This window comes from Dendrobates tinctorius, unplaced genomic scaffold, assembly GCF_039654945.1.
Source record: "Dendrobates tinctorius isolate UK_male_01 unplaced genomic scaffold, ASM3965494v1 ptg000175l, whole genome shotgun sequence".
In the NCBI taxonomy this organism is placed as follows: domain Eukaryota; kingdom Metazoa; phylum Chordata; class Amphibia; order Anura; family Dendrobatidae; genus Dendrobates; species Dendrobates tinctorius.
The window spans coordinates 1421215-1493303 of NW_027361842.1; the positions used below are offsets into that span (position 1 = coordinate 1421215).

The 72089-nt window shown below is 42.8% G+C and overlaps 1 protein-coding gene across 1 annotated transcript; it reads left to right on the forward strand.

Annotated features, from left to right (window-relative positions):
* The first annotated feature begins 7038 nt into the window (after nt 1-7038).
* PLVAP (plasmalemma vesicle associated protein) lies at nt 7039-56069 on the forward strand. Its single transcript, XM_073551329.1, has 5 exons — nt 7039-7527; nt 24324-24390; nt 48182-48765; nt 52539-52583; nt 55702-56069. Exons 1-4 carry the CDS (start codon nt 7150-7152, stop codon nt 52575-52577), a joined length of 1068 nt encoding a protein of 355 aa, XP_073407430.1. The 5' UTR covers nt 7039-7149; the 3' UTR covers nt 52578-52583; nt 55702-56069.
* Nucleotides 56070-72089: the final 16020 nt, after the last annotated feature.

Here is a 72089-nt window from a genome sequence, read left to right on the forward strand (position 1 = left end):
CCACAGAATCTGCCTGGGGAAGCTCCGGTGCAGCAGCGGCGGTTACTGCCGGTGTAGGCCCCTCCCGGGCGTGCTGCCAGTTCAGCCTCCACAAGGCCTCCTGCCGCAGTTGCAAGCTACGCGTCAGCTGGGCAATTTCGTCCTCCAGCTGCTGGCGGTTCATCTCAGCTACTGGGTCGGAGCCTTCAGCCATGGTGCCAGGGAGATCCACTTCCCCCCGCTCCGCAGGCCTCCTCCCGTCTCTCTCCACGATGGCATTCAGGCATTCTTCTCCCTCCTCTCTCGGCCCCTTTCCCGCCACTGGCTTCTGCCCCTCCTTCTTGGGGAGGTGTCTTCTTCCAGCGTCTCCACACTAAGCCAGTATACAAACCCCTCGGGGGGTGGGCCATGTTGCTGTCACATAATAATTCAGGCAGGGGAGGCCCAAGACTGTTCGCGGTCTTTTCCTAGGACCTCCCATCTCGTCACGCTCTTCTTCTCCATGCCAACGGCCATTTTTGATGTTCATTTCACAGTCTATTAAATTGGGTCTTCTGCACATTCTCAAAAGTTTTAAGTCCAACAAATCTTAGGCACACAGAACCCGATGGCATCAGGTCTCGTCATCCTGTTCGTGACGCCAAGTTGGGACGCCCTCCCAGGGCTGTTGGGTACTCGGTACCGGGCCAGTATCAGTGGGATGTGTCACAGCAGCGGTGACCCGGACCGTGGCCCTGGGCGCCCAAGTAATAGGAAGATGTGAATGGTGGAATGTAGATGAATAGTTCGTGACGCCGCCTGTGGTGCTCGGCAAGGGAGGTGTTAAGCCGACGCTGCAGACAGATCCTCCGGGACAGATGGTCTGGTGCAGCAATGATGTTATAGCCCTCCACAGGCAGGGCTGTTGTCCCAGGGCAGTGTAGATGTGGAGACACTTAGATGGTGTAGTGTCCGGCGCAGGGGATGTAGCAGTGCCAGGCGGACGGACACAGGAAGGAATGGAGGACACCAGGGCATGTAGTTCCAAAGCTTTACTCACAGTCTGTAGTGCCTGCTTCTGTGCCGTGTCCTCCCGGTCAGGGACTCAGTCAACCCCCAGGCAAGATGGAATGCTCCCTTCCACCCTCCGCCAACTTATGTGCCTTTTTCTGAACATCTCCTCTATAGCACCTTTAAGTGTGAAGATCTCCTACTGAGTTACACTGGAGTTCCTCCTGACAGATGTTCCCAAGAACTCTACTTGTACGGCAGACAGCTGTAGCCTGCTTCGGGGACTCTCTACTCCTAAGTCCCGGCTCTCTATCCGTGTTGCTGTTGTGCCCTCAAGTCTTAGATGGGAGTAGTGCATTTACAGCATACTACTCCACCGGTGTCTGCTGCAGAACCATTAGTGTCCATACAACCTCGGGGAACGGGCCCCGGCCTTGCGCTTAGAACTTCTAGGAAAGGTTCTTCCTCTAACCCACGTCCTCTGTGTTCCCTTTTACTCCTACGTTCCGTACTTGTGCTTGTCTCCTATGGAAGCTCAGGCTTCAGTTCAATGTCTTTCTCCTTCTTTCCTTTCCCATGCCAGCTGGCTCAGGTCACTGAGGCAGCTGCAGCACTCCTTCCTCCATCCCTCTTCTAGGGATCCCTACTCCTCTCCGAGTGGCTTCCTCTCTCTTACTCTCCTTCCGACTGACTGAACTGTATTCTCAACTCCACCCACCTCCCAGCACATCTAGTGTTCCAAGCATGGAACCACCAAAGGTGCTCTGCTTCTCTCTAAGCAAGGAGCCACAATGTGGTTTTGCTGAACTACTCTGTTGTGTGGGGGGCGAGTGTTGGAGCATGGTCAGGAGCCCCCAACTTACCTGGATGGTGGGGCACCACACCTTAGGAGAAGGTGCAGTACCTCTGTGGTGACTGAGCCTCAGGGGCACCACACTTGACCGTGTGCATGGCATTATGAAGTCTGAAGACTACCAACAAATTTTGCAGCATAATGTAGGGCCCAGTGTGAGAAAGCTGGGTCTCCCTCAGAGGTCATGGGTCTTCCAGCAGGACAATGACCCAAAACACACTTCAAAAAGCACTAGAAAATGGTTTGAGAGAAAGCACTGGAGACTTCTAAGGTGGCCAGCAATGAGTCCAGACCTGAATCCCATAGAACACCTGTGGAGAGATCTAAAAATGGCAGTTTGGAGAAGGCACCCTTCTAATATCAGGGACCTGGAGCAGTTTGCCAAAGAAGAATGGTCTAAAATTCCAGCAGAGCATTGTAAGAAACTCATTGATGGTTACCGGAAGCAGTTGGTGCAAGTTATTTTGGCTAAAGGTTGTGCAACCATTAGGCTGAGGGTGCCAATACTTTTGTCTGGCCCATTTTTGGAGTTTTGTGTGACATGATCAATGTTTTGCTTTTTGCTTCATTCAAGACAAATTAAATGAAGATAATAATACCAAAGAATTTGTGTTTGCAATCATTTTCAGGAAGAAACTGAGTATTATCTGATAGAATTGCAGGGGTGTCAATACTTTCGGCCACAACTGTATAAGGCCGGGGTCAGACTTGTGAGAAACTCGCAGGAGTCTCACACATCAATACCCGGCACTGCCGCCGGCACTCTGACTGGAGTGTTCAACTGCATAGAAATACATAGAGCTGAACGGTCCGATCCAGTAGCATAGCTACCAGGGGGGCAGAGGGGGCGGTCTCCCCAGGCCCTGCGCTCTGAAGGGGCCCACCCAGAGCTGCCTCCGGTCAATGATCATCTTTTATTTCCCCTGCGTTTGTACTGCGCATGTATCTAAGTAACATGCACTGTACAAAACCTGATCACAGGGAGTTAACAGAAGGAATGACAGGCCTCCAATCAGAGTGCAGGGAGTGAGTCATGTGACTGCTCTTCTGCAGTCTGTGGAGGAGAGGGGGAGGGGAGGTCACTCACCCAATCCTGGCTGAGAGCGCTCTCCTTGAAAGCTCCCTGCTGCAGAGAAGTCATCAGCTCCAGCAGCAGCAGCCTGGATGCAGCAGGGCTCTGCATCTGCCTGTGAGCTCGGCTCACTGTCTGCATCTGCACTCGTCTGCTTCTGCCTGCCTGCCCGGGGAGAAGCCTGACAGCCGAGGAGCAGCAGCCAGGACCAGTGGACACACTGCATACAGCATGTGGACTGATGAGTATCTTAGCACATGTCATTTACTATTTTATATGTCTAATCTGTTGCTTTGGATATATACATACATACAACTTACTGCTATTGGGGTGTAATGTTCATTGCTTGATGCTCTCCTTACGTGTTACATAGTTTCCAGGCACTTTGCAGCGGTCACTGATGCGCTATATGGCGATGCATTGTCTTAGCCTGTGAATTTACTGCACTTTGGGACTGAGAGAAAACCAGGAAAAGTGCAAACTAGAGATCACACTGATGGCTGCAGTCAATGACCTGTGCAGAGAAAGCGGCGCATCCTCCCTGGCAGGCAGTGGGAGGGTTAAACCAGTGTAATGATCACCTCATCTCAGCGGCTGTTTGTGACGGCGTGTAATTATTAGTCTGTGTGCCCACGTTGCGTTTGTTTAGCATTTCCACCGCGTTTTTGCAGCTGCAGAAACACTAAAAAAATGCTTAAACGCATCCCCATGCAATCCTATGGGATTCCGCAGTTGCTGTGCCCATGCTGCGGATTTTACCGCTGCGGAATTGCATAGCGTTAAAATCCGCAGCATGTTCATTATTTCTGCGGAAACGCGGCGGAATGCATTGGAATGCTCACTTTCCGCATGTGGCTATGCCCACCATGCGTAAAGTGAGCGTTTCATGTGCGGATGGTACCCAGGGTCTGGAGGAGAGGAGACTCTCCTCCATGCCTTGGGTGCAATAATCCTGTGAAAAATAGAATTAAAATTAAAAATAGTGATATACTTACCCTCTGTCGGCCCTCGGAGTCCTCAGCGATGCTCCCGGTACGTTCCGTTCCCAGGGATGCATTGCGGAACGTACCGGGACCATCGCTGAGGACTCTGGAGGGCCGTCAGAGGGTAAGTATATCACTTTTTCATTTTTTTATTATTTTTAACGTTCTATCTTTCACTATTGATGCCGCATAGGCAGCATCAATAGTAAAAAGTTGGTCACACTTGTCAAGCACTATGCTTGACAAGTGTGACCAACCTGTCAATCAGTTTTCCAAGCGATGCTTCAAATCACATGGAAAAGCGCAAGCTAAAACAACTTGCTAAACGCTATTGTTTTGCCCAAACCGTCATTTTATTAGACTGTATAAGAGAGCATTATACTGTGTATAGGGGAGCTGTACTAGGGGGAGACTTGGGACATTATTAAATGTAAAGTGGGCACTTTTTGCTATAGGAGAACTCAGGTTACTGTGACTGTCAAAGGGGCCCAAATGGCAGTATTACTTCCTAGGGGACAAAATGTGGGCACTGTTTTCTAGGGCACTTTCAACCAGGCATTACTATATTCTTGAGGGTTGCTTTAGAATTTAGAGGTCACACAGAACCACACAGCAGGTGCAGTAATAGGGACACATACGGCGGCAGCAACTCATTATTGGGGTATCAGGTGCAGTAATACGGACACATACGGCAGCAGCGGCTCAGCATTGTGGTATCAGGTGCAGTAATAGGGGCAGATACGGCAGCAGCGGCTCAGTATTGGGGTATCAGGTGCAGTAATAGGGACACATACGGCAGCAGTGGCTCAGCATTGTGGTATCATGTGCAGTAATAGGGACACATACAGCAGCAGTGACTCAGCATTGTGGTATCAGGTGCAGTAATAGGGACACATACGGCAGCAGAGGCTCAATAGTGGGGTATCAGGTGCAGTAGTAGGGACACATGTAGCAGTGGCTCAGCATTGGGGTATCAGGTGAAGTAATAGAGACACATACAGCAGCAGCGGCTGAGTATTGGGGTATCAGGTGTAGTAATAGGGACACATGGCAGCAGAGGCTCAGCATTGGGGTATCAGGTGCAGTAATAGGGACACATACGGCAGCAGCGGCTCAGCATTGGGGTATCAACAGAATGAGGAGTTGGGAATAGTCCCATTGGTGACAGTACTGAAAATATGAGAAGTGAAATGTGTCTTTGTTGTAATCTCTGCAGACGAGTCCTGGCTGGAAGAAGTTGTCATGTCGGTCTGGGCCAGATGGAAAAGACGTGAAAAGTGAACAATTCCATCAGAAAGAACATCAGCGGTAAGTCATCATATGTAACTCTGCTGTAATCACTTATATGTTCTGTAGGACTGGTATCTACCAGTGACTATGGCGGTAATATCAATATTGGCCTTTATTTAGAAATTATATTCAGCAACAGCGTGGTCCTCTGCTGAGGTTCTCCTCCACTATTAGGGTGCGTCACCCAGTTGTAATCAAGGTTACCTAGTTAGGGGCCCACTCAGAAGCTTCGCCCCCCCTGAACCAAAACCTTAGCTACGCCTCTGGTCCGATCCGAGTGTTGGCGGCAGTGCCGGGTATTGACGTGGGAGACTCGTGCGAGTTTCTCACAAATCTGACACCGGCCTAAATAAAACTCTGTATGAACATACCCTTGGGGGGTGTTCGTACTGCATCTTTTTTCTGGTGCTCACAAATATCAGTTTTTCAAGCGAAAGATGCAGGAATTTTTTTCTGCCATTTTCTTGGCAATTTGTAATCTTGAGCGGTTTTTTGTTAGCATTTTTTGGTTGATTCCTGAAGCTCGTTATTGACTTTTTTCCTGCTGCATTTTTTGGTTAACATTTTTTCAATGTCTTTTATTGACAATTGTCTGATGTTTTTAGAAATCCTCCATTTAACAATAAATAAAAAAATCAGATTTTTTTAAGTGAATACACTTACAAAAAGACACCTAGAGTTTTTTTAGCCTTCCCACTGACTTTTATTATGTAGTATGGAGGGAAAAATGCCTGAAGAATGGGCATCAGAGTAAGTAATGAGCGGTCATAGGGGAGCGCTCAGGAAGCAGCCTAGGGGTAGATGGGGTGTTGTTGTCACCACCGCAGCTCCAGCCGAAAACCTCCGATGGAGGATAGGAGCAATGAGAAATTGGAAAACGGTCTTAGGAGCGCAGGAAAGAGACTCAGACACAGAGAAGGGTTTAAACCACAATGCGTTTCGACAGAAAATCCGTCTTCATCAGGTGGTCTTCATTCACCTGATAAAGACGGATCTTCCGTCGAAACGCGTTGTGGTTTAACCCCATCTCTGTGTCTGAGTCTCCTTCCTGCACTCCTAAGACCGTTTTCCAATTTCTCATTGAAGAATGGGCATGTCACTTCCTTTAAACACTTGGGAGTGTTTGAAATGCTGAAGCATTTAAAAGACACTCAAAAGTTGGAACAAATAAATGGCTAGTCGTTTTCCAATACAAATACGACCATTAAACATGGGATAAAAACGCATTGTGAAACTAGCCTTACAATAAGGTCTAGTGCAATTTCAGTTTTTACTGCAATTGTTTTACAATTTAGATAAGACAGTAGAAAATACCAGACACAACTACCATTAATTCCCCTAAAACAATGCTTTTTTTAGATATTGGATAAAATACCCACAAAGACAAAAACAAAAGTATTTCATTCCTCAGATTCACATGACAAACTATTAGTCATCCTAAAAAGTAGACAGAGGATAAAGGAGAAACTGCGATAATGATGGATAGTCCACGTCGATCTGAAAGTATAAGGGGACAGGCAGAAGAATAGTGGTAGCCCTGTGATACTATACAGTCCATAATTATCAAACGGTCTGGAATATCAGAAAGGAATGCTGCTGTATAATCTGTTAACATACAAGGCATACATTTTGGATTATTGGATTATTAAAAGCATAGGTTATGCTACAGTTTATACCACATTGCTTGCTTGAAAGCCGTTCAATAAATCCAGGTCTTTTCACAGGTCTGACTATTATGACAAATTTGAGGAAGCTGGATGCATCCTGAGAAGCAGGAAGGAGCCAGACTTGGGAACTTAAAAAAAAAACTAATATAAACAGTATGTCCAAAAACTTTATGTGACTGACCCCGCCCTGTCCTACAACCTCCTTCTTGATGAAGTGTAAAGATGCCAAATTTACAGAGCCTCCTGTGAGGAAGGATCACAGTTTACTGATTGCTATCAGTAGTCAAAGAGTGAGACATTAGCAGAGAACCAGCCATGGACCCAAGCTATGCAATGGCCAAGTTTGGATTGGAGTCCAAGGATACCCTCAAGTCTAAGCACAGAGGCTGCTGGTATTATACCAAATATTTCTTCTTTTTCTTATCCATAATCCAGTTCCTCATTATCCTTGGTTTGGTTCTTTTCATGTTGTATGGAAATGCCCATGGTACCACAGAAGTGCGCCTGAAGAGCGTAGAAAATCGCTATAAAAACTTGACCCTCGATTACAACTGGCTGAACAGCAATTTCTCTCAGTTGAAAGGCAAACTTACCAGCATGGAGAAGGAAAATCTAAACTGCTCAAACATCTTAACTACAGCACTAAAGCAACTACAAAACAGAACCTCAGTTGTGAGACCTGTATTGCCCGTGGTGAGTACTAACATTTTTGCTCTATTAAAGATGTGATATTTATCACTGATGTTCAATCAAATGTTGACGGTAAAACAAATTACTTACACTTTCACTTGTCTACGTGATTAATTTTCCACCAAAAAATTTAGTTAAAAACATAAATTTTGTAAAGTGTATCTATCATATATATTTTATATAATATTTATTGAATATATATATATTCAATAAATATTATATAAAATATATGTTATTTAAGTTATATATATATATATATATATATATACACAGTGTGTGTATATATATATATATATATATATATATATAATTTTATATATTTATTAAATCTCTTGTGTATCATTGATATTTAGCTATAGACAATAAATATCTTGGCCAAATTCCACATCAAATCTAGTAAAGATATTAATAAAATATATAGACAAGCTGACTTATTTTTGTAGGTTTTCTCATTTTTACTAGCATGGATACAGCAGCGATTGTGTGTTAATTCAGGTAAGGTTCTTAAGAATATCAAACTTTTGGCCAGTATCCGAGAAGCCCTAATTTCATCGATACTAGGGATTTTTCTGCAGGGCTACAAAAAACTGGGCTGCAGATGTCTACATTATGTCTATTTGTTTCCCTGTACTGTTCTGTTATGACAACAGGCTCTTCTATGTACAAGGGAAAAAACAAGTGCTATTCTGTTGCCACAATGTCCAGTACCCTGTTATGGGCATATGTTGACTTGACATTTTAGACGTATGCGAAAATATGTTTCTTCATTTATGTAATAATCAGTCTAGAAAAAAAAATTGACGGTAACCACACACGGCAGATTTATTGCCAAAATTTCCTCCACAATAAATTGCTTCAGTCGTATGAATAGGTCTGTGTTTGTGGGAAGAACATGAATACCTATTAAGGTGAATTGACAGTCTCAGAAATGTCTGCAATAAATCTGTTCTTAGCATAGCCGTAACAGCTAAGGCCGGTTTCACATTTGCGTTAAAGGCCGCAGTGTCGGCCTGTGCACGGCCGCCGCTAAGCCCCGCCCCTTGCCGCGCCTCCGCTGGTAGCTCTGCCTCCGGGCACATGATGCTGCATGCGTCATGCGTCCCGTCTTTATCACTGAGGACGCAGGCCGTGCGCAGTATGTGTTTGGCAGCACCTGCGTCCTTTTGACGGTGCGCCGAGCGCAACCAAATTGCAACAGGTTGCGTTTGGTGCTGGCCGGCGCACCGTCAAAAGGACGCAGGCGCCGCCAAAACGCACACTGCGCACGGCCTGCGTCCTCAGTGATAAAGATAGGGGACGCATGATGCATGCAGCGTCATGCGCCCAGAGGTGGAGCTACCGGTGGAGGCGTGTCAGGGGGCGGGGCTTAGTGGCGGCCATGCGCAGGCCGACGCTGCGGCCTTTAATGCAAATGTGAAACCGGCCTAAGACAGCTCCCATTCACAACAAATCCTGACAGATCCCATTGATTTACTAACAAAACTGCTTTATCAACAAAAATAGCACAAATTGCAGTCCTACAGAACCTAAAAGAACCTAAAGCTCAATGTATTATAGAAGGATAGTAGTATAAACAGAGCATAAAGGTAGACTTAATAGATCAAGGGAAATTTTTCTTTTTTTGCTTGGTTTGTTATTCCATTTTTCCATTCTTGTTCTGTTGAAATAGTTTAAGTTAAATGAGTCCTTATGCAAAACACATCAAAACTTTTATGACTTTACAACTAGTAAAATTAGGTTAGTTTGCTAAGATAAATTATACAATGAGAACTTAAAGGAAACCTGTCATATCCCAAAATGCTATTAACCTGCGGATATTGTGTTAATCTGCAGGCTAATAATAATGCTCTAAAGCTGCCGGTCGCCGCACTGAAAGACCTGCTACCAGGAGGAATTGAACTGTATTCCTCACGGCAGACTCAGGGATTCAGTCATAGAGGTGTGGCCAAAGCGACTCAAGTGACCTGTCGGTACCTAGTGGGCAGCGGATGTAACGACGCCCCTGGCACTGACCGACAACTGGCTCAGCAGTGCATCAGTGTAGAGCTGGCTGTCAGTCAGTATTGGGATGTGATTACTGGCGCCACTCACTAAGTACTGAGCGGTGCCTCAAACCGTGCCTATGACTGAAAGCCAGAGGCTGCCAGGATGAATAAAGTTAATTTCCTTCCTGTAGTGAGGCTTTCAGTGCAGCAGCTGGACAGCTTTAGAGCATTATTGACCTGCAGATTAGCACAACATCTGAAGGTTAACAGCATTTTGCAGATGTGAAATGTTACCTTTAAAAACCAAAGAATGGTTAAAAACAGCAAATCAGTAAAGGAATTGAGAATATATGGTCATTATCACTTTGTGCTAGAGTATATATACAACACACCTTGTAGCTTTGGTGAACTATTGCTGTATTTTCTGAAGTTTTCTGTTTAGCTGCCACTAGTGAATGAGCCTCAGCAAATGTTAAGTGACATAGCAAGTATATTCAAAGCATTACAATTGCTAAATCACGTGTATTTAAACAGATTTAAAAAATAACCATATATAGTTATTTACGTTGTCATTGACGATTATACAAAGGGATCTTTGCAAGGATCCTTGTTCTTCAGGTTCATTGCCATCTTCTTTTGTTTATTGCTGGTTTTATTTTCTCTAGTTATATCTGTCGAACCATCTTGAAAATTTTGATTTCGACCAATTTTGTTTTTTCCTTTTTTTTGTCGCATGTTTGTAACATAATACCAAATAATTCCGAACAGACTTTAGTAAGGAATTGTTCAGAAATTGGATACATTGAGGATAAATTATTTATTAGAAATTTGAAACTCACAGGCTTGTGTCCTCAGTGTAAAGTCTCAGTGTTTTCAACTACAATGATATTGATGACTAAATCTTATAATTGTTCACCAATATCAGATCAGTTGGGTAGCCAAATGCCGGACTGGAACCACATTGATCAGCTATCAAATAAGATCTGATCTGCACTACCCAGCAGCGGAAATAAACAGTATTAAGGAGTGGTGATATTCAGTATTTATATCCGGTCACTGCCAGTACTAATGACAGCTGATTGGTGGGGGTACCAGGTGTCACACAACCTCCAGTCTGAAATTGATGACCGTTCATAAGGATATGTCGACATTATCAATGTCATAGAAAACCCCTGTAATTCGATAAAATGTGCCTATTTATGAGAAAACAATATACCTCAAGGCAAATATTGCTAAAAATTATATATTTTAGACATTTTGGTTGGACATCCCAAGATGTGCCTTAACCCCTTCACCCCCAAGGGTGGTTTGCACGTTCATGACCGGGCCAACTTTTACAATTCTGACCACTGTCCCTTTATGAGGTAATAACTCTGAAACGCTTCCATGGATCCCGGTGATTCTGACATTGTTTTCTCGTGACATATTGTACTTCATGTTAGTGGTAAAATTTCATTCGTATAACTTACGTTTATTTGTAAAAAAAAATAGAAATTTGGCAAAAATTGTGAAAATTTTGCAATTTTCCAACTTTGAATTTTTATGCCCTTAAATCACAGAGATATGCCACTCAAAAAACTTAATAAGTAACATTTCCCACATGTTTACTTTACATCAGCACAATTTTTGAACCAAAATTTTTTTTTTGTTAGGAAGTTATAAGGGTTAAAAGTTGACCAGCGATTTCTCATTTTTACAGCACCATTTTATTTTTACGGACCACATCACATTTGAAGCCACTTTGAGGGGTCTATATGATAGAAAATACCCAAAAGTGACACCATTCTAAAAACTGCACCCCTCAAGGTGCACAAAACCACATTCAAGAAGTTTATCAACCCTTCAGGTGCTTCACAGGAATTTTTTGAATATTTTAAAAAAAAATGAACATTTAACTTTTTTTCACAAAAAAAATAATTCAGGTTCAATTTTTTTATTTTACCAAGGGTAAAAGGAGAAATTGGACTGGAAAAGTTATTGTGCAATTTGTCCTGAGTACGCTTATACCTGATATGTGGGGAGGAACCACTGTTTCAGTGCATGGCAGAGCTTAGAAGGGAAGGAGCGCCGTTTGACTTTTTCAATGCAAAATTGGCTAGAATTCTGATCGGACGCCATGTCACGTTTGGAGAGCCCCTGATGTACCTAAACAGTGGAAACCCCCACAAGTGACCCCATTTTGGAAACTAGACCCCCCAAGGAACTTATCTAGATATGTGGTGAGAACTTTGAACCCACAAGGGATTCACTGAAGTTTATAACGTACAGCGATACAATTAAAAAATCATATTTTTTCCACAAAAATTATCTTTTCACCCCCAATTTTTATTTTCCCAAGGGTAAAAGGACCCTAAAAGTTATTGTGCAATTTCTCCTGAGTACGCTGATACCCCATATGTGGGTGTAAACGACTATTTGGGCGCATGGCAGAGCTCGGAAGGGAAGCAGCACCATTTGACTTTTTTGGCTGGAATTGAGATCGGACACCATGTCGCATTTGGAAAACCCCTGATGTACCAAAACAGTGGAAACCCCCCCCACAAATGACACCATTTTGGAAACTAGACCCCCCAAGGAACTTATCTAGATGTGTGGTGAGCACTTTGAACTCCCCCAGTGCTTCACAGAAGTTTATACCTCCCGGGCGTGAAAATAAAAAAATCGTTTTTTTTCCACAAACATGATCATTTAGTCCCCATTTTTTTATTTTCCCAAGGGTACCAGGAGAAAATGGACCCCAAAAGTTGTTGTCCAATTTGTCCTGAGTACCCGGATACCCCATATGTGGGAGAAAACTACTGTATGGGCCCACGTCGGGGATCGGAAGGGAAGTAGTGATGTTTTGGAATGCAGACTTTGATGGAATGCTCTGCGGGTGTCATGTTGCCTTTGGAGAGCCCCTGATGTACCTAAACAGTGGAAACCCCCCACAAATGATACCATTTTGGAAACTAGACCCCCTATGGAAATTATCTAGAAGTGTGGTGAGCACTTTGAACCCTCAAGGGCTTCACAGAAGTTTATAACGCCCGGGTGTGAAAATAAAAAAATCATATTTTTTTCCCACAAAAATGATATTTTTGCCCCCAATTTTTTATTTCCCTAAGGGCAACAGGAGAAATAGGACCCCAAAAGTTGTTTTGCAATTTGTCCTGAGTAGGCTGATACCCCATTTGTGGGGTAAAACACTGTTTGGGAGCATGGCAGAGCTTGGAAGGGAAGGAGCACCATTTGACTTTTTCAACTCAGAATTGACTGGAATTGAGATCAGACGCCATGTTGCATTTGGAGAGCACCTTATGTGCCCAAACAGTGGAAACCCCCCAATTCCAACTCCAACCCTAACCCCAACACACCCCTAACCCTAATCTCAGCCCTAACCTTAGCCCTAACCCTAATGGGAAAATGGAAATAAATAATTTTTTTTAATTTTATTATTTTTCCCTAACTAAGGGGGTGATAACGGGGGGTTTGATTTACTATTTATGGCGGTTTTTATTTTTGGCAGCTGTCACACGCTAAAAGACACTTTTTATTGTAAAACTAGTTTTTGCATCACCACATATTGAGAGCTATAATTTTTCTGTATTTTGACCCACTGAGTCATGTGAGGTCTTATTTTTTGCGGGACGAGTTGATGTTTTTATTGGTATCATGTTCGGGCACGTGACATTTTTTGATCGCTTTTTATTCCGATTTTTGGGACGCAGAATGAACAAAAATCAGCGTTTCATGAATTTCTTTTGGGGGTGCGTTTACACCGTTCCATGAGCGGTAAAATTGATATTGCGGTTTTATTCTCTGGGTCAGTACGGTTACAGCGATGCCTCATTTATGTCATTTTTTTATGTTTTGGCGCTTTTATGCAATAAAAACAATTTTATATAAAAAATAATTATTTTTGCATCGCTTTATTCTGCGAGCTATGACTTTTATATTTCTTCTCTGATGATGCTGTGTGGTGGCTCGTTTTTTGCGGGACAAGATGACGTTTTCAGTGGAACCATGGATATTTATATGTGTCTTTTTGATCGCGTGTTATTGCACTTTTTGTTCGGCGGTATGATGATAAATCATTATTTTTTGCTTTGCTTTTTATTGTTATTTTTTAAGGGGTTCGCTAAAGGGGTTAACTAATGGGACAGTTTTATAGGGCAGGTCGTTACAGACGCGGCAATACCAAATATGTGTACTTTGTTTTGTTTTTTTTTATTTCCAAAAAATGAATTTATTAGGGAATATTTTTTTTTTTTTTTAATTTAGTGATTATTTAACCCCTTTCTGACATCAGACGTGCTATCCAGTCCATGGGACCCAGCCTCTATGTCCATGGATGGGATAGTACGTCTAGCGTGATCAGCGGCGCCCACGTGGTGATTGCCGCTGATCGCGGCCGGGTGTCAGCTGATTATCACAGCTGACACCCGGCACAATGTGTCAGGGGCGGTCACGGACCGCCCCCGACACGTTAACCCCTTGCACACCGCAATCAAACATGATCGCGGTGTACCGGGGGTTAAAGGGAAGCATCAGCAGGGAGGGGGCTCCCTCCGTGCTTCCCTGAGCCCCCCACGGCAGCGCATAAAACATAAAAAAGACCTAAATGAGGTATCGTTGTAACCGTACTGACCCAAAGAATAAAACCGCTTTATCAATTTTACCGCAGGCGGAACGGTGTAAACGCACCCCACCAAAAGAAATTCATGAAACGCTGGTTTTTGTTCATTCTGCGTCCCAAAAATCGGAATAAAAAGCGATCAAAAAATGTCACGTGCCTGAAAATGGTACCAATAAAAACGTCAACTCGTCCCGCAAAAAATAAGACCTCACATGACTCGGTGGATCAAAATACGGAAAAATTATAGCTCTCAATATGTGGTGATGCAAAAACTATTTTTACAATAAAAAGCGTCTTTTAGCGTATGACAGCTGCCAAACATAAAAACCCGCTATAAATAGTAAATCAAACCCCCCGTTATCACCCCCTTAGTTAGGGAAAAATAATAAAATTAAAAGAAAATGTATTTATTTCCATTTTCCCATTAGGGTTAGGGCTAGGGCTAGGCTTAGGGCTAGGGTTAGGGTTAGGGCTAGGGTTAGGGCTAAGATTAGGGTTAGGGGTGTGTTGGGGTTAGGGTTGGAGTTAGAATTGGGGGTTTCCACTGTTTGGGCACATCAGGTGCTCTCCAAATGCAACATGGTGTCTGATCTCAATTCCAGCCAATTCTGAGTTGAAAAAGTCAAATGGTGCTCCTTCCCTTCCAAGCTCTGCCATGCGCCCAAACAGTGTTTTACCCTCACATGTAGGGTATCAGCCTACTCAGGACAAATTGCAAAACAACTTTTGGGGTCCAATTTCTCCTGTTACCCTTAGGAAAATAAAAAATTGAGGGCAAAAATATCATTTTTGTTGAAAAAAATGATTTTTTTATTTTCACGCCCTGGCGTTATAAACTTCTGTGAAGCACTTGGGGGTTCAAAGTGCTCACCATACATCTAGATAAGTTCCGTGGGGGTTCTAGTGTCCAAAATGGGAACACTTGTGGGGAGTTTCAATAGTTTAGGTACATCAGGGGCTCTCCAAACGCACATGACACCCGCAGACCATTCCATCAAAGTCTGCATTCCAAAACGTCACTACTTCCCTTCCGAGCCCCAACGTGTGTCCATACAGTAGTTTTCTCCCACATATGGGGTGTCAGCGTACTCAGGACAAATTGACAACAACTTTTGGGGTTCAATTTCCCCTGTTACCCTTGGGAAAATAAAAAATTGGGGACTAATTGATCATGTTTGTGGAAGAAATACGATTTTTTTATTTTCATGCCCGGGCATTATAAACTTCTGTGAAGCCCTTGGGGGTTCAAAGTGCCCACCACACATCTAGATAAGTTCCTTAAGGGGTCTAGTTTCCAAAATGGGGTCACTTGTGGGGGGTTTCCACTCTTTAGGTACATTAGGGGCTCTCCAAAGGCAACATGACACAGGCAGACCGTTCCATCAAAGTCTGCATTCCAAAACGTCACTACTTCCCTTCCGAGCCCCGACGTGTGTTCATACAGTAGTTTTCTCCCACATATGGGGTGTCAGCGTACTCAGGACAAATTGGACAACAACTTTTGGGGTCCAATTTCTCCTGGTACCCTTGCGAAAAAGAAAAAAAATTGGTGACTAAAAGATCATGTTTGTGGAAAAAATACGAATTTTTTATTTTCACGCCCGGGCGTTATAAACTTCTGTGAAGCACTTGGGGGTTAAAAGTGCTCACCACACATCTAGATAAGTTCCTTGGGGGTCTAGTTTCCAAAATGGTGTCATGTATGGGGGGTTTCCACTGTTTTGTTACATCAAGGGTTTTCCAATCGCGACATGGTGTCCGATCTCAATTCCAGCCAAAAACATCAAATGGTGCTGCTTCCCTTCCGAGCTCTGCCATGCACCCAAATAGTGGTTTACCCCCACATGTGGAGTATCAGCGTACTCAGGACAAATTGCACAATAACTTTTAGAGTCCTGTTACCCTTGGAAAAATAAGAATTGAGGGTGAAAAGATCATTTTTGTGGAAAAAATATGATTTTTTAATTGTACGGCTGTATGTTATAAACTTCTGTGAAGCCCTTGGGGGTTCAAAGTTCTCACCACACATCTAGATAAGTTCCTTGGGGGGTCTAGTTTCCAAAATGGTGTCATTTGTGGGGGGTTTCCACTGTTTTGGTACATCAGGGGTTTTCCAATCGTGACATGGTGTCCGATCTCAATTCCAGCCAAAAACGTCAAATGGCGCTGCTTTCCTTCCGAGCTCTGCCATGCGCCCAAATAGTGGTTTACCCCCACATGTGGGGTATCAGCATACTCAGGACAAATGGCACAATAACTTTTAGAGTCCTGATACCCTTGGGAAAATAAAAATTGGGGGTGAAAAGATCATTTTTGTGGAAAAAATATGATTTTTTTAATTGTACCACTGTACGTTATAAACTTCTGTGAAACCCTTGTGGGTTCAAAGTTCTCACCACATATCTAGATGAGTTCCTTGGGGGGTCTAGTTTCCAAAATGGGGTCACTTGTGGGGGGTTTCCACTGTTTAGGTACATCAGGGGCTCTCCAAACGTGACATGGCGTCCGATCTGAATTTCAGCCAATTTTGCATTGAAAAAGTCAAACGGCGCTCCTTCCCTTCTGAGCTCTGCTCAGCGTACTCAGGACAAATTGCACAATAACTTTTGCAGTCCAATTTCTCCTGTTACCCTTGGTAAAATAAAAAAAATTGAACCTGAAGTATTTTTTGTGTGAAAAAAAGTTAGATATTCATTTTTTTTAAATATTCAAAAAATTCCTGTGATGCACCTGAAGGGTTAATAAACTTCTTGAATGTGGTTTTGAGCACCTTAAGGGGTGCAGTTTTTATAATGGTGTCACTTTTGGGTATTTTCTATCATATAGACCCCTCAAAGTGGCTTCAAATGTGATGTGGTCCGTAAAAATAAAATGGTGTTGCAAATATGAGAAATCGCTGGTCAATTTTTAACCCTTATAACTTCCTAACAAAAGAAAAATTTGGTTCCAAAATTGTGCTGATGTAAAGTAAACATGTGCGAAATGTTACTTATCAAGTTTTTTGTGTGCTGTATCTCTGTGATTTAAGGGCATAAAAATTCAAAGTTGGAAAATTGCAAAATTTTCAAAATTTTCGCCAAATTTCCATTTTTTTCACAAATAAACGCAAGTTATTTGAATGAAATTTTACCACTATCATGAAGTACAATATGTCACGAGAAAACCAGAATCACCGGGATCCATGGAAGCGTTCCAGAGTTATGACCTCATAAAGGGACAGTGGTCAGAATTGTAAAAATTGGCCCGGTCATGAACGTGCAAACCACCCTTGGGGGTGAAGGGGTTAAAATTATTTTTACACTTTTTTTTTTTTAACTTTAGTAGATTGCCCCAGGGGGGACATCATTGTCCTATGACAGATCGCTGATCTGTCACATCACAGATCACTGTGACAGATCAGCAATCTGTCACAGGCAGTGACTCACTGCAGGCCCCCGAAGGTCCACATCACCATCTTGGATCCGGGGACCTGCACATTGCACTGCTGTGGGGGGCTCAGGGAAGCAAGGAGGGAGCTCCCTCCCTGCCGATGCTTCCCTTTAACCCCCGGTACACCGCGATCGTGTTTGATCACGGTGTGCAAGGGGTTAACGTGTCGGGGGCGGTCCGTGACCTCCCCTGACACATAGTGCCGGGTGTCAACTGTGATAATCAGCTGACACCCGGCCGCGATCAGCGGCGCTCACCACGTGAGCGCTGCTGATCGCGCTAGACGTACTATCCCGTCCATGGGCATAGAGGCCCAGGTCCCATGGACGGGATAGTACGTCTGATGTCAGAAAGGGGTTAAGAACACTTTTATAGAAAAGAGTAAAACCTATTCCCTAATGGCTACAGCCTTAAAGGGGTTGTCCAGGCTTCTGATGAAAGGCCACAGTCACTCTAGGTGACTGCAGGATTCTGAATCCCTAGGGCATGTGTACCGCAAACTGTCAGGATTCTCTGGTGTTGTCGGTGAGAGAGGGTGTTCATGTGACTGCAAGTATTCATTTTGCATACATGTGGTGACATGCTAATTAGACACATTTTTCCTTGCTCCATGAACTAAGCTTGTCTGTGATCTAGTAGGAATGTGACTGGAAGTATGCTGCTCGCATACGTGCAGTCACGTGACTGCCTGCTCTTGCTGGCAACATTGATGAACCCTGACAGTGCGCAGTGCACATGCTGTAAGGATGCAGTAGCCTTTAGTCACATAGCGTGATGGCAGACTTTCATCACAAGACTGGTCAATTACTTTAAGAATAGACTATCACTATCATATGTGGATCCAAAAGTGCTTTATAGCAATAAGGCTTTAAAAAACTGAATTGAAAGTAACACAACATGCCGAATCAGACCAGGAACAGCATAAATGGTACAAAAAAATATGATTTATTTTTCAATTTCAGCTGAATTATAAATGCTGTATACCATTACATAACAATATTGGATGATTGCCTATTCTGTCATGACTCAGTGAGGCCCGGCAGCAATTACTCACAGGTCTCCACATGGCCAGGGCTCACCAGAAAAAAAATGTAGGGTTGGTGATAATGTCACGGTCACATGTGTCTGGACGCAGCGAGTACCGCAATGCGAACCCATGACACGCGTGACCCTGGATACACCGCCTCCAGTAGGGCGAATTTAAATAATAAAACGTGCAGCTGGATGCACCGCCTCCAACTGGCGAATTTAGGTAATACACATTATACTCGTATATATAGTAGTCTGTAAACCCCGCCTCCAGTAAGGCGAATTTAAATAATAAAGGGGAAACCTGGGTAACAATAACAATGGTGGGCCCTGCGATAGGGAATAGGGGCGTGGAGACCTTCTGTACTCCCCTGAGCCAGTGTCCCTGCACTCCTAACGTTTCCTATGCCGGTTCTGCACCGGGCGACGCACGCGTACCTCAAACCCAGACTCGCCCTGCAACTAAACCTTCACTAGGGAATTGGTCGGTGTGGAAACTAATCCCACCACTGCACTAAACACACATAAGGGAAAATGACAATACAGGGGGAACACCACTTAGCTTTGCTCTGTTGCTTATGCTCCCCGCAACAAAGCCCACCACCTGCGTGCATCTTCTCCAACCGGATCCATCACCATAACCGGATCCATCACCATAGTGCAGCCTTGGAGCATAGTCCACCACCAGCTGCAGCTGCCCAGTAAACAGAGTCCCAAAGATGAGTCCAGCTTCTGCCAAAAAGTCCAGCATGCTTGAGTCCAACTTTTCTGCCAATAAGTCCAGCATGCTTGAGTCCAGTTTTCAGCAACCAAGTCCAGCATGCTGAGTGCAACTCTCACCATAGTCGCCACTCCACCAAGCCATGCAAGCACTTCCTGCTGACACCATAAACTGCGACTCCATGCCAGCCCTTCTTGCAGACCACATCGTTGGACTCCACCAATCCATGCCAGAACTCCCTGCAGACTCCATAGCTGCACTCATCCCCTCTGGCTAGGCTGCCCAGGACTCTTATTCAGCTCCATCTTTCACCCAGGCTTACTTGTGAATGACTAACTATCAATATCACCAACGATCATCAAACACACCTGAAACTCTTTTAGAGAGCCTCACACCTGATTTGTAATACGTGCACATTAAAACTAAAGTGTAATACCACTCACCACCACCGGGGCAACTTAGAACAAACGACACCACGTGCAATAATTCTAATGGCCACCGGGGGGCAATCAACCCAGTTTGGCACCAAGCCAAAGGAAAAAAAGTTCACTTTGTCCATTTACTTGTCAGATCCACCTTGGATCATGACAGCTATCTTCAAAACCGAGTGCCAGGTAAAGCTACAAATAAAATTCCATATGAGCTATGGAAGTGCGAGAAGCCTAACCTGCAGCATCTCAGAATATTTGGAAGCAAAACGTTTGTGTATATTCCCAAAGAGAAACGTTCCAAGTGAGAATCACACGCAAAGCAAGGAGTCCTGGTGGGCTATAGCGAAACTCAAAAGGGATACAGAATCCTGCACCCAGAGACCAGCGCAGTAACAATCAGCAGAGATGTAGTGATTGATGAAAACTCTGTATCGCTCAGATTCCATGAAGTTACACCAGTTATTCAACCTAAGAAGCAAGAACAAGAATCTCAATCACCAAACCCAGACAACGAAAAGGAAAACACTGAAGTGGGGATAAGCTCTGAAGCCACCAAGGAAGACACAGAAGACCCAAGTCAACCTCCAGTCAGGAGATCAGAAAGGCCAAACAAAGGTATCTCAGCTAGACTCCTTTCTTATATGGTGAGAACACTTCCACACAGCTACAGTCGGAATTCTCTGCCGACGTGTAAGCCAGCCACCCTAAGGCTAAGTGCACACATACCGGAACTCTCGCGGAAATTACCGCGAGAATTCCGGAATTCCATTCCGCGGGAAAATCGCATTTTAAATTCCCGCGATTTTCCCGCGGAAAAACTAGCATTTTGCAAGCGTAATTAGCTTGCAAAATGCTAGCGCTCTCCAAGCGATCTGTAGCATCGCTTGGAGAACTGATTGACAGGTTGGTCACACTTGTCAACCATAGTGTTTGACAAGTGTGACCAACTTTTTACTACTGAGGCCGCCTATGCAGCATCAATAGTAAAAGATAGAATGTAAAAAAAAATAAAAAATGGTGTTATTCTTACCTTCCGACGTCCCGCGCAGGCGTTCCCAGTAATCCTTTGCGAAAATGCCCGCGATGACGTCCGTTCTCGCGGGATCGCGATGTCTCGCGGTAATTCGCGATGACGTCGCGCGAATGACCGCGAGACTTCGCGATCCCGCGAGAACTGACGTCATCGCGGGCATTTTCGCAAAGGCTTACTGGGACCGGGAGCGTGGAGAGAGGCGGGAATGCTGCGCGGGACGCCGGAAGGTGAGAATAACAGTATTTTTTATTTTAAATTCTATTTTTTACAGGGATATGGTACACAAAGCCCGGAGGACAGTCTCCTCTCCTCCGGACCATGGGTACCATCCGCAATTGTTACTTTCCACATGGTGGGCACAGCCACATGCGGGAAGTAAGCGGAACAATGCATTCCTATGGGTGCGGGATCGCCACGATTCCGCAAATTAATGAGCATGCTGCGGCTTTTACCGCGAAGCGATTCCGCAGCGGTAAAAACCGCAGCATTAGCACAGCATTGCGGAATCCCATAGGAATGCATGGGAAGCTTATTTTTTGCGTTTTCGCTGCAAAATCGCGCGGTTAAAACCGCCGCGGAAACGCGAAAAAAATGCCACGTGTGAACTCAGCCTAAAGAGACTGGAATGCAATTCAGAGAATTCTTCAATATCTAAAAGAAACTCAAAGGCTAAATCTTAAGGCTGAGTTCACACGTGGCGTTTTTTTCGCGTTTCCGCGGCGGTTTTAACTGCGCGATTTTGCCGCGAAAACGCGAAAAATAAGCATCCCATGCATTCCTATGGGATTCCGCAATGCTGTGCTAATGCTGCGGTTTTTACCGCGGCGGAATCGCTTTGCGGTAAAAACCGCAGAATGCTCATTAATTTGCGGAATCGCGGCGATCCCGCACCCATAGGAATGCATTGTTCCGCTTACTTCCCGCATGTGGCTGTGCACACCATGCGGAAAGTAAGCAGAACAATTGCGGATGGTACCCACGGTCCGGAGGAGAGGAGACTGTCCTCCGGGCTTTGGGTACCATATCCCTGTAAAAAATAGAATTTAAAATAAAAATATTGTTATTCTTACCTTCCGGCGTCCCGCGCAGTATTCCCGCCTATCTCCACGCTTCCGTTCCCAGTAATCCTTTGCGAAAATGCCCGCGATGACGTCCGTTCTCGCAGGATCGTGAAGTCTCGCGGTCATTCGCGCGACGTCATCGCGAATTACCGCGAGACATCGTGATCCCGCGAGAACGGACGTCATCACGGGCATTTTCGCAAAGGATTACTGGGAACGCCTGCGCGGGACGTCGGAAGGTAAGAATAACACCATTTTTTTTTTTTTTTTACATTCTATCTTTTACTATTGATGCTGCATAGGCGGCCTCAGTAGTAAAAAGTTGGTCACACTCGTCAAACACTATGTTTGACGAGTGTGACCAACCTGTCAATCAGTTCTCCAAGCAATGCTCCAGATCGCTTGGAAAACGCTAGCAATCTGCAAGCTAATTACGCTTGCAAAATGCTAGTTTTTCCGCGGGAAAATCGCGGGAATTTAAAATGCGATTTTCCAGCGGAAAGGAATTCCGGAATTCTCGCGGTAATTTCCGCGAGAGTTCCGGTACGTGTGCACTTAGCCTAAGATATCTGCATCAGGAGATCTCACTCTCAGAGATTTTGTGAATGCAGACTGGACTGGAGATTCAAGTGATCGGAAATCAGCAAGTGCTTACTTGTTCAAGTTAGGAGAAAATTCAATTTCTTTTCCAGCAGAAAATAAGTGTCAGTCGCATTATCTTCTACAGAAGCAGAAAATATGTCTGCTGCTTATGCAAGTCAAGAAGTAATTTGGTGGAATCAACTTTTGGAAGATTTCAGCAAGCCATTAACCAACAGTTATCTATGAGGACAATTAAGGATGCATTAAACTTGCCAGCAGTGAGAAGATTAGTGCAAGGACTAAGCACATTGATGTAAAACATCATCACTTACGTGACTTAGTGGACCCTGGTGTACTCAAGTTAGTTTATTGCGAGTCTGACAAGATGGTAGCTGATGGTATGACAAAGCCATTATCAAGAGCCAAGTTTGTGGACTTCAGAACGGCAATGGGACTAACAGGATAAGTAGTTGTTGAGTGGGGGTGTTGGAATATGTTTGGTGCAACAACTCCATTCCTGTCTATGAGTGTTCAGTTGCTAGATTTGTATGCTGTTCATAAAGTTAAAAAAAAACTCCCAGAGGCTCACACAGGGAGAGCATGTGACTGTATTTCCTGTTTTTCCTGTGTCTGTGTATGAGAGAAGCAGCCTGCTGTAGATGCTACACAGATGGAGACGCGCAAATAATTTATTCTTGATCTATTGAGCTTATCATATATTGTTCTTGTTTGTTCCTGAATAAAGAAACTCTGTTGTCACACGCTTGGAGAGTATCCTGAATAATCCGCTGCCAACACTAGAACTTTTTTATTTCTGTTACAATGGATTTCCATGGCGCATGCTAGACCTGCACTCCATTCACTCCCTATAGGCAAGCAAAGCAATGTGCTCAGCTTTCCCTGGCAGCCCATATGAATGAATTTAGTGGGCACATAGCCAGCCTTTTGTGCCATAAAGGGGATAAATATTCCTCATTGGGGTAAAAGTTCTCTGTTCTGCCAATAGGTGCGGGTCCCAAAGGTGAGATATCTACCAATCAGTAAGTTATCACCTATTCTATTGAAAGATGATAACTTGCTTTCACTGAACAATCTCTTTTAAAACTGTCCTCTTTTCCTCTGATAGGTTTGATACCTAAAGTGGTTGTCTGGTCTATAATGACAAGTCTGCAGTCACTCTGTGTAACTGAACTGTACGATGCGAGTATTCGTCAGTGCCTGCGCCAAGAACAAAGGTAAAGTATGCAAAATGCATACTCCTTGCTGAACCTGTCTAGTGGGCGTGGCCTCGCTCAATACACGGATGTGACTGCAGACTTGTGAATTCACACTAGACGGGTTATGGATGGAAATGGCATAGTGGCTCTGTGGTTAGCCTTGCAGCGCTGAGGTCCTCGGTTCAAATCCCACCAAGGACAACATCTGCAAGGAGTTTGTATGTTCCCCCTGTGTTTGCGTGGGTTTCCTCCGGGTACTCCAGTTTCCTCCCACACTCCAAAGACATACTGGTAGGGAATTTAGATTGTGAGCCCCATCGGGGACAGTGATGATAATGTGTGCAAAACTGTAAAGCGCTGCGGAATATGTTAGCGCTCTATAAAGATTATTAATATACATATCGCATACTTGACCATTGTTCCCAGCTCAGACACCAAATCCTCACAGCTCACAGAGTGCATGCTGGGAGGATTCACAAGTCTGCAGTCACACAGAGTGACTGACTGCAGACTTGTCATTGTAGAGCTGCCAAACCCTTTAATTTTATGCTTATGTTTGTAAAGTAGGTCATTCTGATAATAGAATAGAACTGAAAATCCCATTTGTAAAAATGTCACTAAATGTTACTAGTCATTTTTTTCATTATTTATAAAAAAGATGCTTATCCATTTACAAGATATTTTTCTTTTTAGACTCTATTTCCAGAAGTCTGTAAAGGTTACCAAAGTGCACTAGACCGGTGTAACACAACCTACATAAGTAAGTAATTGTTTCCGATTAAATAGATATTTTTGAATAAGTAGAAATTTTATATATGGTACATATCTTTGTATTTTCGGCAAATAAAGGGTTATTCTTATCAGAAAATCTGTAAGTTGAGTCATGCTGCCCAACCTTGGGCAGCATGAATCAGAGCCTGGCACCACAATTGCAACCAGGTATATGTTTTTCTGAAATGCATCAGCAAGACTTGTCAATCAAAGGGAGCGGTGCCGGAAGAACCCGGCTAGGGACAACACGGGACTAGCAGTAGCCTCGTCCCTGTATTCCCCGGCTGACTCTTTAAACAATGTTTTCTCTGAAACGTCACAGTCACCGTGTTTGAGAAAATGTAATTGTCAGCAATAGTTGCCGAAGTCACAGGCTGCCTCTGCTGTCTGTTTCCAAAAGAGCTAGTAAGTGCTGCACAGACTAGCCAGGATAGCTGGAGCCCACTGATGCTGGACTTGCTGCTATGCTCCTTCATTGCTGCAATGACATCTGCTTGCAGCATCAGAGAACGGACAGTTGGGGCCAGTAGCGTAAAAATGCAAGAGCAGTTGCACACCGCACCCAGCCATCAGGAACCTGAAAGGCTTGGAAGCAGTGCGCTCCTGAAAAGCAAACATGAGAACAATCCTTCGGGGTATGTGCACACGATCATTAATGGCTCAGTATTTGTTCACAGGTGAAATCTACACCAAATCTGCATCTGAGGTCACTGGCAGGCCACTTGCATTTTTGATGCATTTTTACATGCATTTTTGATGTTTTTTTCTGCATGCGTTTTTGATGCGTTTTTTCATTGCACGCTTTTTTTGTCACTTGAAATAAAGTTAATTGAAAATTGGCTTTTGGGAAGAAAAAAAGTGATTTCCTCTTTGCAATTATATTGGGAGTATGTGCACACAATCAGTAAACGCAGCGGGTTAGACGCTGTGTACATCTGCAGTGTCCAACCAACCTGCAGCGTCCAGCTGTTACAGCATAGTGGATGGGATTTCAAGAAATCCCATGCACACTATGCGTCCACCGGCACTCACACCTCACCTGCAGAGATGGACATGCGGTGCATCTTTCCAGAACACAGCATGTCTATTTATCTATTTATGTAGGGGAGACGCTCAGTCTCCTCTGTGTAAATTACTCATACACTTTAATTAGATGCTGTAAAACCACATTACCTTCCTAGTCACATGCGTAATGAGTGCAGGAACGCAGCTTGCTACACATGTGTACTAATTTAAATAATGGTAAATCTTGTGACACAGTCAGACGTACATGACACAGGAAGTGGAGGAAAGCACAGAGAGCGGTCCCTTCCTTTTTTAAAAAAAATAATTTTTTAAAAAATAGCATGTGGTCCCCCTATATTTGTTAACCAGCCAGAGTAAAGCAGACTACTGGGACTGGTATTTCAGGCTGGTAGGGATCCAATATCCATGAACTTTACATGCCTGATAATACCAGGCCACAGCAGTCTGCATACTTTGGATAGTTAGCAAAAATAGTGGGATTCGCTAAAAAAAAATAGCGTGGGGTCCTATTTTTGTTAACCAGCCAAGGAAAAAGCAGACAGCTGTGGCCGGGTATTCTCAGGCTGGCGAGGCCCATGGATTTTGGCCATTACCAGCCTAAAAGCAGCAGCCGCCCCACAATTGGCATCCAAACATGCGCCAATTATGGCACTTTACCCAGCTTTTCCCACTTGCTCTGTAGCGGTGGCAAATGGGGTTCATATTTGTGGGGTTGATGTCACCTTTGTATTGTCAGGTGACATCAAGCCCACGGCTTAGTAATAGAAAGGCGTATATGACACACCTATCCATTAATAATCCTATATTTACATGTTAAATAAACACACTGCCAGAATAAAGTCATTTAACCCTTTCACCCCCAAGGGTGGTTTGCACGTTCATGACCGGGCCAATTTTTACAATTCTGACCACTGTCCCTTTATGAGGTAATAACTCTGAAACGCTTCCATGGATCCCGGTGATTCTGACATTGTTTTCTCGTGACATATTGTACTTCATGTTAGTGGTAAAATTTCATTCGTATAACTTACGTTTATTTGTAAAAAAAAATAGAAATTTGGCGAAAATTTTGAAAATTTCGCAATTTTCCAACTTTGAATTTTTATGCCCTTAAATCACAGAGATATGCCACTCAAAAACTTAATAACTAACATTTCCCACATGTTTACTTTACATTAGCACAATTTTGGAACCAAAATTTTTTTTTGTTAGGAAGTTATAAGGGTTAAAAGTTGACCAGCGATTTCTCATTTTTACAACACCATTTTATTTTTAGGACCACATCACATTTGAAGCCACTTTGAGGGGTCTATATGATAGAAAATACCCAAAAGTGACACCATTCTAAAAACTGCACCCCTTAAGGTGCTCAAAACCACATTCAAGAAGTTTATTAACCCTTTAGGTGCGTCACAGGAATTTTTTTGAATATTTAAAAAAAAATGAACATCTAACTTTTTTCATAAAAAAAATACTTCAGGTTCAATTTTTTTTATTTTACCAAGGGTAACAAAAGAAATTGAACTGCAAAAGTTATTGTGCAATTTGTCCTGAGTACGCAGATACCTGCTATGTGGGGGGGAACGACTGTTTCGGCGCATGGCAGAGCTCAGAATGGAAGGAGCGCCGTTTGACTTTTTCAATGCAAAATTGGCTGGAATTCAGATTGGACGCCATGTCACGTTTGGAGAGTCCCTGATGTACCTAAACAGTGGAAACCCCCTACAAGTGACCCCATTTTGGAAACTAGACCCCCCAAGGAACTTATCTAGATATGTGGTGAGAACTTTGAACCCACAAGGGCTTTACAGAAGTTTATAACGTACAGTGGTACAATTAAAAAATCATATTTTTTCCACAAAAATGATCTTTTCACCCCAATATTTATTTTCCCAAGGGTAACAGGACCCTAAAAGTTATTGTGCAATTTGTCCTGAGTACGCTGATACCCCACATGTGGGGGTAAACCTCTATTTGGGCGCATGGCAGAGCTCGGAAGGGAAGCAGCGCCATTTGACGTTTTTGGCTGGAATTGAGATCGGACACCATGTCGCGTTTGGAAAACTCCTGATGTACCAAAACAGTGGAAACCCCCCACAAATGACACCATTTTGGAAACTAGACCCCCTAAGGAACTTATCGAGATGTGTGGTGAGAACTTCGAACCCCCATGGGCTTCACAGAACTTTATAACATAAAGCCATACAATTAAAAAATCATATTTTTTCCACAAAAATGATCTTTTCACCCTCAATTCTTATTTTTCCAAGGGTAACAGGACCCTAAAAGTTATTGTGCAATTTGTCCTGAGTACGCTGATACCCCACATGTGGGGATAAACCACTATTTGGGCGCATGGCAGAGCTCGGAAGGGAAGCAGCACCATTTGACGTTTTTGGCTGGAATTGAGATCGGACACCATGTCGCGTTTGGAAAACTCCTGATGTACCAAAACAGTGGAACCCCCCCACAAATGACACCATTTTGGAAACTAGACCCCCTAAGGAACTTATCTAGATGTGTGGTGAGCACTTTGACCCCCCCAGTGCTTCACAGAAGTTTACAACGCCCGGGTGTGAAAATAAAAAATTCGTATTTTTTCCACAAACATGATCTTTTAGTCACCATTTTTTTATTTTCCCAAGGGTACCAGGAGAAATTGGACCCCAAAAGTTGTTGTGCAATTTGTCCTGAGTATGCTGATACCCCATACGTGGGAGAAAACTACTGTATGGGCACACGTCGGGGCTCGGAAGAGAAGTAGTGACGTTTTGGAATGCAGACTTTGATGGAATGGTCTGCGGGTGTCATGTTGCCTTTGGAGAGCCCCTAATGTACCAAAACAGTGGAACCCCCCACAAATGACACCATTTTGGAAACTAGACCCCCTAAGGAACTTATCTAGATGTGTGGTGAGCACTTTGACCCCCCCAGTGCTTCACAGAAGTTTACAACGCCCGGGTGTGAAAATAAAAAATTCGTATTTTTTCCACAAACATGATCTTTTAGTCACCATTTTTTTTTTTTCCCAAGGGTACCAGGAGAAATTGGACCCCAAAAGTTGTTGTCCAATTTGTCCTGAGTATGCTGATACCCCATACGTGGGAGAAAACTACTGTATGGGCACACGTCGGGGCTCGGAAGAGAAGTAGTGACGTTTTGGAATGCAGACTTTGATGGAATGGTCTGCGGGTGTCATGTTGCCTTTGGAGAGCCCCTAATGTACCTAAACAGTGGAAACCCCCCACAAATGACACCATTTTGTAAACTAGACCCCCCAAGGAACTTATCTAGATGTGTGGTGAGCACTTTGAACCCCCCAGTGCTTCACAGAAGTTTACAACGCCCGGGCGTGAAAATAAAAAATTCGTATTTTTTCCACAAACATGATCTTTTAGTCACCATTTTTTTATTTTCCCAAGGGTACCAGGAGAAATTGGACCCCAAAAGTTGTTGTCCAATTTGTCCTGAGTATGCTGATACCCCATATGTGGGAGAAAACTACTGTATGGGCACACGTCGGGGCTCGGAAGGGAAGTAGTGACGTTTTGGAATGCAGACTTTGATGGAATGGTCTGCGGGTGTCATGTTGCCTTTGGAGAGCCCCTAATGTACCTAAACAGTGGAAACCCCCCATAAATGACACCATTTTGTAAACTAGACCCCCCAAGGAACTTATCTAGATGTGGGGTGAGCACTTTGAACCCCCAAGGGCTTCACAGAAGTTTATAATGCCAGGGCATGAAAATAAAAAAATCGTATTTTTTCCACAAACATGATCAATTAGTCCCCAATTTTTTTATTTTCCCAAGGGTAACAGGAGAAATTGAACCCCAAAAGTTGTTGTCCAATTTGTCCTGAGTACCCTGACACCTCATATGTGGGAGAAAACTACTGTATGGACACACGTCGGGGCTCGGAAGGGAAGCAGTGACGTTTTGGAATGCAGACTTTGATGGAATGGTCTGCGGGTGTCATGTTGCCTTTGGAGAGCCCCTAATGTACCTAAACAGTGGAAACCCCCACAAGTGACCCCATTTTGGCAACGAGACCCCCTAAGGAACTTATCTAGATGTGTGGTGAGCGCTTTGAACCCCCAAGGGCTTCACAGAAGTTTATAATGCCCGGGCATGAAAATAAAAAAATCGTATTTTTTTCCACAAACATGATCAATTAGTCCCCAATTTTTTCATTTTCCCAAGGGTAACAGGAGAAATTGGACCCCCAAAAGTTGTTGTCCAATTTGTCCTGAGTACGCTGACACCCCATATGTGGGAGAAAACTACTGTATGGACACACGTCGGGGCTCGGAAGGGAAGCAGTGACGTTTTGGAATGCAGACTTTGATGGAATGGTCTGCGGGTGTCATGTGCGTTTGGAGAGCCCCTGATGTACCTAAACTATTGAAACTCCCCACAGGTGACCCCATTTTGGACACTAGACCCACCACGGAACTTATCTAGATGTGTGGTGAGCACTTTGAACCCCCAAGTGCTTCACAGAAGTTTATAACACTCGGACGTGAAAATAAAAAAATCATTTTTTTCCACAAAAATGATATTTTTGCCCCCAATTTTTTATTTTCCTAAGGGTAACAGGAGAAATTGGACCACAAAAATTGTTTTGCAATTTGTCCTGAGTAGGCTGATACCCTACATGTGGGGGTAAAACACTGTTTGGGCGCATAGCAGAGCTTGGAAGGGAAGGAGCACCATTTGACTTTTTCAACTCAGAATTGGCTGGAATTGAGATCAGACACCATGTTGCATTTGGAGAGCCCCTGATGTGCCCAAACAGTGGAAACCCCCAATTCTAACTCCAACCCGAACCCCAACATGCCCCTAACCCTAACCCTAGCCCTAACCCTAGCCCTAACCCTAGCCCTAACCCTAACCCTAGCCCTAGCCCTAACCCTAACCTAACCCTAACCCTAGCCCTAACCCTACCCCAACACACCCCTAGCCCTAACCCTAACCCTAATGAAAAAATGGAAATAAATACATTTTTTTTATATTATTATTTTTCCCTTACTAAGGGGGTGATAACGGGGGGTTTGATTTACTATTTATGGCGGTTTTTATGTTTGGCAGCTGTCACACGCTAAAAGACGCTTTTTATTGTAAAAATAGTTTTTGCATCACCACTTATTGAGAGCTATAATTTTTCCGTATTTTGACCCACCGAGTCATGTGAGGTCTTATTTTTTGTGGGACGAGTTGACGTTTTTATTGGTACCATTTTCGGGCACGTGCAATTTTTTGATCGCTTTTTATTCCGATTTTTGGGACGCAGAATGAACAAAAACCAGCGTTTCATGAATTTCTTTTGGGGGGGTGCGTTTACACCGTTCCGCGTGCGGTAAAATTGATAAAGCGGTTTTATTCTTCGGGTCAGTACGGTTACAGCGATACCTCACTTAAGTCGTTTTTTTATGTTTTTGTCGGTTTTATGCAATGAAAACTATTTTATATAAAAAATAATTATTTTTGCATCCTTTATTCAGCGAGCTATAACTTTTTTATTTTTTCGCTGATGATGCTGTATGGTGGCTCGTTTTTTGCGGGACAAGATGACGTTTTCAGCGGTACCATGGATATTTATATGCGTCTTTTTGATCGCGCGTTATTACACTTTTTGTTTGGCGGTATGATAATAAATCATTATTTTTTGCTTCGTTTTTTATTTTTATTTTTTAAGGGGTTCGCTAAAGGGGTTAACTAATGGGACAGTTTTATAGGGCGGGTCATTACGGACGCGGCGATACCTAATATGTGTACTTTTATTGGTTTTTTTTTTATTATTTCCAAAAAATGGATTTATAGGGGGAATATTTTTTTTTGTCTAATATATTTGGCGATTTTTTTTAAATTATTTTTACACTTTTTTTTTTTTTTTTTTTTACTTTATTAAATAGTCCCAGGTGGGACATCACTGTCCTGTGACAGATCGCTGATCTGTCACATCACAGATCACTGTGACAGATCAGCGATCTGACACAGGCACTGCAGAAGGCTTCCTCATGCCTGCGCTTTGCAGGCACTGAGGAAGCCAGCTTCCTGCAGGCCCCCGAAGGCCCCCGTCGCCATCTTGGATTCGGGGGCCTGGAGGAAAGGAGCCCCCCGCAGCAGCGCTGCACATTGCGCTGCCGTGGGGGGCTCAGGGAAGCACGGAGGGAGCCCCCTCCCTGCCGATGCTTCCCTTTAACCCCCAGTACACCGCGATCGTGTTTGATCGCGGTGTGCAAGGGGTTAACGTGTCGGGGGCGGTCCGTGACCGCCCCTGACACATTGTGCCGGGTGTCAGCTGTGATAATCAGCTGACACCCGGCCGCGATCAGCGGCGCTCACCACGTGGGCGCCACTGATCGCGGTAGACGTACTATCCCGTCCACGGTCATACGGGCCCGGGTACCGTGGACGGGATAGTACGTCGGATGTCAGGAAGGGGTTAATTGAAATAATGACACAGACGCCTTTAATAGATCTTAATTAAACCACATTTACTGCATCGCCCATTCCACTGACACCCTCATCTCCTGGAAGAGAATTAAAATAAAAAAGTAACAATAGCAGAGAAGATATACATACTGTCCCTTGATGAGTCCAGCTCTGCTACATCTGGATGCCTTTGGTTGAATGGTGGCATTATGCCACCATCCAGCCTGACATCCAGATCACACCAAAACTTGAAGATGATCACTGGGGATCGCTCAGTCCCTGGTGGTCACGTGCAATGCAGTTCTCACGATCAGCTGATCGATCACAAGAACTGCAGTGTAAGTGAGCTTCCAGCTGAAACAAGGTACGCCATTATTTAAATTAGTACACATGCGTAGTAAGCTGCGTTCCCCACATAATACACATGTGACTAAGAAGATAATGCGGTTTTACCGCATTTAATGAAAGTGTATGGGTATTTTACATAGCAGAGACTGAGTGTCTCCGCTATATAAATTGACATGCTGCGGTCTGGAAAGACGCACAGCATGCGCGTCTCCTCAGAGAAACCGAAGGCATCTCGGCACGCTTAGTGGGCATGGAATTTCTTGAAATTCCATTCACTATGCTGTAACATCTGGCCGCTGCGGGTTCGACGCTGTGGATGTTCGCAGAATCCAACCAGCAGCGTTTACTGACAGTGGGAACATACCCTCAAAGCTTATAATGAATCTTTTCTATGAGTTTTATTTTTGTTAATTAAGCATCTGTAAATTAAGAACAAAGAAAGATCCTCTCTATATAATATAAGGCATCTCGCAAAAAGACATATAGAATAGAGAAAAAAATAAATAATGGGATATAGCAAGAATAATAAATCAATTATAATGCTTTATTAAACATGATTATACGAAAAATACACAATAAAATCAAACAAGAAGATGAAGAAAGGTTGGAGAATTCTTAATGATATAAGGATATAAATAGAGACACAAAAGAGGTGGAGTATGACTGAATGGCGGGTGAAACAAGAGGATATCATCCAATAGATAGTAGAGGGTTTTGACACATATAGAAGGTATGGAACAAGGCTGAATCAGATAATTGCTCAATGAAGCAGTACAAAATAAAGTAGAAAAAGCAGAGTATAGATAAATATTCATATACTAATAATTTAGCAATAATAAATAGACATCATAGTAATATAATAGGTGCCAGTATCTCTCCATATATTTAATACTAGATGGTGGCCCAATTCTAACGTATCGGGTATTCTAGAATATATATGCAGTTTATTTTTGAAGATTTAATATTAATGCAATAATTCACCCCCCAATCCTGATATGTATGGTTCTCTCACCCCCAATCCTGATATGCATGCTACCCCTCAACCCCCTATCCTCGTATGCATGGTCCCCTGACCCCCCAATCCTGGAATGCATGGTCCTCTCACCCCCCAATCCAGGTATGCATGGTCCTCTCACCCCCCAATCCTGGAATGCATGGTCCTCTCACCTCTCTTTCCTGGTATGCATGGTCCTCTTACCCCCCTTTCGGGGTATGCATGGTCCCCTCACCCCCAAATCCTGCTATGCATGGTCCTCTCACCCCCCTTTCCTGGTATGTATGGTCCCCTCACCCCCCAATCCTGGTATGCATGGTATCCTCACCCCCCTTTCCTGGTATGCATGGTCCCCTCACCCCCCTATCCTGGTATGCATGGTCCCCTCACCCCCCTTTCCTGATATGCATGGTCCCCTCACCCCCCAATCCTGGTATGCATGGTCCTCTCACCCCCCAATCCTGGTATGCATGGTCCCCTCACCCCCTATCCTAGTATGCATGGTCCCCTCACCCCCCTTTCTTAGTATGCATGGTCCTCTCACACCCCAATCCTGGTGTGTATGCTCACCGTCACCCCCCTTTCCTGGTATTTATGGTCCCCTCACCCCCCAATCCTGGTATGCATGGTCCCCTCACCCCCATTCCTGATATGCATGGTCCCCTCACCCCCCTTTCGTGGTATGCATGGTCCCCTCACCCCCCAATCCTGGTATACATGGTCCCCTCACCCCCCAATCCTGGAATGCATGGTCCTCTCACCTCTCTTTCCTGGTATGCATGGTCCTCTTACCCCCCTTTTGGGGTATGCATGGTCCCCTCACCCCCAAATCCTGCTATGCATGGTCCTCTCACCCCCCAATCCTGGTATGCATGGTCCTCTCACACCCCAATACTGGTATGTATGCTAACCGTCACCCCCCTTTCCTGGTATGTATGGTCCCCTCACCCCCCAATCCTGGTATGCATGGTATCCTCACCCCCCTTTCCTGGTATGCATGGTCCCCTCACCCCCCTATCCTGGTATGCATGGTCCCCTCACCCCCCTTTCCTGATATGCATGGTCCCCTCACCCCCCAGTCCTGGTATGCATGGTCCTCTCACCCCCCAATCCTGGTATGCATGGTCCCCTCACCCCCTATCCTAGTATGCATGGTCCCCTCACCCCCCTTTCTTAGTATGCATGGTCCTCTCACACCCCAATCCTGGTGTGTATGCTCACCGTCACCCCCCTTTCCTGGTATTTATGGTCCCCTCACCCCCCAATCCTGGTATGCATGGTCCCCTCACCCCCCTTTCCTGGTATGCATGGTCCCCTCACCCCCATTCCTGATATGCATGGTCCCCTCACCCCCCTTTCGTGGTATGCATGGTCCCCTCACCCCCCAATCCTGGTATACATGGTCCCCTCACCCCCCAATCCTGGTATGCATGGTCCCCTCACCCCCTATCCTGGTATGCATGGTCCCCTCACCCCCCTTTCCTGGTATGCATGGTCCCCCCTCACCCCTCTTTCCATGTAGCCGCAATCAATCAGCGTCGCGGCCCTCTGTCCATGACCAATCAGCTACGCGGCCCTGTAGCCGCGACCAATCACTGCCACGGCCCTGTACAAAAATAATATTAAAAAATAAAAAGTAATTCTCACCTTCCGATGGCCTCCTGTCTTCTTTCCACTCGCCCGGCCTCGCGTTCCCAGTAATGCTTTGCGGCTTAGACCGCTGATGACGTCTGTCTTCTTTCTCGCTCTCGCGAGAGTGATGTCGGTCTTTTCTTGCTCTCGCGAGAGTGACGTCATCAGCGGCCTAAGCTGCAAAGCATTACTGGGAACGCGAGGCCGTGCGCGTGGAAAGAAGACAGGAGGCCGTCAGAAGGTGAGAATAACTTTCTTTTATTTTAATTCTCTTTTTTACAGATTAACGCCTGCCGCTGATTGGTCGCGGCCGCCAGCGGCAGGTGCAGCTTACCGTTACAAACAGCTGCGAATGTCGCTGATTAGTTACGGCCTGGCGGGGGCCTGGTGGCAGCGACCAATCAGCGGGCCGCGATTTCGGTTACAGACAGACATGATAAGGCGTTTATATTTATATATATATATAAGATTAAGCATTAAGCAGTGGTAGATAAATGCTGTCATGATGGTATAATGAGTGCCAGAGTCTCACTAACCAAAGAGAAATTGCATTGGTAAATTTAATCTATGCTAAATTTGATTTAATTTAATTACCGTAGGTTGGGCAAACACAAGTTTAATGCATGGAAGTGCTTAGCTTCAGAAATGGTTAAAGAAAATGGAAAAATGTCATTCAAAATTCAAATATGTTGGGAATTTGTACCCCCATCAACATTATGTTGTTATGCAGGTTGTGAGGAAATGCAAATATCTATAATAATAAATTGAATTTTCACAATCATCACTATGACAGAATGAAAGCTTTAAGATAGTACGAAGGATGCTATTTTAGGGCAGGAAACTGCTTAAACACCTGACTTTAGAGCCACCGAATGTCTGCTTAGTACATAGAATATGTTTATTAAGTAAATTCTATCTACAGCAGCAATATTTTGTACCATATTAGAAATAAAAGAATAAAGTTTGGACTTCAATAAAATCGAATTTATTTGATCTAAAATAAATTTCCCCCAATTCAAATTTATGCAACTTAATTTGTCTAAAAGGCCTTCTATTCTCCCAGAGAATCCCAAATAATGACCTTCTTCCTGGCTTGCTTCGTTAATGCTTCAGGTCTAAAAATACATTGCTTAAACTTTTGATTGGAGCCCTCAGCTGGTCTGCTACGTGGCTGCCAAAATCAATGAGACAAGAGATGCATAATCATACCAGCTAGGTCATCAGGGAGTGGTCACACATGGTACAAAATCACAGGTCAGGATTTTAATTAAGAACGAGAATAGATCAGCGAAAATAAGGATCGAAAGGGCACAAAATTGGGATGCAGAAATAACGGCTACAACAAAAGATCTACAGCAAACAGTAAAAATGAGGCAGAGAATGAAAATTTAGAGTAAAATCTGACTGGTGGTCTGGCCTTGGGAAACAAGTCTACAATCACTCTATGTGACTGCAAACTTGAGAAGTGAGTGGTGCGATTTGTATGCTTCCGGCCACATTCCGACTAGATGTCTCTGACCTCGCTTCATACACTTGCATTGAATGAGGCTGCGCACTACTAGTTGGTACGTGATCGCATGTATGTGCAATGTGGCACGGGGCCATAGCCATGAGCGAGTTACTCGTCTGTTGCACCCCAACACGTTACATGAAGATGGGGGTCCTGGCTGGGTGTGTGGCTTTGTGCTGTGAGGGCGCTATGCCCATGCAGGACGCATGTAACCGATGATGCTGATTTGCCAGGACCAGATGTTGGACAGTTTAATGAGGGAGACCACCATTCAAAAATAAACGTTTTAGTGAACGAAACTTGGTAGGGAATATATATTCAAGAGATAGAGGGTACACTTTCTTATGAATGTTTCCTTACAACTCAAAGCAGTTTCCACAAACACTTTTCTTCCTTCATTTCTTTATTCTTTCCTATCTTCACCTTTACTTCTCTCTCTACTCCTCTGTATTCACTGTTTCTCACTACTTCACCTGGCTTGACACTACAGTCCTGATCAGCAAGAGTCCTTTATTCGACCTGCGATTCTACGTCTTCTCTAATGCTGATGCTCTGGAACTCCCACCCAGGGCACTCTAATCGTCTTGCATACTCAGTCCTGTATAAGCCCATTACCTTTAGGAGTTCCAAACTCTGGCCCTTACTGCTAGGCATCATCTCCCAGGACCCGTCTCTGGAAAATCACTCTGACTCTCAGTCACTTCTGCTCTTGATCTCCCTATCCTTTTCCTCTGATTTCCACTCAGTTTGGACACCTGAGAATGCGGCACTGTGGACATTGAACCTTAGGTCATTTCTCTACACACTCCAGGCACTATCTTTAATCTCATTAGGAAACGGTCTCTTGTCCCATCAGCTTAGCCCTTTCCACTCTGGGAAAGTCCCAAACATTTAAGCCTCCGTCACACACAGCGATCTCGCTAGTGAGATCGCTGCTGAGTCACAAGTTTTGTGACGTAACAGCGATCTCACCTGCGAGATCGCTGCGCGTGACACCTATCAGCGACCGGCCCCCCTGCCAGGTATCGCTGATCGTGCTAAAAATCCCTGGACTTTTTTTTTTAACGTTGGACTCCCGCTGGCCAGCACGCATCGCTGCGTGTGGCAAGCGGGAGAGCAACGATCAGCGAGCTCCTAGCTCGTATCCAAGGTAAACAGCAGATTTCTAAGCGCCGCGCGGTGCTTAGAAACCCTCTGTGTACCTTAGATACCAGCGTGCTGGTGCAGGGAGCTGGTAACCAAGGTAAACAGCGGGTTTCTAAGCGCTGCGCGGCACTTAGAAACCTGCTGTTTACCTTGGTTACCAGCTCCCTGCACCAGCGCGCTGGTTTCTAAGGTACACAGCGACGCGCGCGTTCGTCGTCGCTGGTGCTGATCGCTGGAGAAGCTGCCTGTTTGGAAGCTCACCAGCTATCATGTATCGACACACCAGCGATCCTGACAAGTTCATATCATTGTCGGGATCACTGGTGAGTCGCTATGTGTGACGGGGCCCTAACTCTAACTGTCCCTGTTAACTCCTGTTGCTGGGCAGAACACCACTTGGTCACTAACAATACACTCCCTGACAGAAGTTATGTCTCTTATCCATGTTATGTAAATAAAAGCTTATAACCTGACGTTAAATTCATCCATTGGTTGTATAAATTATTCTTTTGAAAGCTGAAACCCTCCGAAATGTGGTTTAGGTTAAGAAAATAAATTGCCATCAATGCAGAAATATTGATCATTTAATAGACACAGAATGGTCAGATTTTGGCAAGACAAAAGTTTTGTCGGCCACAGAAAGTAATGTGATATTCAAACAAATAATTAACTTAAAATACAAATATATGTTGCATAACATTGGGGAATGAAGTTGTGGTGCTATTAGAGTCATATTTATTATTTTGTGTAACTTCCATAAGCTTGAAGGACTGCATCCATGCGGTTCAACAATGATTCATACAATTTATTAATGAAGTCATCAGGAATTGCAAAGAATGCAGTCTTACATGCCTCCCAGAGTTCATCTAGATTCTTTGGTTTTGTCTTCCAAGCTTCCTCTTTCAAAACATGCTCAATGATGTTTATGTCTGGTGCCTTTTTTGCCTGGAGGAACTTTGTTGTAGAGATGGATGTATGAGATGGAGCACCATCCTGCTGCAGAATTTGACCCCTTTTATGATCTGGAATATAAGAGGTAGCTAATACTTCTTGATATTTTAGGCTATAGATATTGCCTTCCACCTTGCAAATGTTTACTTCACCCCCATACTGAATGTAACCCCGGATCATGATCTTTCCACCACCAAATTTAACTGTTTTATGGGTGTATTTTGGATTCATGCGGGCTCCAGTAGGTCTCCTGCAGTATTTGCGGTGGCCGTGGTGTAATTCTACTGAAGATTCATCAGAGAAATCCACCTTCTGCCACTTTTCCAGCATCCATCTGTTTAGCAGGCTGTGGGACTTTGCAAATGTCACACTGTTTTTTTTATTTGCCTTTTGTTTAGTGCTGGCTTCTGGACACTGATTTGACCATGGAGTCCATTTCGAGACAGAATCCTACAAACTGTTCTAGTTGACACAGGGACTTGAGGTGACCAGGCCTGTTGGAGCTCTGCTGCAGTGGAAGAGGGGCTTGCTTTAGATTTTCTAACCAGCAAATGGTCCTCCTGAGCAGTTGTCTTTCGGGGTCTGCCGGACTTAGGCTTGTCAAACACATCTCCAGTCTCTTTGAATCTTTTTTTTAACTCTTTGTACTTGATGCTGAGACACATTAAAGGTACCAGCCACATCTGCAGTCGATCTGGTCTTCAGCCTCTTGATAATCCAGGCTTTGGTCGCAAGGTGGATTTTTGGCATGTTGTCAGAGCTCAAGTTGCAGCTCAAGTGAAGGTCTGGGGTGTTGGGTTTCTTTTTATACACACCCACTAATTAACCAATCATTTACTGAGCACAGTTGAGGATGTAAACTAGGATTGGCTGCATTATATGACCAGGCGACAAAACTTTTGTCTTACCAAAATCTGACAATTCTGTGTCCATTAACCCCTTAATCCCATGTGACGTACTATACCGTCCATGTGCCCTGGGACTTAATCCCCAGGGATGGGATAGTACATCACAGCGATCAGCGGCGCCCACGTGGTGAGCTAGGGTTAGGGCTAGGGTTAGGGCTGAGATTAGGGTAAGGTGTGTGCTGGGGTTAGGGTTTGAATTAGAATTGGGGGTTTCCACTGTTTGGGCACATCAGGTGCTCTCCAAATGCAACATGGCGTCGGATCTCAATTCCAATTCTGCGTTGAAAAAGTCAAATAGTGCTCCTTCCCTTGCAAGCTCTGCCATGCGCCCAAACAGTGTTTTACCCCCACATATGGGGTATCGGCCTACTCAGGACAAATTGCAAAACAACTTTTGGGGTCCAATATCTCCTGTTACCCGTAGGAAAATAAAAAATTCGGTGCAAAAATATCATTTTTGTGGAAAAAAATGATTTTTTATTTTCACGCCTGGGCGTTATAAACTTCTGTGAATCACTTGGTGGTTCAAAGTGCTCACCACACATCTAGATATGTTCTGTGGGGGGTCTAGTTTCCAAAATGGGGTCACTTTTGGGGAGTTTCAATAGTTTAGGTACATCAGGGGCTCTCCAAACGCACATGACATCCGCAGACCATTCCATCAAAGTCTGCATTCCAAAACGTCACTACTTCCCTTCCGAGCCCCGACATGTGTGAGGTATCATCGTACTCAGGACAAATAGGACAACAACTTTTGAGGTCCAATTTCTCCTGTACCCTTGGGAAAATAAAAAAATCGGGGACTAATTGAACATGTTTGTGGAAAAATACGATTTTTTTATTTTCATGCCCAGGCATTATAAACTTCTGTGAAGCTCTTGGGGGTTAAAAGTGCTCACCACACATCTAGATAAGTTCCTTAGGGGGTCTAGTTTCCAAAATGGGGTCACTTGTGGGGGGTTTCCACTGTATAGGTACATCAGGGGCTCTCCAAAAGCAACATGACACCCGCAGACAATTTCATCAAAGTCTGCATTCCAAAACGTCACTACTTCCCTTCCGAGCCCCGACGTGTGCCCATACAGTAGTTTTCTCCCACATATGTGGTATCAGTGTACTCAGGACAAATTGGACAACAACTTTTGGGGTCCAATTCCTCCTGGTACCCTTGGGAAAATAAAAAAATTGGTGACTAAAAGATCATGTTTGTGGAAAAAATACGATTTTTTTATTTTCACGCCCAGGCATTATAAACTTCTGTGAAGCACTGGGGGGTTCAAAGTTCTCACCACACATCCAGATAAGTTCCTTGGGGGGTCTAGTATCCAAAATGGTGTCATTTGTGGGGGGGTTTCCACTGTTTTGGTACATCAGGGGCTTTCCAAACGCGACATGGTGTCCGATCTCAATTCCAGCCAAAAACATAAAATGGCGCTTCTTCCCTTCCAAGCTCTGCCATTCGCCCAATTAGTGGTTTACCCCCACATGTGGGGTATCAGCGTACTCAGGACAAATTGCACAATAACTTTTAGGGTCATGTTACCCTTGAAAAAATAATAATTGAGGGTGTAAAGATCATTTTTGTGTAAAAAATATGATTTTTTAATTGTACGACTGTATGTTATAAACTTCTGTGAAGCCCTTGGGGGTTCAAAGTTCTCACCACACATCTAGGTAAGTTCCTTGGGGGGGGGTCTAGTTTCCAAAATGGTGTCATTTGTGGGGGGTTTCCACTTTTTCGGGTACATCAGGGGTTTTCCAATCGCGACCATGGTGTCCCCATCTCAATTCCAGCCAAAAACGTCAAATGGCACTGCTTCCCTTCCGAGCTCTGCCATGAGCCCAAATAGTGGTTTACCCCCACATGTGGGGTATCAGCGTACTCAGGACAAATCGCACAATAACTTTTAGGGTCCTGTTACCCTTGGGAAAATAAAAATTGGGGGTGGAAAGATCATTTTTGTGGAAAAAATATGTACGTTATAAACTTCTGTGAAGCCCTTGTGGGTTCAAAGTTCTCACCACATATCTAGATAAGTTCCTTGGGGCGTCTAGTTTCCAAAATGGGGTCACTTGTGGGGGGTTTCCACTGATTAGGTACATCAGGGGCTCTCCAAATGCGACATGGTGTCCGATCTGAATTCCAGCCAATTTTGCATTGAAAAAGTCAAACGGCGCTCCTTCCCTTCTGAGCTCTGCCATGCGCCGAAACAGTGGTCCCCCCCCACATATCAGGTATCAGCGTACTCAGGACAATTTGCACAATAACTTTTGCAGTCCAATTTCAGAATCAATGTCAGAATCACCGGGATCCATGGAAGCGTTTCAGAGTTATTACCTCATAAAGGGACAGTGGTCAGAATTGTAAAAATTGGCCCGGTCATGAACGTGCAAACCACCCTTGGGGCTTAAGGGGTTAAATGATCAATATTTCTGCATTGATGGTAATTTATTTTCTTAACCTAAACCACATTTCGGAGGGTTTCAGCATTCAAAAGAATAATTTATACAACCAATGGATGAATTTAACGTCAGGTTATAAGCTTTTATTTACATAACATGAATTAGCTACATAACTTCTGTCAGGGAGTGAACAGATCATTACACATAACACATCACTATTCACATTACAATAACACTCGTTTCCTCTAGGGGGAATGTGGGCAATATGTCCATCTCCTTATAAATGAAAATCGCCTATTTGTGGTCACGCACTTGCCTCACCTGGTACCTGAGAATCCACACAGAGTGCAGTTACTGCAGACTTGTACCCTAAAGCTGGACAACCCCTTTCAAGGGGGTGTCTTTGATCTTGACAAATATTTCACAGCAGCTGTAAAAATATATCTGTTGTCCACTAATAACATATTTATTTAGTTGTGAGGATTTCATTGCAGACTTCTCTACCAGTTGCTAGTATGGGTTTGCCCACTCCATTATCCACCCAACTGCTTTATATTAATGGAACGTTAATTAAGCATGCAAACAATACTCTTATAAGATTTGACCAAATAATACCAATATAAAAGGACTTGATAAGGCCACCATGAAGTGACTGAAGAATACTGCCATACAGTGATTAATTAATACACTAGTGATGAGTGATCAGGTCTTTGCGCCTGCATGTCTTGCAGCTGCAACACATATACGGATTGTCTAACAAACAGGCAATCCTCGCATGTGTTGTGGCTGTCGAACAGCTGTGAGACATGCAGGCGCGGAGACTTGAACATATGCTTCGAGCATGCCGAAGGCACTCGGTTAGCACCCGAGCATGCTCAGATAACTCATTATTATTATTTATTTATATAGCGCCATTAATTCCATGGTGCTCTACATGAGAAGAGGGGTTACATATAAAGTTATAGATATCGTTAACAGTAAACAAATTTACAATGACAGACTGGTACAGAGGGAAGGGGACCCTGTCCTTGCGGAGTTACATTCTATGGGATAGTGGGGAAGAGGCAGAAGGTCGGGGGTGCAGCAGCTCTGGTGGTTTTGAGGCAGCGGCTTGGGCGGTGGTGAGGCGACAGAATGGTTATTGCAGGCTGTAAGCTTTCCTGAAAAGATGGGTTTTCAGGTTCCCTTTGAAGGAACCGAGGGTGGTGGATAATCTGACGTGTTGAGGCATGGAATTCCAGAGGACAGGGGATATTCGGGAGAAATCTTGGAGGCGGTTGTGTGAGGAAAGAATAAGTGTGGAGGCGAGTAGGAGGTCTTGGGAGGATCAAAGATTACGTGAGGGAAGATATTGGGAGATTAGTTCAGAGATATAGGGAGGGGATAGGTTGTGGATGGCTTTGTAGGTCAGTGTTAGTACTTTGAACTGGATGCGTTGGTGAATTGGGAGCCAGTGGAGGGATTTGCAGAGGGGACAGACAGGGGAGTAGTGAGGAGATGGATTAGTCAGGCAGCAGAGTTGAGGACAGATTGGAGTGGTGCAAGAGAGTTAGCAGGGAGGCCACAGAGGAGAGTGTTGCAGTAGTCAAGGCTGGAGATAATGAGGGCATGTACAAGAGTTTTAGTAGATTGAGGGCTGAGGAAGGGATGGATTCTGGAAATATTTTTGAGTTGGAGGCAACAGGAGGTGGCAAGAGTTTGGACGTGTGGTTTGAAGGACAGGGCAGAGTTGAGAGTTACTCCGAGACAGCGGATTTCAGGTGCGCGAGAGAGCGTGATGTCATTTACCATAATAGATAGATCGGGTAGGGAAGATACATGAGATGGAGGAAAGATAATGAGTTCAGTTTTGTCTACATTGAGTTTTAGGAAGCGAGAGGTGAAAAAGGAGGATATGGCTGATAGACACTCTGGGATTCTGGACAGCAGAGAGGTGACATCTGGACCAGAGAGGTAGATCTGAGTGTCGTCTGCATACAGGTCGTACTGGAAGCCATGGGACTTTATGAGTTGTCCTAGGCCAAGAGTATAGATGGAAAAAAGTAGGGGCCCCAGGACAGAGCCTTGGGGGACTTCAACAGATAGAGGGCGAGATGAGGAGGCAGTGTGGGAGTGGGAAGCACTGAATGTGCGGTCAGAAAGGTATGAGGCAATCCAGGACAGGGCAAGGTCTTTTATGCCAAGGGAAGAAAGAATCTGTAGCAGTAGGCAGTGGTCGACTGTGTCGAAGGCAGAAAAAAATATGATTTTGTTATTTTCACACCTGGGCGTTATAAACTTCTGTGAAGCAGTTGGGTGTTCAAAGTGCTCACCACAATCAAAATAAATTCCTTTGGGGGGTCTAGTTTCCAAAATGGAGCCACTTGTGGGGGGTTTCCACAGTTTAGGCACATCAGGGACTCTCCAAATGTGACATGACACCCACAGACCATTCCATCAAAGTCTGCATTCCAAAATGTCACTACTTTCCTTCCGAGCCCCGACGTGTACCCAAACAGTAGTTTTCTCCCACATATGGAGTATCAGCGCACTCAGAACCTATTGGACAACAACTTTTGTGGTCCAATTTCTCCTTTTACCCTTGTGAAAATAAAAAATTGGGGACTAAAAGGTCAAGTTTGTAGAAAAAATATTTTTTTTATTTTCACGCCTGGCCGTTATAAATTTCTGTGAAGCACTTTGAGGTTGAAAGTGCTCACCACACATCTAGATAAGTGCCTTGGGCGGGTCTAATTTCCAAAATGGTGTCATTTGTGGGGGGTTTCCACTGCTTAGGCACATCAGGGGCTCTCCAAATGCAACATGGCGTCCGATCTCAATTCCAGCCAAAAAAATCAAATGGCACTGCTTCCCTTCCGAGCTCTGCCATGCGCCCAAATAGTGGTTTACCCCCACATTTGGGGTATCAGCGCGCTCAGGACAAATTTCACAATAACTTTTGGGGTCCTCTTTCCCTTGGTAAAATAAAAATTGGGGGTGAAAGGATCATTTTTTTGGAAAAAAATATGATTTTTTAATTGTATAGCTGTACGTTATAAACTTCTGTGAAGCCCTTGGGAGTTCAAGGTTCTCACCACATATCTAGATAAGTTCCTTGGGGGGTGTAGGTTTCAAAATGGGGTCACTTGTGGGGGTTTCCACTGTTTAGGCACATCAGGGGCTCTCCAAATGTGACATGTCGCCCGATCTCAATTCCTGCCAATTTTGTGTTGAAAAAGTCAAATGGCACTCCTTCCCTTCCGAGCTCTGCCATGCGCTGAAACAGTGGTTCTCCTCTACATATCAGGTATCAGCGTACTCAGGACAAATTATACAATAACTTTTGCAGTCAAATTTCTCCTGTTACCTTTGGTAAAATAAAAAAAATTGGACCTGAAGTAATTTTAATGGGGGAAAAAAGTTAAATGTTCATTTTTTTTTTTTTTTAAACATTCAAAAAATTCCTGTGAAGCACATGAACGGTTAATAAACTTCTTGAATGAGGTTTTGAGCATCTTCAGGAGTGCAGTTTTTAGAATGGTGTCACTTTGGGGTATTTTCTATCATATAGACCCCTCAAAGTGACTTCAAATGTGATGTGGTCCCTAAAAATAAAAGGGTGCTGTAAAAATGAGAAATCGCTGGTCAACTTTTAACCCTCATAACTTCCCAACTAAAAAAAATTTGGTTCCAAAACTGTGCTGATGTAAAGTAAACATGTGGGAAATGTTACTTATTAACTTTTTTGTGTGCCATATCTCTGTGATTTAAGGGCATAAAAATTCAAAGTTGGAAAATTGCGAAATTTTCAAAATTTTTGCCAAATTTCCGTTTTTTTTTACAAATAAACGCAAATTATATGAATTAAATTTTACCACTAACATGAAGTACAATATGTCACGAGAAAACCTTGTCACAACTACCGGGATCCATGGAAGCGTTCCGGAGTTATTACCTCATAAAGGGACAGTGGTCAGAATTGTAAAAATTGGCCCGGGCATTAACATGCAAAACACCCTTGGGAGTAAAGGGGTTAATATAAATATAATAGTCTGGGGTCTGTTCATTGTGGCTAATATACATATGCATTTCTTTAAACAGTCTAAAAAAAAAAATTGGCCAATGTGAAAATGGCAAGATATCTACATTTTAATAAACATTTTGATATAAAAAAAGAAAAGCATCTATAGCGCCCACGTAGCGATTTTTAAGTGCTTTTGCCGTGATTTTTGACACAAAAACGCTGCGAAAATGTTTAAAAATCGTGTACAGAACGCCCCCCATGCATTCCTATGGCATTCCGCACATACTGTGCTAATGCTGCGCTTTTTTCCGCGGCGGAATCGCATCGCGGAAAAAATCGCAGCATGCTCATTCTTTTGTGCGGAATCGCCACGATTCCGCACCCATAGGAATGCATGAGAATTGCTTACTTCCCGCATGTGGCTATGCCCACCATGCGGGAAGTTAAGCGTCTCATGTGCGGTTGGTACCCACGGTGTGGAGGAGAGGAGACTGTCCTCCAGGCCCTGGGTACCATACCCCTGTAAAAAAAGAATAAAAAATAAAAAATCGGGGTATATTTACCTTCCGACGTCCCGCGCTGCATTCCCGGCCTAAGTGTTCCCAGTAATGCCTTGCGGCACGGTCCTGTGATGAAGTAGTCTCGCGTGACTCTAGCGGTCTCGCGAGATCGCTATAGTAACGCGAGACCAGCGTCATTACAGGTCTCGCAAGGCATCGCTGGGAACGCTGAGGCCCGGGATGGCAGCGCGGGACGCCGGAAGGTAAATATACCCCTTTTATTTATTTTTTTATCATTTTTAACATTTTATCTTTTACTATTGATGCCGCATAGGCGGCCTCAATAGTAAAAAGCTGCTCACACTTGTCAAACACTATGTTTGACGAGTGTGACCAACTTGTCAATCACTTTCCAAGCGATGCTTCAAATTGCTTGGAAAGTGCTTGAGAAAATCGCGGCAAAATCGCGAACAGAATCGCGGTAAAATCGCGGTGAAATCGCGCTGAAAAAAACGCGCAATTTCTGGGAAGGAGTCCGGTTTTCAGTGTGCGTTTTAACACGCAACGTGGGCACATAGCCTAAATTTAGAAAAAATTGGATTTAAACAATGGGTAATGTTTTGATGACACATTCCCTTTAATCTCTCCCCACCCTCCAATGTAGAGCTACAGCACTGGCAACTGTGTTCTTAATGGCAAGTGCTTTACATTACTGATTTAATTAATACCCACTTTAATAACTTGGTGCCCGTGATAATATATTACAACTCATGAGAACCAATTAATTGTGCTCTCACCATCTTCCCAGCCAGTAGTACAGTAAATAGTGACAACGAAAAGAAGGCAACCATCGCTGACATGTGCACATGCCTTATGGAACATATTTTAAGGCAATAGTCTTCAACCTTTGGTTCTCAAACTGTTGCAAACTTGTGACTCCCAGCTGTCCGGACAGTCACTGGCTGTCTTGGCATGCTGGGAGTTGTGGTTTCTCAACAGCAGGAGAGTCACTGGTGGGAGACCACTAATTTAGGGCACATACAGGTGCTTCTCACAAAATTAGAATATCATCAAAAAGTTAATTTATTTCAGTTCTTCAATACAAAAAGTGAAACGCATGTATTATATAGAGTCATTAGAGAGTGATCTATTGCAAGTGTTTATTTCTGTTAATGTTGATGATTATGGCTTACAGCCAATGAAAACCCAAAAATAATTATCTCAGTTAATTAGAATACTTTATAACACCAGCTTGAAAAATGATTTTAAAATCCGAAAAGTTCTGGCATTGTCTATTGGTCATGAGTGGCTTGAAACAAGGAATGCGACACTTGTGGCCCATGTCTTGGATATGTCTGTGTGTGGTGGCTCTTGAAGCAATGACTCCAGCAGCAGTCCACTCCATGTGATTCTCCCCCAAATTTTTGAATGGCCTTTTCTTAACAATCCTTTCAAGGCTGCGGTTATCCCGGTTGCTTGTGCACCTTTTTCTACCACACTTTTTCCTGCCACTCAACTTTCCATTAATGTGCTTGGATACAGCACTCTGTGAACAGCCAGCTTCCTTAGCAATGACCTTTTGTGGCTTACCCTCCTTGTGGAGTGTGTCAATGACTGCCTTCTGGACATCCATCAAGTCAGCAGTCTTCCCCATGATTGTGGAGGATACTGAAACAGACTATGGGACCTTTTTATATGCTTAGGAAGCCTTTGAAGGTTTTTTTTGTTAATTATTCTAATTTACTGAGATAATGACTTTTGGGTTTTCATTATAGTAAGTTGTTATACTAGAATTCCTAGTATGGAAAACTTGGTGAACACCAATGGCCAGATAGTATGATTACTGTGGAAATAATATTATTATTTGTTCTTGAGTTGTTACAGTACGTATGCTCCTATCTAATTGTCTTTTTTGTGGGCAGTTGAAACACTTCAATTAAGGCATGGACAATTAATCCTTCAGAGGGATTATGACCGGCTAAAAGAGAACTGCGACCAGACAAATACCACACTTGCAATCAAACTCTATGAAGCCACCTCTGAGAAGGAGAAGTTTCAAAATGAGAAGAAGGACCTGCAAACCCAAGCAAAAATGTTACAGGCTGTTTGTACAAATATAAATCAGAGGTTTGACAATGAACTAGACCGTATGAGAAATCGCTTTTCTAGCATTATCAGTTCCAATGAACCTATCCATTATTCAAAATGCTGGAACATTGATGGTGAAATTAAAAATAATATAGACCAAACCATAAGCAGGATGAAGCAAGATGTCAACAACGTTATGTTTGAGAACAGTCAGCTGAAGACGGACAAAGACCGACTGACCGATAGCTTTCAGAAGTGCAGCCAAGAGAAGATGGCTGTAATTGCAGAGAACAGTAATTTGTCCAAAGAAAAGGGAGAACTGGGAAAGCAGTTGTTTGATAAAAAGGAAGAACTTTCAAAGTCTTACTCAAAATATATGAAAAAGGAAGAAGAACTGGAGAACTGTCGTAGAATACAGGTGGGTGGCATCTAATATGGGTGGTAACTATACAAACAGCTGATTAATGGGACTGCTGAATGCCCAACCCCAGCTGGTCAGTCTGAGGTGTCAGAGTCAATGGTTTATGGCATTACTTCTAGCTGCAAACCATCTACAGTCATGGCCAAAAGTTTAGAGAATGACACAAATATTAATTTTTACAAAGTCTACTGCTTCATTTTTTCTAATGGCAATTTGCATATACTCCAGAATGTTATAAAGAGTGATCAGCTTAACAGCAATTACTTGCAAAGTCAATATTTGCCTAGAAAATTAACTTTATCCCCCAAAACACATTTCAACATCATTGCAGCCCTGCCTTAAAAGCACCAGCTAACATCGTTTCAGTGATTGCTCCATTAACACAGGTGTGGGTGTTGATGAGGACAGGGCTGGAGATCAATCTGTCATGATTAAGTAAGAATGACACCACTGGACACTTTAAAAGGAGGCTGGTGCTTGGCATCATTGTTTCTCTTCTGTTAACCATGGTTATCTCTAAATAAACACGTGCAGTCATCATTGCACTGCACAAAAATGGCCTAACAGGGAAGAGTATCGCAGCTAGAAAGATTGCACCTCAGTCAACAATCTATCGCATCATCAAGAACTTCAAGGAGAGAGGTTCCCTTGTTGCCAAAAAGGCTCCAGGGCGCCCAAGAAAGACCAGCAAGCGCCAGGACCGTCTCTTAAAAGTGTTTCAGCTGCGGGATCGGGCTACCAGCAGTGCCGAGCTTGCTCAGGAATGGCAGCAGGCAGGTGTGAGTGCATCTGCACGCACTGTGAGGCGGAGACTCTTGGAGCAAGGCCTGGTCTCAAGGAGGGCAGCAAAGAAGCCACTTCTCGCCAGAAAAAAACATCATGGACAGACTGATATTCTGCAAGAGGTACAGGGAGTGGACTGCTGAGGACTGGGGTAAAGTCATTTTCTCTGATGAATCCCCTTTTCGATTGTTTGGGACATCTGGAAAACTGCTTATTTGGAGAAGACCAGGTGAGCGCTACCACCAGTCTTGTCTCATGCAAACTGTCAAGCATCCTGAAACCATTCATGTGTGGGGTTGCTTCTCAGCCAAGGGAATGGGCTCTCTCTCAGTCTTGCCTAAAAACACAGCCATGAATAAAGAATGGTACCAGAATGTCCTCCAAGAGCAACTTCTCCCAACCGTCCAAGAGCAGTTTGGCGATCAACAATGCCTTTTTCAACATGATGGAGCACCTTGCCATAAAGCAAAGGTGATAACTAAATGGCTCAGGGAACAAAACATAGAGATTTTGGGACCATGGCCTGGAAACTCCCCAGATCTTAATCCCATTGAGAACTTGTGGTCAATCATTAAGAGACGGGTGGACAAACAAAAACCTTCAAATTCAGGCAAAATAAAAGCATTGATTTTGCAAGAATGGACTGCTATTAGTCAGGATTTGATCCAGAAGTTGATTGAGAGCATGCCAGGGAGAATTGCTGAGGTCCTGAAGAAGGGTCAACACTGCAAATATTGACTTGCTGCATTAACTTATTCTAACTGTCAATATAACCTTTTGCTACTCATAATATGATTGCAATTATATTTCTGTATGTGATAAAAACATCTGACAAACACACATAAAAACCAGAGGCCAGCAGATCATGTGAAAATATAATATTTGTGTCATTCTCTAAACTTTTGGCCATGACTGTATTTAGCAGTGGTGGTTCAGGGTATTGCCGCATTATCCTATTCACTGTTCACAATGAGGTAATGCCGCAAAACCAAGCCCAAATGCTGATAAAAGCTAGAGTTTTTATATTGCTTGTATTTTTTTTTTTTTAAATGTCAATTTTTTATCTAACTAAAAAAAATAAAATGTATAATGTTGTAATTTTCATACTGTCCACTGGGGCTTTTTTAGACTCTGGCTTTGTGTCCTTTCATGAGGAGTTTACAGGAGTTTTGCTATAAGTAGACACAGGATTACAATGACGGTTTATACATAGCTAATGGCAAAGGGTTCATCAAATACAATAGGTGAAGTCACAGACACCTCTGCTCACCCCTCTCTTCACGTTCTCATTAGGCATCTCAAAACAAAATATAGGGGCCATTGTGGCTATGAACATTGTGTTGTTTCCTAAAACAAAAGGAAGTAGGAGTCTAAAATGCCCCTGTGCTCAATGTGAAACATGCAAAGAAAACAATGGCAAAAAAATGACATTAAAAGTTGATTTACGGTAATCAATGGGTAATTTCTGATGGTAGTTTTCTTTTAAGTAGACAGGTATATGCCAGGACAAAACCGTGTGATCATGGTAAACCAATCGGCAGTCATTTAATGGCCATTAAACACTTCTGTGCACACAGAATGATTGATAATATAGTCGTTTTGCGCACATAGAATGCCATGTTACCAGCATCACATCCCCTATAGACACGGGTAATTTTTAAGTCAACTTAAAAATCATTGCACCCAAGGCTGATAATTGGTGACAAAAATTTATTTCCCGATTCGGCCTGTCTAAACAGGCACTTAGATTGCTTAAAGTGTTGACAGAGTCCCTTTAATCTAAAAATGAAAGCAGCATTACTGAGCACTTGGTGCGTCACTTAGAAGCCCGATGTGTACCTTAGTTACCAGCTCCCTGCATCAGCGTGCTGGTAACTAAGGTACACATCGGGTTTCTAAGTACCGCCCGGTGCTTAGAAACCCTGCGTTTACCTTAGTTACCAGCTGATCGCTGGTCTCCCGCCTGTAACACGCAGTGATGCGTGAGGTCAGCGATCAAAGAAATGTCCAGGGCTTTCCAACAGCAATCAGCGATACCGGCAGGGGGGTCGGTCGCTGATAGGTGTCACACACAGCGATCTCGTTGGTGAGATCGCTGTTGCATCACAAAACTTGTGACTCAGCGGCGATCTCGCTAGCGAGATCACTATGTGTGACGGGGCCCTAAGAACTGACAGGCAGGTAGTTACTATCTGCCTATGTGTTCTGCCCAGTGCCAGCTCAGAGTAATCACAGACCGCTTCCTCCACGATTCTGCTGCTTCATGGAGATCGGTGCCGGGCACAACAGGTAGGTAGTTAGCAACTTCCTAGGCCCATGAAAAAAATATAGTCCCTGATAACCCCTTTAAGAACTCTGGCACAAATTTTTTTGGAGGCAAATCTTTCATAAATCAAATTATATATTTGTCACCTGGGTGGGACAAAATTAAGATAAAGAGATTGGTGGCGATGCATTAAGACTGGGATAGTAAACGGCAGTCTAAAATGAAAAGGTCGCTGAAGTACACTGACCTGATTCATTAAGTGAAACAGGTGCGTTTGGTACCCAGCATCCACCGCCACCAGAAATACACCCCAGTCAGGGGGCTGGAGTACATTTGTGGAGTAAGTTATGCCACTAGAGTGGTGTAAATTATGATGAATCTGATGGGCGGCCGTGACCACTTTATTTGGGGACTGATTCTCCTACCACTAGCTACTGCACTTTCCTCACCCCCAAGGCTAATTTGACTAGCTCACTGATATCGTTGTAACAATTTATTCACAGCACTCCACCTAAACAAACCTTTAATTTATATATTATTATACCCTATTTTGACTTTGCCAAAATTTAAAATGATTAAATATATTTAATTTGTTTACACTATCTACACAGATTTAGAGAAAAAACTATACATTCTTTTGAAGATTACATATCTTAACAAATTTATTAATATAAATTGAATGAATAAATGTACTATTTTCTTCATTTTCTTTTTAATTTAGACTGGAGGACGCATGCCTAGCGTATTTCCAAGAAATTAAATATAGGTAAGTATGTCATATGTACAGGACCGGCTCCAGGTACTCAAGCAACCCAAGTGAAAAAGTGTCTCCCCTTTAACACTTACCACAATTCATGATGCACAGATATGAAATATAGGTATAGTACAATGCCAAAGATTTCACTTACTTCTTACATTACATGAGTGATATACTACATGAGTGATATCATGTAGTAAATTCTACAATGGCTCAGAAACTGGTTAACTCTCACAGTATAGTCGTTCATACAGTATTAAGGGCACCACATAGCCCTTCATACAGTATTATAGGCCCCACATAGTCCCCCATACAGGATTATGGGCACCATATATTGCACCATACACTATTATGGGCTCCATATATTGCTTCATACAGTATGTTGGCCCCATATAAAGCTCCATACAGAATAATGGGCCCCATATATTGCGCCATTCAGTATAATGGGACCCATATATTGCTCCATCCAGTATAATGGACCCCACATAATGCTCCATACAGTATAATAGACCCCATATAATGCGCCATACAGAAGAATGAGCCTCATATAATGCTCCATACAGAATAATGGACCCCATATAATGTCTAAACAATATAATGGCTCCATATGATGCACTACATAATTCTCCATACAGTATTAGGGGCACCATATATTATTCTGTATACTATTATTGGACCGATATAGTGAATCTTGCAGAATAATGGGCCCAGTATAATGCTCCAGACAGAATAATGGGCCCCATATAGTGCTCCATACAGTATAATGAGCCCCATATAATGCTTCATACAGTATAATGGGCCCCATATAATGCTCCATACAGTAAAATGGGCCTCATGTAATGCTCCATACAGTATAGTGGTTCCCACGTAATGGCCCCATATATTGCTCCATATAGTATATAAAGGCCCCATATATTGCTCCATACAGCATATAATGGCCTCATATAATGCTCCATACAGTATAATGGCACCATATATCGATCCATATAATATAATGGCACCATATATTGCTACAGGCGTAAAAGAATAAATAATCAAAAGCTCACCACTCCTCATTCCCTACTGCTGCAGTCACCTCAGAGTCTTGTGACTCTCTGCAGTGCTCAGCACAGAGGAAGCGCTGTACTGGCGTCATCGGGAACTGGAACCTGTTACATCACAGAGAGTCAGAGGATGGTGAACAGACTGGAGCAGCATAGAATGGGAAGAGTTGAGTATTTGAGGGATGGGCCTGGTGCCTGCTGTGGCAACAGGCTCCCCCAACTCATGGGCTACATAGTGTGCCTGTGTCCCAGAAACCAAGGTGTCCAGGGCTGTCAAGGGCGGTTCAGAAGCACGGCCACCGCAAGTTACAAGGACACAGGCAAAGTGTAAGTGAGGGACTCTTACCTGCAGCCGCGAGAGTCCGGCGTCTAACATGGGTATGAGTAGACCAGCTCGAGGACCTGTGGGAGGTGGAGCAACTGTGAAGAGCTGGGCGCTCACAGGACCTGCGTGCGTGTGACAGCGCGACAGGGAGAGGGGAGGGGTTACCACATAAACCCCTGCAGCGCCGACAGTAACACTTATGATACCGTGGCGCAGAGGAGTGAATGGCAGACAAGTCAGACAGGCAAAGAGGTCATACACAGGACGGGCAGCGAGGTACAGAAGGGATAATCACAGAGAGGTCAATTCGTAGCCGGGGTCATACACAGAGCGGGCATAAAGGTACAAAGTCAGAATACAAGAGACGTTAACCGTGACGGGACCGGATCAAAAACCAAGCAAGCATACAGAGAAAGGCATGAAGCAAAGACGGAACAGGGTCAGGCACACTCAGCTAAGAGTATAAACGACAGGGGACGGTTCCTCCATGAGGCTATAAGAATCCTCCCCGGATCCATAGAGAGGCTTCCCATATTAACCTCTGCACCGCCTAACCTGAAGCCTCAGTAAACCATGACAGGGCCCTGGCACTTGCCCAGGTCCACCGGGTGGTGACGCCGGCCCATTAAATGTATGGTACAGTTTATGGAGCGGTTTAAGAATTTCATTATGAAGTCAACAAAAGAAACTGGAAATAAAATGTGAGTAGAATTTAGATTAATTGCACACACAAAAACTGCTAGGGCTAGATTCAGTTTTTATAGTATTTGGGACTGCTTGAACTGGTCCAGCCAAACAAGTCTTACCTGAACAGTCTGCCTTAGGCTGGTTTCACACTTGCGTTTTTTTAGCTCTGCGCCTTGTGCACTTTCGTGCGCATGCGCATTGCTCCCCTATATTTAACATGGGTGCGCATGGTCTAGCGCATGTACGCGTTCATATGCGTTTTCGTGCGCATGCATTTTTTGTAGTGTGCGCCTAGGCGCGCCGGACGCAACCTGTTGCCTTTATGATCCATCCAACCTGTCTCAAAAAAACGGAATGCGCAAAAAAAGCATTACAGTCTATGGGAACGCACGCGTGCGCTAGGACATGCGCACGCATGCGTTTAAAATTGCATGCATTTTTTCCGTTAACATGGTGACAAACTGATTAAATCGCATGCGCAAAAAAACAGCAAACGGATGAAAAACACTCAATGTGTTTTTTGCATGCGTTTGGTATGCACACGAGGCGCAGCCCAAAGAAACGCTAGTATGAAACTAGCCTTAGACTGACAGTTATATATAGCAATAAGAAAAATTCAGTAAAGCTGGGAGTTCAGAACCTCAACATGTTGTTACAAAACACATACCGGCAGTACAGGGGAATTTATCCCTAGTGTATGTCGGATATATGGAAATAGTGTTATAAACAGGAATCTAAATAATTTTCTGTATTCACTTCTGTGCAATTTGATGCTGCTGTACACTCAAAAGGAAATAGCAAATTAAAGTGTTTAGTAATACAAAATTTACCAAATAGAGAGAATCATGTTAGGTGGGCTGTGGGAAATTAAGAGCTTTGGAGCTTCAGATTAGGTTTTTATTAGTACCAACATGTTTTGGTGCTGGCCCATCAACTTTCTCAAGGTCAAAATAATAGCCACACAATATAAATCCACCACTATAGATGAATCCACCACTATAAATGTCAGTCGCTAGAATTATAAATAAAATGGCACTGTATTAATAGCTGAATTTTTCTTTTTTTTATGCAGATGTGTAAAAGATGCAAAGAAACGTGTTCTGTTCACAGACAAGAAGATGCTTACAACCCGCACTAGCAGTTTTTGCAATTGCAGAAGTCAAGTGTTATTTTTTTGCTTCATTTACCAGTAACCACACAGTAACATTCATCATTTACAATAAAATTCATCAACCCAGGAAAAAAAAGTTACATCAAATTGTGTTGTATTGTTTAAGACTTAAAAATTATATAAATATCTTTCCATTAATATGTTTATTTTTTTAGTAAACCACAGAATGTTGTCAATGCATGTATCATAATTACTCAATATTTTACTAATTCATAATTGCCGATGATTGTATTTTGTATAGAATGTTGTATATAAAATTTCACAGATGACTTGTCTTTACTAGACAATGAGCCCAATTCATAATCATTACAAGATGCACTGAGAAATGGTCCAATCACATATGTATCGATTTTATTCAAGTGAATCTGTCAGCAGATACAGTATTTGCTACGCAATCTGATGTTGGGAGCTGATTCCAGTAAAGTAGCACTTACAGTGCCTTGCGAAAGTATTTGGCCCCCTGGAACTTTTCAACCTTTTCCCACATATCATGCTTCAAACATAAAGATACCAAGTGTAAATTTTTGGTGAAGAATCAACAACAAGTGGGACACAATTGTGAAGTTGAACGAAATTTATTGGTTATTTTAAATTTTTATGGAAATTCAAAAACTGAAAAGTGGGGGCGTGCAATGTTATTTGGCCCCCAACATGAACAGCAGTTTTCAGCTCTTTGCACAGATTCTCGATTGGATTCAGGTCTGGACTTTGACTTGGCCATTCTAACACCTGGATACGTTTATTTGTGAACCATTCAATTGTAGATTTTGCTTTATGTTTGGGATCATTGTCTTGTTGGAAGACAAGGCTTTCTTCAAGAATGGTCCTGTATTTGGCTCCATCCAACTTCCCATCAATTTTAAACATCTTCCCTGTACCTGCTGAAGAAAAGCAGGCCCAAACCATGATGCTGCCACCACCATGTTTGACAGTGGGGATGGTGTGTTCAGGGTGATGAGCTGTGTTGCCTTTATGCCAAATATATTGTTTGCCATGGTTGCCAAATAGTTCGATTTTGGTTTCATCTGACCAGAGCACCTTCTTCCACATGTTTGGTGTGTCTCCCAGGTGGCTTGTTGCAAACTTTAAATGACACTTTTTATGGATATCTTTGAGAAATGGCTTTCTTCTTGCCACTCTTCCATAAAGGCCAGATTTATGCAGTGTATGACTGATTGTTGTCCTATGGACAGACTGTCCCACCTCAGCTGAAGATCTTTTGGCTACAGCTCTGAGCAGTCTTCTCCTTGTTTGAGATGAAAGTTTAGATGGACCGCCAGGGCTTGGTAGATTTGCAGTGGTATGATACTCCTTCCATTTGAATATGATTGCTTGCACAGTGCTCCTTGGGATGTTTAAAGATTTGGAAATCATTTTGTATCCAAATCCGGCTTTAAACTTCTCCACAACAGTATCACAGACCTGCCTGTTGTGTTCCTTGGTCTTCATGATGCTCTCATCACAGAGCACGTGAATTTATATGGAGACTTGATTACACACAGGTGGATTATATTTATCATCATTAGTCATTTAGGACAACATTGGATCATTCAGAGATCCACAATGAACTTCTGGAGTGAGTTTGCTGCACTGAAAGTAAAGGGGATGAATAACATTGCACACCCCAGTTTTTGAATTTTCCCAAAAATATAAAATTACCAATAAATTTCGTTCAACTTCACAATTGTATCCCACTTGTTGTTGATTCTTCACCAAAAATTTACATTTGGTATCTTTATGTTTGAAGCAAGATATGAGGGAAAAGGTTGAAAAGTTCCAGGGGGCTGAATATTTTCACAATGCACTGTAGTTTACTGAGTGCAGTAGTTGTGTTAGAATAATAGATTTCTCTGCTGCAGCTCTAGCAGAGGTGGGAAGGTTGAGCCCTGTGTAAACCCCACCCACCCCACTGCTGATTGGCTATTTTCTGAATACATTGTATATTGACAGACTGCTGCAAATCAGTACTGGGGCGTGGTTGGACCGGGAGGCACGAGGCAGTTTGTCCTGTAGTGATAATCTCCTGCTGATAAAATACTGATTTTATTTAAACAAAAACACACGGCCTAGTAAATGACACACTGCTGAAATCAGCGTTTCAGCACTTATATCACTGTTCTCCCAAATTACATAGCGAAAGCTTGCTGACAGATTCCCTTTAAAGCAGTTGCACCTGCTAAATAACAATAAATCAGATTTACCTTCTTCTGTCAGTTTGTATAAAGTTTCTTACAGCTTAAAGCTGGCCATACAAATTAAATGGCATCGTTTGGCCAGACATCTCGGTCATCTCTCCCATACACATGAACACTCGTTTGGCTAAAAGCCCTTTGTGTCCTCTATGACAAAGTCACCAACAGACATCTGTGCCGGCAGCTTATCTCCGGGAGAACAAAATGATCAGTCCAAAATTGGACATGCCCAATCGATTTCTCCTGCACATGGTGCACTTATACAGTGTTGATATTGGTTCGAAAAGAGGTGTATTGGGGCGCCATCTCAATCTGAAAAATAGTGCCGCCGTGTAGTGCCATTCTTTTCTCTTCAAAACGGCAAAAAACTTGGTGGTAATTCATTGACCCCTTTGTACATAAATTCTTAGGGGGTGAGTCGGATGCCGGTAGAATGTGTTGTACGATAGATCCGGTAATGCAGCATGGCAGTGTTAGAGATGGAAACCTGGACACAAGTGTGAGTATAGAATCATTCTTTTAATATTCTAGAAATGTATCTTTTATTTCACCTCACACAATGCACTACTCCCAATAACAGGAATTAATCATTTATGAATATGGAAAGTAAAATATGATATATTTGTACAATATAGCCACAGAAAGGTAGTTGCAAGAAATTCAACAGTTTATGTAGATTTTTACTGCAGAATATATTGTTAAAGGTTTTTACTTAGTATTTTTCCAATAAATGTCTTTATGACAGAACAGAATGATAGTCAATATAGATAGCAGTAGAGCTATAAAAATTCAATGCAAAACGGTTCGGTTGGGCTGGTGGTGTACTCCAGACATATCTGCCAAGAAACTCTGCTGACATACAGAGACAATGCTCTAACGAGAAATGTATGTCAGAGCAGGATCCTTCCGGTCTACATTTGGGTGGGTCAAGTAGGGATTTCATAGCTACCACTGTATTGAATTAATATTGGTCATGAAATTCTTGACGTTGCTGTTGTCAAAACGGATATAAACTATATCCAAAACTGGTTGTCATCAGTTCTGGGAAATATCCAAACAAGTATCTACAAAGGCACATTAAAAAGTTCAGTTCCTACAGAAAGGAAATAGCTGCTGGTTACGGTGTGAAAGCGTTAATAAATCAAAGAAACAGATGAAGATTATAAGGTTAATTAGAATTTGAACTGACTGACGGAAAGGTGATTGCTGGTATTGGTAATAGGTGATACCACCAAACCATTGCTTTTACTATGAATTAATTTTATGATCTTTATAAGCCGATAATATTGAACGTTTGCACATGTAATACCTTTGGGGATTTTTTTTATACCTAACTGCATATATTTTGGGCTAAAAAAAATCACGTTGGGTTCTATTACACATTTTGCACCATTTACCCATGAAGTGCTCTGGATTGCACTGTCTGGCAGCAAAACCATCTAATTTGATCTTATCTAAGAATCTTTTAGAAAGCTCATTCTCAGGGGATAGTTTGTAAATCTTTCATATGTCTTTTTCTGAACTTGGCTTTGGTTAATTTAGGACTACAAATTATATGAAAGTTGAGCTGAATTTTGAGCTCAGTAATCAGTTGAGTAAACCTCAGAAAAGGACTAGCCCACAGGGGAACAGGTGATTGTCCCACTGAGCACCAGTGCAGGAGTGGGCCCGCCACTCCTTTATATGAGTGATAGTTGATTCACGACATAGAGACAAAAGCAGCATGTCATCATTCATTTATAGTGGTTATCTGGGACTTTTCTTATTTTTCTCTATAGGACAGCGAACTTACAGGCACTTACAGTTGCTATCTACCTGCCTGTTCTGCAAGGCACCGATCTCTGCCAGATAAGAGCTATCACAGACTGCTTCTATTGGCAAGTCTGTGGATTCGGGTGACGTCACGTCGACAGAGCAGCTCCTTCTCTTCCGCTTCACTCTGTCAATGGGGCGTTACTGCCGACATGATGATGATTGACTGCTGGTTCTCCAATGTAAGTAGCCGTTTGTCAAGCAGGATGATGTCGGCAATGACCCCCTGTTGAAAGAGCGGACCAGAAGAGGTAGAGCTGATATGTTCATATGAGGTCAAATGAAGCAGGTGAGTCACCAACTGAGCTGTCAGAGATCGGCGCTAGGCAGAACAGGCAAGTAGTTTGTAACTACCTGCCTGTAAGTTCTTAGACACATTGAAAAAAAAAAAAAGCAAAGTCCCAGATAACCCCTGTAACAAAATACCTAGTTTATAATTATGCAGAATAATGGTACATTTGTGAATGAGAACAATGTAATGTTTGCATGTAGCTGAACTGTAGGCTCCCAGAGCCATTGTTACCAGTGGACCTTTGCACCCGAGTCTGACACTAGCTAAAAGTCACACACTCTCCTGTGAAGGAGGCTCTCTGAGTGTTCTTACCGTAATTAAGCAGCCTGCAATATGAAAGGACATAGGGAAACAAAAAGCCAGAAAGTGCTAACTTTTTCATAAAAAAACAAATTGCAGAAATGATTTTAGTCCAAAATACATGTATTTAAGTAAAGAGAAATGTCCCCAATAGCGTGCATATCCTTTAAGCTGAAACCAAAACAAATAACTTGTATTTTTATGTTTTTGACTTATTCTGGTTTTGGATAAAAAAAAATGCATTAAAAGCTGCACTAAGAGGTCTTATTTGCAAAGTACACATGTAATGATGTCCTTCTGTATATGCGGTAGTACTATAAATACATCATAGCTGAGCTTAGTTTATCTGCAATATCACAACAAAGCTCCAAAAGCATTAGCTTACTCTGAAGGAACTTGCCTAATTGAACATCTAACCAAGAGCACCATTTTCTGTAAAATCGTGTTCCCCTCTGCTGCCAGGAACTTTCCTATATATTTCTTAGAAACTAAGGTGATTAATATACTCATTATTACAGGAAACCCCTGCTGTTGGCCTCCGTGTGCTGCTGTTGTTTTCTTAGCAGGCAACATGAACGCACGTACATTGTTCTTTTTGTAAATATTTCTTTACTTTTGCGGATATGAAAAGTAAATGTTCAAGTTATTGCTGTCATTCCTGATTGTGGTCATGATTTAATGTCTCGGGAAAGGCCTGAAATAAAGGCAGCCGAAAGGGTGGGAACAAGGTCAAATGGGAAAAAAGGTGATGTGCTGTGAAAGCTGTTTAGATGATAAACTGGTGAATAAAACATTTTTCCTGATTTATTTATCTTAAAATTTAAAACATTTACAATGTTATTAAACTTTTTGTATTTTAATAATGTTTTAATCCCCCTCGCGATCTTCACCGTGCACACACAATTACTGGCAGATGCAATAATCAAAAAGCACGTTATATGTATACAGGCTGAGAGCATGATAATTTATACTCTCCCAAAATAATAATAATAATAATATATTAACCAAAGTGCAGTACTCCAACAATAGGATAAACAACAAGAAAAAGAAGTAACTAAAAAAACACTAAATAGTAAAATGAAGACGTATCCTTTATTAATAAATCAAATAAAGTACAGACAAAGTGAAACTTTACCAAATACAAAATAGGGAAATGGAAGAAACAGACAGGTACACTAAGGGAAGGTTGCAGGTCCACAGTAGGAAAGCAGAGAAAATAGGCAGTCAGATCCAGCTATTTAGAAGCCAAACTGAAATTGTATTACTGGGAAACGTATCCCATATTATAGTGCAATACACCTAATTTCTGCCCACACATACAGTATATTGCTGCAGTGAGATGAACACATAACCATCGTCAGTCCGGACCAGAAGCAGCCTCCCCACGACTCTTGACGAGCGTTTCGCGTGCTTGCTCTATCAAAGGGGAGTGGTAAGGGTATACTGTCTCTAATACTCTATTTATAGGACGATACCACACTGACATAAATGGCGCATGCGCACCGGACACATAGTATCGCTTACTCCGCTGCTGTCAGTACACAGCGCACATGCGGGTGACATAGCACCCGATGACATCAATAAACACGCACACTGCGTGTGTGTTAGATGAGAGCCGGAAGAGCTAAGTGTTGGACTGGTCCCAGCGCGCATGCACACTATCACCAGCCATTTTGTTGAAGATCAGCGGGGGCCGCAGCCATCATACCTGGTACATAAAGCAATGTCAGATCCCGGATAGTGACGCCATTAAAGATGCAGCAAAGTGCTGCAGACCAAGGTATGAAAAAATCTGTCAAATATTGCTGACATCAAAAAGCTATATGGAAAATTAAAAAAGCAATTATACACACACACACACAATTACTGGTATAATAAATACACTGCAATAATTATTAATCCCTGATGCCCAGTAACCCATAACTACCCCACCAATGGGTTGACAGAGGAAGCCTAAAAAAATAAATTATGTGCATTTTACATGACATCCAAATGTAGTCCATACAAAATAATGTGATGATATAGTGTTACATTTCTATATGTACTTGTAAAGACAAAAAATGTAACTTATAAACAAAGACTTAACATTGTCATAAAATCATTGAATGGTATAGTTGGAACAGACCTCCTGGGTCATCTGGTGCAACCCCCTGCTCAAAGCAGGATTCACTAAATCATCCCTGATTTCTGTCCAGTCTCTGTTTGAAGACTTCCATTGAAGGAGAACTCACTACCTCTCACGGCAGCCTGTTCCACTCATGGATCACCCTCACTATCAAAAAGTTTTTTTCTAATATCTAATCTGTGTCTCCTCCAATTCAGTTTCATCCCATTGCTTCTAGTCTTTCCTTGTGCAAATGAGAATAAAGTTGATCCTTCTACAATGTGACAGCCCTTGAGATATTTGTAGACAGCTATTAAGTCTCCTCTCAGTCTTCTCTTTTGCAAGCTAAACATTCCCAAATCCTGTAACCGCTCCTCATATTACATGGTTTGCAGACCGGTCACCTTTCTTGTCGCTCTTCTCTGAACTTGCTCCAGTTTGTTGATGTCTTTTTTAAAATGTGGTGCCCAAAACTGGACACATTATTCCAGATGAGTTCTGACCCCAAAGAGGAGTAGAGGGCAACAATGACTTCACGTGATCTAGACTGTATGCTTCTGTTAATACATCCCAGAATTGTATTTGCCTTTTTCGCTGCTGCAGGTAAATTTAAGTGCCTCGGCCACAAACGTATACATTCCTGGCAAAGGTGGCTGTAGAGGATCCAGGGGCCTGACCCACGTCACTCGGTGAGATCCGTGGCTGCCGGCTTGGGGACACTGTGTGCGAAGGCGCAGGGCAGGAGTGAGAGGAGAATACAGCGCAGAGGTAATATCAGAACATGTGGATCATCAAACCACAAAATCTGACACAGTATATCGCTATGAGGAACATCATTCTCCTAAATCGCTGGGCCCATTACTAACCTTGGATGAAATACATGGAGGTGATACTTCTCTACTCACCTCTAGTGAGAGATTTTCTATCCATATAACTTCTGATATTGAAAATCCAATGAATAAGGAAGTAACCAATAATGATGGTAATATAGCCACACAGGCAGAAGAACCACTAGCCATCTCTAATCCACTACCCTCTACGGCCACTCATAATAGATTTTCGGTTCTAGAAAATATAGAGAATATCTCCTCTACGTTGGGAGATAAATTGCCGATAGATAATAAATATAAAAATAGAAATACAATGGCCTGCCCAAGAGAACAGAGGAAACAACAACTGAAAACTTAACAGAGTCACCTCCCTTTTTTTTAGGTAGGCCAAAAAAGAAACGTGAAAGGGGCTGTAGGGGCGGGGAATTTGCCCCAAAAAAAAGAATAAGCAGCAATCACCATTACAAAAAGATCAACTAACTATTCCCGAGCAAAGAATATTTAATCTTAGCCGACATCCCCTACAGGAGAATGAATCACGTTTATTAAATAAAGGTCTGAAATATGCCCCTAGCGCTAAATTCGACAAATTTCAGGCATTTGTTGGTATTAAATTATTTATGAGGAAACTAGCCGTAAAGAAACATTATATGAAAAAGAAAATCACTAGTACGAATTCTGACGGCTCCACTTACATTTTTGACCCATATAAACACACTGCTCTAAAGAAAAAATCAAACTTTAATCCGCTACAAGAGTATTCAGAAGCATTTGAAGCATTCCAAAACAACGTCATACATGAAATTAGAAAGGTATCCGATAAGAGATGTAACAAATTCAAGCAGAATTTATCATATAAGGAAAGAAAAGCCATCAGACAACTCCAAGAGAATCGGGAGATTACAATCAGACCGGCGGACAAGGGTGGAGGAATAGTTGTATTAAATAAGTCAGACTATGACAGAGAAGCCCTTCGGATTCTGGCTGATAGGCAGACTTACAAGTTATTACATTATGATCCCTCCAATGAGTATTCAGTTGAAATGCGAGACTTGATAAAGGGAGGTTTTGAAAAGGGTTTCCTTAATAAACAAGAAATGGATTTTATTAGTACACTGCACCCTAGAGTGCCTTTTTTTATTATTTACCAAAGTTGCATAAAGATCTAAATAATCCACCCGGGAGACCCATTATATCTGCGATAGGAGGCCTAACATCAAATCTATCCAGATTTGTGGACTGTCATCTACAGAGACTGGTACCCAAGCTCCCGGCTTATCTTAAGGATAGCACCCATATTTTAAGTATTTTAAAAAGTATAGACTGGCGTGACCACTACATTATGGGTACACTCGACATCACCTAACTGTATACTGTGATCCAGCATAAAAAAGGCTGTGAAGCAGTGAAACACTTTCTGATGATGGACGGTACATTACCCAGTTATCAAATCGAGTACATTCTGGAATGCATAAATTTTATTTTAACTTATAACTTTTTTCGATATGGGGTGAACTACTACTCCCAGCAGTGGGGCACTGCCATGGGCACCAGGTTCGCCCCTAGTTATGCTAATTTGTACGTTGGGAGATGGGAACAAGAGACCATCTACCCTGATGGTACACTACGGGTGAACCTGGTGCTATGGCATCGTTTTATTGATGACATTATTTTTATATGGTCCGGTGGACCTTTTTTATCAGAACAGTTTTTGAATACATTAAATAAAAATTCATATTTTTAAAATTTTTCTATTACTACTAGTTCCAAGGAAATTAATTAATTTTTTAGATGTAAAAATCTTTATAGAAAATAATGCTATCGGAACGCAACTATATCATAAGCCTACCGATTCGAACAATTTTATCTCACTGGACAGCTGTCATCTACCTAGCTGGCTGTTAAATGTTCCAAAAAGCCAGTTTATCAGAGCTCACCGAAATTGTTCCAAAAGGGAGGATTTTAATAGAGAGGCAGAGACAATGATGAACATGTTCTCCAATAAAGGCTATGATCCAGTATCTTTGCAAAAAACAAAGGAATCAGTAGAGAGGATACCAAGGGATCAACTATTGGAACAAAGGAAGAAAGGAAGTGACTATTCCATTATGGATGAAATCCCTATCATTACACAATACAATGCCAATAGTATAATCATCAAAAAAATTGTTAATAGGCATTGGAACATCTTGAGAAATGATAAAGTCATAGGGGAATCTCTACCACTACATCCTAGGTTCATTTTTAGGAAGGCGAAAAATTTGGGCAATATCATAGCGCCCCCTATTTCTAAGCCTTTTAGGAACGTCACACCTTATTCACAAAAATTACCCGTAGGTTTTTTTCCATGCAGAAAATGTGGGCCATGTAAAAAATTGGATCTCAAAAGACAATTGGCTATTATCAACAAGTCTGTGGAGGTACAAATCAGAGATTTCATGACATGCGACACCACAGGGGTTATATACGGTATTATACATTGGGCGTACTATACGCCCGATGAATATACGGATAGCTGAACATCTGCGCAACATTGGGAATAAATTTATCCCCTTTCTCATCATTTCCTCATACATCATGGAGGCTCCATTAAGGATATTAAAGTCACCGGCATTAAAGTGGTGAAAAAGAGCTGGAGGAAAGGAAACTTTATCCAACAGATGTCAAGGGAAGAAAGTAGACTGATATTTGAAATGAACACACTGATTCCCAATGGCCTAAATAGCGAGATCGAACTCTTTGCTTTTAATGTCTGAATACATATATATGAGACCGTGGGTATATAAGCGCTCATCTAATGTCTATGGACCATCTCTGAGGAAAGAATCCGACGATTCCGAAACGCGTAAGATAGTACTGTGGTCCATTCAGTGCCCCTTAGCCAGTCAAGTGACTCTACACGTGACCGTGACGTCACGCAAGGTCCTACGGGGTCCGTTGCACCTTGCTGGCTTTAACTTACATGCGTTACTAATACCGCTCCCTACTAGCACGTGGTAAGGGGACATCTGTCACCGGCCGGGACAGCGTCCAATATCCACGGCATTACCCTGTGCACTGAGCATTTGGAATCTCATATCTCTATTCGGACTGTTGCTTGTACAGATGCTCCTCCATTAGGATCTCCTGGAACTAGCATTTCCCCACTGCTCTACGCTCTGCTGGAATGAAGGTACCGCTGTGTATGTACTGAGATCAACCGTATTTGCTGCTCTTTTTAAACTATTTGGGGTTTGGAAACATTTCCCTATAGGAATGGATGCGTGTGCATTTATATGAACGTTAATATTGCACATACCTTTTTTCTGAGATCACTTTCCCGGATATCATGCTAACGCAAATAGTTATTTTATGTTAATTAACTTTGGATTTGAGGATAAATTAGGTGGTTTTGTCCATATTTGCTGCTGCAGGTTCTGGCAATTAGCGCTTTGCGCCTCTGTGATTTTGTTTTTTTGAGTAGCTAAAAATCCCTGAAATCAATACAAAGGAAACCAAGCAACCTCAGAAGACATGACAATGAGAGGGTTGAAAGGAGTGTTAAGTTCCCTAACTGGAAAGCTATAGGCACACATAGGGTGAATAGCATGATAGTGGTGGAAAAAATACCACTATCATGTACAAAATTAATAACTCACAAAGTCTTCAATTCCCCATGGCTCTTCCTCTGCCCACAAGATGTGTTTTGGCAGACAGATATGGCTAAGTGTTATGAATGGGTCACCAAGGAGGATGGCAGGAACAGGCTAAGCCACCAGAAGGCCAGAGAGGTTGGTAACTAAGTGGATTACAGACCCCTGATTCTATCTGCACAACTAGCAGTAGCCGTGGAGAGTTCCTACGATGCCCTAGATGCTTCGTCACAGCAGGAGGACTAACTAAGCCTAAAGACAGAAAGATGAAATCTAAACTGCCCCGGAGCAGATCCCCAAAGGAATAGACAGCCCCCAAACATATATTAAAAAACAAATCTGAACTGAGAAAAGTAAGTTAATGTGTATGCACAATGTAAGTGCATATTAACACATGACCATTAACCAGAGAAAACAAAAAGCAAAAAACACAAATATCCTGAACTAAAAGTAAAAAATATACTGCAAATAATGCATAAAGGTAATAATAATAAGGGTATTTAGTAAACATAATTTTGATCAAAATAATGTACAAGCCATCCCGCCACGTCACGGCAACCCTTGTGGGACAGTCCCTACTCTAGTATTTAATACCTTATCACTTGCCAAGTTGCGTGAATGTGAATAAGGGTCGAGCGGCTGAACCACTTGTAACAGCTTAGGCCAGACTGGATGGCTTTCCCAGCTCAGAAAGAGGGCGGTCACACCCATATATGCACTGAATGCACAATGAAATGAATAAAAAACAAATCTGAACTGAGAAAAGTAAGTTAATGTGTATGCACAATGTAAGTGCATATTAACACATGACCATTAACCAGAGAAAACAAAAAGCAAAAAACACAAATATCCTGAACTAAAAGTAAAAAATATACTGCAAATAATGCATAAAGGTAATAATAATAAGGGTATTTAGTAAACATAATTTTGATCAAAATAATGTACAAGCCATCCCGCCACGTCACGGCAACCCTTGTGGGACAGTCCCTACTCTAGTATTTAAAACCTTATCACTTGCCAAGTGGCGTGAATGTGAATAAGGGTCGAGCAGCTGAACCACTTGTAACAGCTTAGGCCAGACTGGATGGCTTTCCCAGCTCAGAAAGAGGGCGGTCACACCCATATATGCACTGAATGCACAATGAAATGAATAAAAAACAAATCTGAACTGAGAAAAGTAAGTTAATGTGTATGCACAATGTAAGTGCATATTAACACATGACCATTAACCAGAGAAAACAAAAAGCAAAAAACACAAATATCCTGAACTAAAAGCAAAAAATATACTGCAAATAATGCATAAAGGTAATAATAATAAGGGTATTTAGTAAACATAATTTTGATCAAAATAATGTACAAGCCATCCCGCCACGTCACGGCAACCCTTGTGGGACAGTCCCTACTCTAGTATTTAAAACCTTATCACTTGCCAAGTGGCGTGAATGTGAATAAGGGTCGAGCGGCTGAACCACTTGTAACAGCTTAGGCCAGACTGGATGGCTTTCCCAGCTCAGAAAGAGGGCGGTCACACCCATATATGCACTGAATGCACAATGAAATGAATAAAAAACAAATCTGAACTGAGAAAAGTAAGTTAATGTGTATGCACAATGTAAGTGCATATTAACACATGACCATTAACCAGAGAAAACAAAAAGCAAAAAACACAAATATCCTGAACTAAAAATAAAAAATATACTGCAAATAATGCATAAAGGTAATAATAATAAGGGTATTTAGTAAACATAATTTTGATCAAAATAATGTACAAGCCATCCCGCCACGTCACGGCAACCCTTGTGGGACAGATATGGGTAAGTGTTATGAATGGGTCACCAAGGAGGATGGCAGGAACAGGCTAAGCCACCAGAAGGCCAGAGAGGTTGGTAACTAAGTGGATTACAGACCCCTGATTCTATCTGCACAACTAGCAGTAGCCGTGGAGAGTTCCTACGATGCCCTAGATGCTTTGTCACAGCCCGAGGACTAACTAAGCCTAAAGACAGAAAGATGAAATCTAAACTGCCCCGGAGCAGATCCCCAAAGGAATAGACAGCCCCCAAACATATATTGTCGATGAGACAAGATGAAACACAAACACAGGCAGAGAACAGATTGAGCAAACTTTGGGGCCCAAGCTGTCTAGACAGGACAGGACAGAAAAAGATACTGTCTGCAATCACGCACAAAACCCTGAAAAAGTCCAACACTTCTGATATACAAAAAAACCTGAGATCACATGATCTCACCCCCACTAGATCAGCACTCTGGTATAAACTGGCAGCAAGCAAAAAGATACTAATACAACAGGGGATTGAACAAGCTGCAACATATGAAGCAGGGCCCAGCAGGGAGCACATTGAACCCTAACAGCAAAACAGAAAGAAAAAAAGACACAACCAGATTAGATGCAAAGGATTAGCAAAAGAATCACTTAGCTGAACATGCAGATCAGGCAGGGGACAAAAGAGCTCCAAATGCACACAGAGGAAAAAATCACCAGCAACCTTCAAGAGCAGCCATTATATGCTCCCAGCCACCAATCCCAGATTCCCTATTATCATCGTCAGGTGGAGAGCCTCCATCCACCTGGCCAGCTCCACTACTCTCAGTAACCACCAGAGGGAGCAGAGGGAGCTTCGGCTCAGAAATCCGAGCAAGGGAGTTCACAACAGGTAAGTATTGTCACTGATGCCCACCCATTTCAGTTACATAGGCCGCATGATCTACAGCTCTATTTACACTAAAAGATAATCATGAACAGAAATTATTAAAAATGCTTGCTGATCACCCAATGAACGAGCAAAACACTTGTTATTCTGTTGAGATGTTCTTTTGTGCAGTGCAAACTATGATCATTGTTGGCAGCATATCTTAATGGGTAATCAAGGCTTGACCCAGTCCTGTTTACCCGTTACGCTGCAAGATTGAGAATGATGTCAGCTTATGCTCACTAAGCAATCTGTCACAGTGCACCTTGTTTTCTTTGTTCTGAGGCATACCAATTAGCAGTCGCATGGCGACCGTCGGTCCATGTAAATGAATCCTTACACTACCTATTGCCACTAAATGGAAGACTGTCTGAAAGTCACAGTGGGTTATGATATTTGACTACCACAGGGCAAAACAGTTAATTCACTCCTTGGATGTAAGAATGCAGTCCTGGCATATCTAAACTAGCTGTTACAATGGACAGATCTGGTCAATTGATACCTTGCTTTTACTCCATGTTATAATTAATAACATTTTAGAAATGTTTTTTATTTTCGTTTTTGAAATGGTCTTTATTTCTAAAAGAAATAAAAGAGCGTTTTATTCATGTAGTTTCACCACATTTGGATAAATGTTGATTTAAAAGACCGTTATTGGGAAATACTATGCTTAATGCTCCAGAATTCTGGCACTATTTTTGTAAAAAAAAAAACTGCCGTACAAGCTTTGAGCTAGATTTATCATGTATTTTAAACAATTTCTGCACCTTATAAGAGAAGGGGGTGCAGTTTGTCAGATATGTGGTCTGAAGTAAGCCAGCCAAGATATGGCACAGTGTAGTGCTTATTACAAGATTATTTATATTGTTCCTACGAGTACTCGTTAACCGATAATCAGTCAGTGTAAACAGGCTCCCCTTGTTTGTTGTGGGCTCCGGCGATGAGCCCACGACTTTTCCAGCAAGTCAGTTGATTTGAACAGCTGACATGTGCCCTTAACAGCCGCGGGTGAAATCACGATCCACCCGCAGCTGTTAATATTTTAAATGCCGCTGTCAGTCTCTGACAGTGGTATTTAACATGCTAGCGCTAGAAGCGCATCAATAATCCCACCCTTCGGCGCCAGTGTCACATGACCGTCGCCGATGGGTTGGCATGACAACCAGGGATCTACAGCAGACTCCTGTCATTGTCATTGCCGGATTGCTATAAGTGCCACCCAGTGGTTGGCGCTCATACTAAGTGAGCATTTCTGCTACATAGAGTAGGGCTGAACCCATTGGATGATCACAGCTTCTAGTCTCCTATGGAGACTATTGAAGCAATTGTAAAGTAAAAAAATGTTTTGAAAAAAATAAGAAAAATATATAAAAGTCCAAATCACCCCCCGATTCTCCCCATTCAAAATAAAACAATTAAACATATATAAAAAATACACATATTTAGTATCACTGCATTCTGACTTGCCCGATCTATCAATATATACACACGTGGTCAAAATTGTTGGTACCCCTCGTTTAATGAGAGAAAAACCCACAATGGGTCACAGAAATAACTTGAATGAGACAACAGTAATAATAAATATAAAATCTATGAAAATGAACAAATGAAAGTCAGACCATGCTTTCACAGATTTTTTAAAAAAGTAAAGCTCATGAAATAGGCCTAGACAGAAATGATGGTACCCCTGAAAATAATGTGACAAAAGGGACACGTTATATCAAGGTGTGTCCACTAATTAGCGTCACAGGTGTCTACAATCTTGGAATCAGTGAATGGGCCTGTATAGAGGGCTACAGATACTCACTGTGCTGTTTGGTGACATTGTGTGTATCACACTCAACATGGACCAGAGGAAGCGAAGAAAAGAGTTGTCTCAGGAGATTAGAAAGAAAATTATAGACAAACATGTTAAAGGTAAAAGTTATAAGACCATCTCCAAGCAGCTTGATGTTCCTGTGACTACAGTTGCACATATTATTCAGAAATTTAAGCTCCATGGGACTGTAGCCAACCTCCCTGGACATGGCCACAGGAGGAAAATTGATGACAAATCAAAGAGACGGATAATACGAATGGTAACAAAAGAGCCCAGAAAAACTTCTTGTCACGGGGGCTTAGTTCAACTAAGGCTGAAATACCCGGGGCCCCTGTGGTGTCCCTTTTACTAGGGGAAACCCTGTCTGACCCTCAACCCAGGGTTTTTGCTGAAGGTGCAAATGCCTGAGCCTCCGACCTTTCCTTATCTCCTGCTCAGCCCTGCACTTAACCCTCCACCCTCCACCCAGTGAGGAGTCACACCACCAAAGCTCCCACACAAATAATGACAGACAGGGAGAACTTAAACTGCACTGCGCCGCACACACACAGGAATAAACAGTAATGTGAACAGGGCACAACTAAACACAAATATGGG

What these genes read in the sequence shown, in the direction of transcription:
- PLVAP (XM_073551329.1), top strand. Translation starts at nt 7,150, where the DNA reads ATGGACCCAAGCTATGCAATGGCCAAGTTTGGATTGGAGTCCAAGGAT. An exon ending in TGAGACCTGTATTGCCCGTG is followed by an intron (nt 7,528 to 24,323) that starts GTGAGTACTAAC and finishes TTTTCTTTTTAG; the next exon opens with ACTCTATTTCCAGAAGTCTG. An exon ending in GTGTAACACAACCTACATAA is followed by an intron (nt 24,391 to 48,181) that starts GTAAGTAATTGT and finishes TTTTGTGGGCAG; the next exon opens with TTGAAACACTTCAATTAAGG.